The following is a 72089-nucleotide window of genomic DNA, read 5'->3' as shown; positions in this document are numbered from 1 at the left end:
ATAAAACAAAGTATTACTGAAGAAGAAACTGTTTTAGCTTTAAAAGTAAGCACAAGCCAAATAATAAGTCCTAAAACGATCATACTTCCTAGGAAGCTAAATCTATGGGTACATCTGCAATACAAATAAAACAGAGTCACATGAATGCATGGTGACCTAGGGCTTGGAAGTCAATCACATCAGATACCCAGACTGAATGTGTGTTATACTCATAATTCATTTTCTGAGAAAACATGACTTTTTTGGCAAGATATAATCTGTTTGCCCCTTATGATCCTATACTAAACAGTAAATGATTTAAATCTCTGTTTATTAGAATGTAGAGTGTTAAAACTAACTCAATTCAGGTAATTTATTAAGCAGGGGGTCATAATTTTTGAAGAAGGACTAAATTTGAAATAGAGATAAACTTAGATAAATTCACTTCATCTCAACCACAGCATCTTTTAGAAACAAGCATTTGAAACCTGTGAGTAATTGTAATTTATGTAACAATCATAAAACTTTGGCTTGGGTTCCTGTTAAAATGTTTTTGAAGATAGAGATCTGAATTAATTAAGTAGGTGAAAGTGTGACTCATATAACATTTGAATCAGCTCCATCTTCCTCAAAAGTTTGATTTAATAATGTTTCTTCCTACGTTTGAAAGATTAATCATGCTTTATATTTCCTGGCAAATTAGTCATCACACTTCTGTTGGAATGGGTTTTATTTTTGTCTTTCAGGTGCATAAATCACACAGCTTATTAGTTGGAGAACCCTTTCATGTCTTTAATCACCTCCAAGTTTGAAAACTCTGAAAATGAATCAGATTGGCAGGCCTACTTCTAAAGATCTTTAAAATATTCTCCCATAAGGAGGATAAGTTGAAAAGATGGTCATTTAGCACTGCTGCCTTCAGAGAAATATGCCTTGCTGAAAAATCCGTGCCTTTGTACTTTGGAATGGATGTGATAAATAGCCTGCTTTCATCAAAGGTGTACCTTATGTCCGCTGCCATGTCTGGAATATGAAAACAAAAGATTGATGGCATTGCCTAACATTTGGCATCATTAAGATATCAACATATATTTCTTAGAGTGCCATTAAATAACCATAATTGAAATCTACCTAATTTACACACACACACATACAAAACTGATAGCCACCTCTTGTGATGTTTGTCATTTAGGTAAATCTTTGAGTTAAAGAAAATAGAATAAATATAAAAAATAGTGCACCTTAATTCATTTTAAAATTAAGATTTGAATACTGTATTTGTCTTTCACATGTTCTCTCAGCTTTTATTTTTAAATGAAGATTTAAGTAATAGAAGTTTAAATCTTAGAAAATGTCAATATTAAATCTAGCACAGTTTCTAAACTACCTCTGTGGAGCTTTGGAAACTAGACCTAAGTGCTCACGGGGTATAGGGAGTGTGATCATGTCAAACGAAAAATACTTCAGCCTGGTTTTAATCAGACAAGTGGCTCTTTCACATCAGGCATTTCCATAGCAAATATCAAACAAACAACAAGTTTTCTATGCTTAAAATCCTGGCATAGTCTAGTTAGATCTAGTATCCATCTGGCTATACGATGGAATCACTGGGGAAATTTTTTTAAGTACTCATGCCTGACTCCCCACCCCCAGAGGTTCAAATGTGCTTGGTCTTGGCTGTAGCCCAGGTATTAGTATACATTTTCAGATAAAAAGATGTTTCTAATACGCAACCAGGATTAAGAACTGGTCTCACCTGAACGTCTTTATTTTTCAAGTAGGACCAGAGAGATCATGGTAGATAATAAAAATGTCACATACATAATGCATACAACACAATCTGCATTCAAATACACACTAATTGAAATAAAATGGGCTTAGAAAAAAAAATAATTCAAGCTTGACATTTTACAAGGAGATAAATTGGATCAGGTAAGGTAATTAGCCAGCAATAAATTTGACAGAAGGCAGAAAAAAGAAGATACCTGATATAGCCAAATGGGATGATTTCACATATTGTAGTTTATGGTAATCTCCTTTATATTAGGTTTATTGTATTGTTTCCTTGTCTTTTCTCCATCTGTACTCCTAGGACAAAAGGGCTGCTGGAAATTTTTTTATAATTATTGTAGCTCTAGCTCTAACCTGAAGATGGTGGGGTCTATGAGGGCAAAGTGGCCAGTGCATTCTTCTGGGCTGGATAGAGGTGTGTCTTTCTTCTTAGAAGCAAGTACAGTAGATGCTCAGGCGCCTCCATGGGCATCGTTGCTGTTTAACAGTAGCACTAAATCTGCTTACTACCCATTCCTTGAGACATGCACACAGGGAGCTTGGGTGATCGCTGTATTTTTCTGTGCATTATAAGAGGAGTGCTTATGACATAATGGGCTGAGGCTCTCAATTCCTGGAAGGTCAAGCTGATATTTGGAATAGAGCAGGTCTTCTTAAACTGTAATGGGAATAAGAATCACACAAAGAGCTTGTTATAATGGAAATGTTGACTCAGCAGTTATGGGAATGGGGCCTGAGATTCTGTATTTCTAACCAAATCCCAAGCTGTGCCAATGTGACTGGATTGTGTATCGCACTTTGACAGAGAAAATGGTTTCTTTGCAAGTGGTTCAAAGACATGTCGTGGAGTTGCAGCCCACATCCAGGCCTCTGCTCCAGCGCTGTTGCACTTATAACAGAGTGTGCATCCATACATCACTGGGCTTTTCTCATCATCATCCTCAATGAAGAGCCTTCACACGTTCATGTGCAATAATTAAGCAGCATCTCTGCTACCAGCGTCTCATTATGATCGGGCATTAGGACATGATGGGCATTGTACAGTCTAAAACTCTGGAGCATGTGGCCAGTGGTTGCTTGTGACGAAGTGAGGCTGGCTAATCTGGTCCACAGCAAGGGCTATGCATTCAGGGGACAGAGGACAGGGAAGCAGATCAGCATCTGCTCTGACAAGGCCCCTGAATAGCCCCTAGGTTCCTCTAGGGTGTCAGAGTAGAGACCACCCTACAGATTGTGCTGGGACAGGTGAAACTGTTATGTGGAAGAGGGGTCCCAGCACAGGGATGGCATGTTGGCATGTGCCAGGGATGGTGCCAGAGGCCACATCATTCATGGTAACTGGTTTGGGTTTCCGCTCCATGTCTCTCATTGGTCAGCTGTTCCACCTTTCCAGAATCAGAAGAAACGAAGAGTATTCATTCGAAGGGAGCGTTGCGAGCTGCTTCTCATGTACTCAAGTGTTCTCCCTCTTTTAAGTCTAAGTGAAATTGGCAATGAGGGAACACGTGCCAGTGGAAAAGGAAGCTTTGGGCAGATGCATCTGTTAATTGCTCTGGGCCCTGGTGTGGCCAGAGTCTCCAAGGATAAACTTGACTGCCGAGGGAATGAATGTGAGGGTTGTTATAGTAACCTTAAGAGTTGGGGCTTGTGCTGACACAGGGGCCGGTCATGGAGGCTGGTGGCTGAAAGAATATGGGGGTAAAAGGCTGAGCAAACATACGGTGATGCCTGGGCCTTTGGGATCAATTATGATCACTCTGTCCCATAGAGAGGACACAGCATCTGTCTTCAAGTCAGTGCCGCTCTCTTTCCTGGGCTAAGGCTGAGGCAACTCCAGGGAATCAGCCCCTCTCTCCTTGTCCAACACAGAGCAGAGGGGAAAATGGGAGAACCCCTTTTTAGTGCAGCCTCCAAGTGGGCCTCAGGAAGGGGAAAGTTGGATGAGCGGAAATCTAGGGTGGACACCACAGGCTCTCACTCACCAGAACCTTTAATATGCTCTGGGATCTGAGGCTTGGGCGGGAAAGGAATGGGGTGTTCCAGGCCCCAGAAAGAGCATGCTTTGTTCTGATGGCTTGTTGTGACAGTCGTACAGCCCAAGATGGCTTTTAGGGTCCACATGTCCACTCTTCGTCCTTTCAGTGCACTAGTTAGGACAATAATCATGATAGCCTGGTGACACCTGCAGCATTATACCTTTACCTGTTTTTAGATTTATATATATGTATATTTTTTATCCCTCCCTTTTAATTCCCCCCACTCTTTCCCATCATTCCACTCCTCCCTTTCCCTTTATTTTTTTCCCAAGGAAACAGTGCTGTGAGAAGGAAACCCAACATCACCCTCTCATGGGGCAAGAGTTTAAGCCTGCTATTTACTGACCTTTCTAACTTCTAACCCAGACAGTCTTTGAAATATTATCAAGGCAGTTTAGCTATATACACAGAATAGAAACACTTTCTTGTTGGCTTGGAAATCTGTGTGTCAAATATGAAAATGAAGAGAATGTTACTTATGTTTGAAAATATATGTTCAGAAATGAAATACATCATGGGAGGCAGATCCTCCTCTATACACATTTACTGAAACTATGTTTCCTTTAATAGACTTGTCATCGATGCTGCACCTCATACTTTATAATAAAAATACTTTATAATAAGGGCATGTATTATTTTTACCAGGACTGAAGAATCCGAAAGAAAACATGATCTGTGTGGCCTTTCTCTGGGTAGAAAACTGGAATTTCATTTGTGAAATAAGTAACTAAGAACCAGATCATATGCAAAGATTGGTGCATTACATGTTAACTGGTGAAGGATAATGAATTCCTTAGGAGTCAGGGCTTTTAGAGAAGCTCTTCCACAAATTGTGCCTTAAATTATATGACCTTCTCTATTTTTTATTCCCCTTTATTGTTTATAATGAAAACATTAACTCCTACATTAATAAGGTCAGTATGTTTTTAAAAGGGACCAAAGAGAAGAAATTTTATACTTACACAACGTTGGATTTATCATTTAATAATTTGACTTTGTTACAGCATCCGTTACCACCTTTAATAACAATATAGGCTGAACCACGTAAGACTATTGTCATTATTGTGAGTCAGAATGTTAGGCACTGGGATCAAGGAGAAGTTCCCAACTTTTTTTCTTTTGTGGCCACACCGCATGGCTTGCATGATCTCAGGTCCCCGGCCAGGGTTTAAACCCGGGCCCTTGGCAGTCAGAGCACAGAGTCCTAACCAGAGGACTGCTAGGGAATTCCCTGTGAGTCAAAATGACTGAATATATTGACAACTTTTAACTATCAATTCCAAAGGAAGACTTCAGGAAAACAGGGATCAGCTTTTCAGTTAGTGACTAAAATTGTCACTTTGTAATCTACTTTACTTCAAAATATATGCTGACACTTGTTATGCAAATTGTCTCTGAAAAAGACCTTAATGAAATTCAGTTCCTATGTTTTCCTGGGTGGGACACTAGGGGAAAATGACTTTGCTTACTACACATCAAATAAAAATATTAACAAAATACTACTTTACACACCAACTGTCAATAAACAAAGTATGCATATGTCCTTATCTGTGCCTTTCTTGCTCTCCTTTCAATATATTCTAGTAATTACATATCAGTCTTGGAGGATCCTTATTTGGAAATCTTGGTGTATAACCTCGCCAGAAAGTCCTGAATAGCTGGGGAGGAGCCAGCGAGGCAGGATAGAGGAAGAATACTGATAATCCTCTAGGATTTCACCCAAAGGACTTGACAGTTACTACTTCAAGGTTCTTTGAACACTAACGATAGTAAAGCCTTGACTTTCTCTAAGTCTAAGTAAGTCCCCAAGATACAGTACAGTATGGTTCTGGCCCCTATGTATTTTTTATTGTTGTTCTTGAAAGTTTTCAACTTTCTAAAGAAAATATTCTTAAAACTTTTAAGAGACTTTATTATCCATGCATATAAGAATTTTCATTTAAATATATTACTCTTATGTTCTTTGTCATTTATATTTATTTTTCATAACCATAATAATTCACCCTGGGAATCTTTTCGATGTGATAATGACTCAGAATTGTTAAAGGCAGCTAACGCTTACTCGTATTCCGAACAACTATCAAGGTGTGTCCTTATTAGACACTAATGCTCACACTGTTGTGTTTGATTACCTAAGTAATGAAGTAAAAATTAGTGTATAACACAGTTGGACGGCTTCATTGGTTTTATGTAGTGAAATGCTCTGAAGATGAACATTACCAAGCTAGGAAATTCTTATTCTCCTTTCAGAAGAAAATGTACACAAAGGGGCAAATAACAATTTAGTAACTAAATGAGGAGAAAAAGTTCTGAAAGCAAGAATAAAGAATTACTAGACTCCTTATCATGTCCTTAATCTGTGACATTTTAGCCAGCCCTGGAGATGGAATGCATGTGACAATTGATAAGAAGAGCAGATCGTTCTCAGACAGAGAGATTTAAAATCTGGTATTGCTTCCTCTCAATGTGTTAAATAAATAAATACTTATTGAGAGCTAAATTTATAGTACATCAGATTAGCACTCAGTACACAAGTTAAAAAGAGGTATTTTCTGACCAAAAAAAATGCTTAGAGTCAAGTGGTTAGTCTTGTGGAGGCAACTGCACTGAATAAGCTTATTTCTGTGGGGAATGGTCAAACTGTATGGTGTGACCACAGGAAAAGGATCACTGTGCCAGGCAAATGAAAAGTATTGAGGCTATGGACAGGAAGTGGTATTTGAGCAGAAACTGGAAAGCTGTGTAGGTACTTCCAGGATCATGAATTATGGGAATGTTTTCTACACAGAAGGACCACATGTACAAATGCACAGAGATGGGAGATGCAGGCACTGTTAGCAGCGCCCCACAGCGATGGGCAAGTAGTAAAAAATGAGGCAGCAGCCCGGTTCTATTTACAAAGAGAGTTCACTAAATACTTTGCATGCATTATCCTCTTGAATTATAAGAATAAATCTATGAAATAGGTACTAACTTTACCTCCATGTTGCAGCCAGGGAAAAAAGGCTGAACTCTAAATATCGGCATCCTGAAACTCTAACTTGAATCATGAAAGTTCTTGTATGACAACGAAGTAAGTTTGGTTTTATCTCTTCTCTGTAAAGCGATGATGGTAAACATTTTAGGCTTTGACAGTTACATGTGGTCCTTCCATTTGTAAATTTATGTTGTAAATTCTCCTGTTTCTTCATCCTCCTCTTTCTCCTTAAGATTGTAAGAAATATTTTTAGGTCACAGGTTGCAAAATAAGCCACGAGCTACACTTGGCCTGGGAGCTCTAGTTTGCCAAGGGTAGCCTGGGGGAATTTTGAGGAGAGGAAAGAGAAAATATGGATTACTATCTAAATATACAACTAGGGCTGGAATATAGAAGGATATACTGTAAGTGGGTGAAATCTGATATGAAATACATAGTAATAAAAGCAGGCTACACAAACTATCCTGGTCAGACACTGTTAGGTCAGAATGGAGAGAAAGTGAAGTCCAAGAGTAAGCTCATTGTTTGCAGGATGTGAATGAGAGGGAAAAAATAGCATAAATTGTACATGTCTGGACTGGACACACGGGTAGATGAACAGTGAATAGGTCAGACTTGCTTTCCATCAGACATCCCAGTCCTTTGTCTTTACCCTTCTACAGAGCAGAGCTGGGCTTCGGCAATTTTCTTTGCCCCCAGAATTCAGCCTAGGTTCTGAAAGATGCTTTGTATTTACTAAAGTCTTGTGAATAATACATGAATTAATGAGTGAGTGAATGCTTTCTTCCCTAAGGGGAAAAAAATAAGTAATTATTCTGAAAGAGAATTGCTAACAAAAATGAAAACTGCAAAATATGAGGTGATTATATAAATGTCGCTTATCCAAACCATTCTCTGGGTCTTTAGTGAAAAAAAAAAAAAGAACTTAGATATGAGAAAGAGAAATGCACTTGAGTTTAGATCAAAACGACACTTTAAAATTGGAGAAGTACTTAGATAAAGTACTGTATGGCAGCCTTTTCTGATCCACACTTGACATTAGTTTAAAAAAATGATACAAAGGAACTTATTTACAAAACAGAAACAGACTCACAGACTTAGAGAACTGAATTTATGGTACCAAGTTTGGGGGGAGGGATAGATTGAGAGTTTGGGATTGACATGTACACACTGTTATATCTAAAATAGGTAACCAACAAGGACCTACTGTATAGCACAGGGAACTCTGCTTAATGCATTGTAATAACCTAAATGGGAAAAGAATTTGAAGAAGAATAGATATGTATGTGTATAACTGAATCACTTTTTTGTACATGTGAAATTGACACAACATTGTTAATCAATTCCACTCCAATATAAAAGAAAAACCCTATATATATATATATATATATATAAAAATATGATTCAGTAGTGTAGGGAACAGCTGACTCTGAGAGAGTTAGGAAAGGAAGTCAGTAACTTGGTGGGAAGGCTGCCCAAGGTACCTATCACAGCCCTCACGTTCGGTTGACAGGGCGAGTAGGGAGAAATCTGAATGAACATGAGTTTACTGATCAGAGATCCTGTCAACATTTTAATTTATTCCACAAATACTCTTGCTATTAACCTCACATAAACATGAAGTCTAGAAATTTATTAAAACGTGTGTCAGTCCTTAAGGGTTTTTTTTATTTTTATTTTTTTAATGGTTTAAAAAAAGATTCATTGAGATGTTATTCATACAGCATAAAATTTACCCATTGAAAGACTACATTTCAGTGCTATATATATATATATATATATATATATACACACACACACACATACACTCAGTTATCCAGTCATCACCCAATCTAATTTTCAAACATTTTCATCACCCCCAAAAAGAAATTCTGTATCTATTAGCAATCATTCCCCATTTCCACTCTTTCCCATCTCCAAGAACTAGATAACCACTAATCTACTTTCTGTTTCTATATATTCACTTACTCTGGACACCTCATATAAATAGAATCATTACAATATATAGTGAATATCTATATATTCACTTACTCTGGACACCTTAGAATAGAATCATTAATAGAATCATTACAATATATATAATGATTAGAATCATTACAATATAAATAGAATCATTACAATATCTGATCTTTTCCTTAGAATAATGTTCTCAAGTTTCATCCATGTGTGGCTTGTATCATCCACGTGTAGCATGTATCTGTATTTTATTCTTTTTGCTGCTGAATAATATTCCATTTTACAGATGTACCACATTTTGTGTATTCATCCCTTACTTGGTAGACATTTGCGTTGTTTCTACTTTTTGACTATTATAAATAATGCTGCTATGAACATACACTTACACATTTTTGTGTGGATGTATATTTTTATTTCTTTTGGGTAATGATGCTTCATATTATTCAAAGTTTTGTTCTGAATAACATTTTCTGTTGTGAGGCAGTTCTCCATGAGACTTTTGTGCTCCTGAAATTTGTACTGATTGTATCAAAGCTATAAGGTCTCAACTTCTCTCTTGGTTCTGCCATTACTCAGGATTGATTATGTAGCTGGCTTGCTTACTACTTGCTATAAAAGCAGGAGGTTCCTTAAGCTCCAGATTTCTCAGCTGCAACATAAATCCACTGCATGTGCAGCAGCCATCTAGGCCCAGCATCTATCCCATGGACTTGGGGGTAGGGAAACTGCTGCAGTTCTGCTAATGCTCATGCTATTTGCATTGCTGAAGCAATCTTGTTCTGAACTATTAAGACTATTGTCCACATTCAGTGCTTATAGCAAACTGTGGCAAGTTTACTCCTTGCCATACTCTATGTGGTTGGAAATGTGAACTATTTCATGTCAATTTTCACTGGAACCTCACAACAAGCAATATAGGATAGAAAACTGAGGACTAGAGAAGTCGGGTCACTTGCCTTAGGTCACAAAACTAATTAGATCACACCTATATCTACTACTTCTTCATGTATTTCTTAATTAGAAATAGTCAAGAATCTCAAAAAGAATAGGTCCGAGTAACCTGTCCCTAGAAAATAACTTTCACTTAGGTAGAGATTGTAAAATAATTCAGAGGACAAAATCACCACCCTAGAACTAAACATATTCAGATTATCTTTATTTGGTATTGATTATATCTCTGGACTCCTGGTTTTCCCATTTAATCTGTGTGTTTGTTACTTTTCACCTCATGGAATCCCAAGATTTTAGTTGATTTACTTTATTTTTTTTTTAACATCTTCATTGGAGTATAATTGCTTTACAATAGTGTGTTAGTTTCTGTTTTATAACAAAGTGAATCAGCTATACATATAATATATCCCCATATCTCCTCCCTCTTGCATCTCCCTCCCAGCCTCCCTATCCCACCCCTCTAGGTGGTCACAAAGCACCAAGCTGATCTCCCTGTACTAAGCGGCTGCTTCCCGCTAGCTATCTATTTTACATTTGGTAGTGTATATATGTCCATGCCACTCTCTCACTTCGTCCCAGCTTACCATTCCCCCTCCCCATGTCCTCAAGTCCATTCTCTACGTCTGCATCTTTATTCCTGCCCTGCCCCTAGGTTATTCAGAACCATTTTTTTTGATTCCATATATATGTGTTACCATACAGTATTTGTTTTTCTCTTTCTGACTTGCATCACTCTGTATGACAGACTCTAGGTCCAACCACCTCACTACAAATAACTCAATTTTGTTTCTTTTTGTGGCTGAGTAATATTCCATTGTATATATGTGCCACATCTTCTTTATCCATTCATCTGTCAATGAACACTTAGGTTGCTTCCATGTCCTGGCTATTGTAAATAGAGCTGCAATGTATATTGTAGTACATGACTCTTTGTGAGTTATGGTTTTCTCTGGGTATATGCCCAGTAGTGGGAATGCTGGGTCATATGGTAGTTCTACTTTTAGTTTTGTAAGGAATCTCCATACTGTTCTTCATAGTGGCTGTATCAATTTACATTCCCACCAACAGTGCAAGAGGGTTCTCTTTTCGACACACCCTCTCCAGCATTTATTGTTGGTAGATTTTCTGATGATGGCCATTCTGACCAGTGTGAGGTGATACCTCATTGTAGTTTTGATTTGCTTTTCTCTGATGATTAGTGATGTTGAGCATACTTTCATTTGTTTGTTGGCAATCTGTATATCTTCTTTGGAGAAATGTCCATTTAAGTCTTCTGCCCATTTTTGGATTGGGTTGTTTGTTTTTTTAATATTAAGCTGCATGAACTGCTTGTAAATTTTGGAAATTAATCCTTTGTCAGTTGCCTTTGTTTGCAAATATTTTCTCTCATTCTAAGGGTTGACTTTTCTTCTTGTTTATGGTTTCCTTTGCTGTGCAAAAGCTCATAAGTTTCATTAGCTCCCATTGGTTTATTTTTGCTTTTATTTCCATTTCTCTAGGAGGTGGGTCAGAAAGGATCTTGCTGTGATTTATGTCATAGAGTGTTCTGCCTACATTTTCCTCTAAGCATTTTATAGTGTCTGGCCTTACATTTCAGTCTTTAATCCATTTTGAGTTTATTTTTGTGTATGGTGCTAGGGAGTGTTCTAATTTCATTCTTTTACATGTAGCTGTCCAGTTTTCCCAGCACCACTTATTGAAGAGACTGTCTTTTCTCCATTGTATATCCTTGCCTCCCTTGTCATAGATTAGTTGACCATAGGTACGTGGGTTTATCTCTGGGCTTTCTTCCTGTTCCATTGATCTATATTTCTGTTTGTGTGCCAGTACCATACTGTCTTGATTAATGTGGCTTTGTAGTATAGTCTGAAGTCAGGGAACATGATTCCTCCAGCTCGGTTTTTCTTTCTCAAGATTGCTTTGGCTATTCAGGGTATTTTGTGTTTCCATACAAATTGTGAAATTTTTTGTTCTAGTTCTGTGAAAACTGCCATTGGTAGTTTGAAAGAGATTGCATTGAATCTGTAGGTTGCTTTGGGTAGTATAGTTATTTTCACAATGTTGATTCTTCCAATCCAAGAACATGATATATCTCTCCATCTGTTTGTATCATCCTTAATTTCTTTCATCAGCATCTTATAGTTTTCCACATGCAGGTCTTTTGTCTCTTTAGGTAGGTTTATTCCTAGGAATTTTATTCTTTTTTTTGCAATGGTAAATGGGAGTGTTTCCTTAATTTCTCTTTCAGATTTTTCGTCATTAGTGTATAGGAATGCAAGAGATTTCTGTGCATTAATTTTGTATCCTGCTACTTTACCAAATTCATTGATTGATTAGCTCTAGTAGTTTTCTGGTAGCATCTTTAGGATTGTCTATGTATCGTATCATGTCATCTGAAAACAGTGTTAGTTTTACTTATTCTTTTCTAATTTGGATTCCTTTTATTTCTTTTTCCCCTCTGATTGTTGTGGCAAAACCTTCCAAAACTATGTTGAATAATAGTGGTGAGAGTGGACAACCTTGTCTTATTCCTGATCTTAGTGGAAATGCTTTCAGTTGTTCACCATTGAGAACGATGTTGGCTGTAGATTTGTAGATATGTTGAGGTAAGTTCCCTCTATGCCTACTTCTGTAGCGTTTTTATCATAAACGGGTGTTGAATTTTCTTGAAAGCTTTTCCTGCATCTATTGAGATGATCATATGGTTTTTCTTCTTCAATTTGTTAATATGGTTTATCCCATTGAATGATTTGCTTATACTGAAGAATCCTTGCCTTCCTGGGATAAACCCCATTTGATCATGGTGTATGATCCTTTTAATGTGCTGTTGGATTCTGTTTACTAGTATTTTGTTGAGGATTTTTGCCTCTATATTCATCAGTGATATTGGCCTGTAGTTTTCTTTTTTTGTGACATCTTTGTCTGGTTTTGGTATCAGGGTGATGGTGGCCTTGAAGAATGAGTTTGGGAGTGTTCCTCCCTCTGCTATATTTTGGAAGAGTTTGAGAAGGATAGGTGTTAGCTCTTCTCTCAAAGTTTGATAGAATTTGCCTGTGAAGCCATCTGGTCCTGGGCTTTTGTTTGTTGGAAGATTTTTAATCACAGTCTCAATTTCAGTGCTTGTGATTGGTCTGTTTATATTTTCTATTTCTTCCTGGCTCAGTCTCGGAAGGTTGTGCTTTTCTAAGAATTTGTCCATCTCTTGCACGTTGTCCATTTTATTGGCATAGAGTTGTTTGTAGTAATCTTTCATGATCCTTTGTATTTCTGCAGTGTCAGTTGTTACTTCTCCTTTTTCATTTCTAATTCTATTGATTTGAGTCTTTTCCCTCTTTTTCTTGATGAGTCTGGCTAATGTTTTATCAATTTTGTTTATCTTCTCAAAGAACCAGCTTTTAGTTTTATTGATCTTTGCTATCATTTCCTTCATTTCTGTTTCATTTATTTCTGATCTGATCTTTATGATTTCTTCCCTTCTGCTAACTTTGGGGTTTTTTTGTTCTTCTTTCTCTAATTGTTTTAGGTGTAAGGTTAGGTTGTTTAATTGAGATGTTTCTTGTTTCTTGTGGTAGGATTGTATTGCTATAAACTTCCCTCTTAGAACTGCCTTTGCTGCATCTGAAAGGTTTTGAATTATTGTGTTTTCATTGTCATTTGTTTCTAGGTATTTTTAAATTTTCTCTTTGATTTCTTCAGTGATCTCTTGGTTATTAGTAGTGTATTGTTTAGCCTACAAGTGTTTGTATTTTTTACAGATTTTTTTCCCTGTAATTGATATCTCGTCTCATAGCATTGTGGTCAGAAAAGATACCTGATATGATTTTAATTTTCTTAAATTTTCCAAGGCTTGATTTGTGACCCAAGATATGATCTATCCTGGAGAATGTTCCATGAGCACTTGAGAAGAAAATGCATTCTTTTGTTTTTTGATGGAATGTCCTATAAATATCAATTAAGTCCATCTTGTTTAATGTATCATTTGAAGTTTGTGTTTCCTTATTTATTTTCATTTTAGATGATCTGTCCTTTGGTGAAAGTGGGTTGTTAATGTACCTGCAATTATTGTGTATTATTGTGTTACTATCGATTTCCCCTTTTATGGCTGTTAGTATTTGCCTTATGTATAGTGGTGCTCCTATGTTGGGTGGATAAATATTTACAATTGTTATATCTTCTTCTTGGATTGTTCCCTTTATCATTATGTAGTGTCCTTTGTCTCTTGTAATAGTCTTTATTTTAACATTTATTTTATCTGATATGAGAATTGCTACTCCAGCTTTCTTTTGAGTTCCATTTGCATGGAATATTGTTTTCCATGCCCTCACTTTCAATCTGTATGTGTCCTTAGATCTGAAGTGGGTCTCTTGTAGACTGCATATATATGGGTCTTGTTTTTGTATCCATTCAGCCAGTCTATGTCTTTTAGTTGGAGCACTTAATCCATTTACATTTAAAGTAGTTATCGATATGTATGTTCCTATTACCATTTTCTTAATTGTTTTGGGTTTGTAGGCATTTACCTTCTCTTGTGTTTCCTGCCTAGAGAAATTCTTTTGGCATTTGTTGTAAAGCTGGGTTGGTGGTGCTGAATTCTGTTAGCTTTTGTTTGTCTGTAAAGGCTTTGATTTCTCTGTAGAATCTGAATGAGATCCTTGCTGGGTAGAGTAATCTTGGTTGTAGGTTTTTCTCTTTCATCACTTTAAATATGTCCTGCCACACCCTTCTGGCTTGCAGAATTTCTGTTGAAAGATCAGCTGTTAACCCTATGGGGATTCCCTCATATGTTATTTGTTGCTTTTCCCTTGCTGCTTTTAATATTTTTTCATTATATTTAATTTTTGATAGTTTGATTAATATGTGTCTTGGTGTGTTTCTCCATGGATTTATCCTGTATGGGACTCTCTGCACTTTGTTGACTTGATTGACTATTCCCTTTCCCATATTAGGGAAGTTTTCAACTATAATCTCTTCAAATATTTTCTCAGACCCTTTCTTTATCTCTTCTTCTTCTGCGACCCCTATAATTCGACTGTTGGTGCACTTAATGTTGTCCCAGAGGTCTCTGAGACTGTCCTCAGTTCTTTTCATTCTTTATTCTTTATTCTGCTCTGCAGTAGTTATTCCCACTATTTTATGTTGCAGGTCCCTTAACTGTCCTTCAGCCTCCGTTATTCTGCTCTTGATTCTTTCTAGAGAATTTTTAATTTTATTTATTGTGTTGTTTATCATTGTTTGTTTGCTCTTTAGTTCTTGTAAGTCCTTGTTAAACATTTCTTGTAAGTCCTTGTTAAACATTTCTTGTATTTTCTTCATTTTATTTCCAAGATTTTGGATCATCTTTACTATAATTACTCTGAATTATTTTTCAGTTAGACTGCCTAATTCCTCCTCATTTGTTTGGTCTGGTGGGTTTTTACCTTGCTTCTTCATCTGCTGTGTATTTCTGTGTCTTCTCATTTTGCTTAACTTACTGTGTTTGGGGTCTGCTTTTTGCAGGCTGCAGGTTTGTAGTTCCCGTTGTTTTTGGTGTCTGCCCTCAGTGGGTAAGGTTGGTTCAGTGGGTTGTGTAGTCTTCCTGGTGGAGGGGACTGATGCCTGTGTTCTGGTGCATGAGGCTGGATCTTGTCTTTCTGGTGGGCAGGACCATGTCCAGTGGTGTGTTTTGGGGTTTCTGTGAACTTATTATGATTTTAGACAGCCCCATGCTAATGCGTGGGGTTGTGTTCCAGTCTTGCTAGTTATTTGGCATAGGTCGTCCAGCACTGTAGCTTGTTGGTTGTTGAGTTGAGCTGGGTTTTAGTGTTGAGATGGAGATCTCTGGGAGAGCTTTCGCCGTTTGATATTATGTGGAGTTGGGAGGTCTCTGGTGGACTAACTGATGTATGTAACATTTTGGATTGGCTTGTTAACTCAGCACAATTCTCTGGAATTCTAGAATTCTCTAGAGCTTTAACCAAGTTGTTGGTGTAACAATAGTCCATTTCTTTTTGTTGCTGAGGCATGTCCCTTGACAGATATATCACAGTCTGTGTAACTATTCACCCAGTAAAGGACAGCTGGACTGTTCAGTTTTTTATTAATTAAAATTATTATTTTATTTTATTATGTTATTAATAAAAGTTGCTATAAACATTCATGCACATGTTTTTGCATAAACATAAGTCTTTAATTCTCTTTGTTAAATGTCCATAGATGAAATTAATGGGTTGTGCATAGTTTCATGGTTAGTTATTTAAGAAACTACCAAACTGTTTTCCAGAGTAACTGTACAATTTAATAGTCCCACCGATAATATATGAATGATACAGCTTCTCTGCTTTCTCACTGGCATTTGGTGTTGTCATAGTTTTTAATTTTAGGTATTCTGGTAAGTGTGCAGGGACATCTAAATGTAGTTTTAAAACATGCATCTTCCTAATGACTAATGATGTTGAACATCGTTTCTCATGCTTATCTTCCATCTTTACATCCTAATTGGTGAAACATTTCTCATGTCTATTTCCCATTTTCTAACTGGATTTTGTATTTTTACTGTTATTTATTTTGAAAGCTATTCACGTACTCTACATACTTGTCCTTTGTTGGATATGTGGTTTGCAAATATTTATCCCTATGTAGCTTATCTTTTCATTCACTTAATGGCCTTTTGCAGAGCAAACATTTTTAATTTTGACGAAATTCAGTTTTTTCAATTTCGCAATTTATGGGTCATGCTTTTGCACAATCATAGTCTATTCATTTCATATTTTTCCCAGTTTAAGTCAAGAAACTGTGTCTCCTTTTATATCTCTTCATCACCCACTGCTTATAAAATAATTTTCAGAAATATTTCATCTATATACATTGAGAACCATGTCAGACAGTGGTATGACTTTGCTTCAATCATCAGACATAATTTAGAAAGTCCAAGACGAGAAGGAAGCTTATTGCATGTGCTCTTATTTTCCTTACCATGTTTTTTCTTCTTTCCTAGTGTTCCAAGATCCCTTCTGTTATACTTTCTTTCTTGTTTAGAGAATTTCCTTTAGCCATTTTTTTTTAACATCTTTATTGGGGTATAATTGCTTTACAATGGTGTGTTAGTTTCTACTTTATAACAAAGTGAATCAGTTATACATATACATATGTTCCCATATCTCTTCCCTCTTGTATCTCCCTCCCTATCCCACCCCTCCAGGCAGTCACAAAGCACCCAGCTGATATCCCTGTGCTATGCGGCTGCTTCCCACTAGCTTATGTTTGGTAGTGTATATATGTCCATGCCTCTCTCTTGCTTTGCCACAGCTTACCCTTCCCCCTCCCCATATCCTCAAGTCCATTCTCTAGTAGGTCTGTGTCTTTATTCCTGTCTTACCCCTAGATTCTTCATGACATATTTTTTTCTTAAATTCCATATATATGTGTTAGCATATGGTATTTGTCTTTCTCTTTCTGACTTACTTCACTCTGTATGACAGACTCTAGGTCTAGCCATTTTTAAAAGTGGGTCTGTGGGTGACAAATTGTCTTAGTTTTTCTTCTTTAGAGAATATCGTGATTTCCTTGTCCTTCCCTGAAGGATGTTTTTGCTTTCAGCACCTGAAAATCATTGTACCACTCTTTCTGGTCTCCATGGATTCTGATGAGATATCTACTGTCATTCAAATTGTTTTTCTTTTATAGATGTCATTTTCTCTAGTTGTTTGCAAGATGATTTTCTTTCTCCCCCTGTTTTTAAACGTTGGTATGTATTTCTTTGACTTTATTCAGTTTAATGATTACTCAATTTCTTGAGTCTATAGTTTATGTCTCTTTAAACATACAGAAAGTTTTCAGCTATTATTTCTCCAAGGACTTTTTCAGTTCTTCCCTCTTTCTCCTCTCACTCTGAGACTCTGGAAAGTAGAATGTTAGATTTTTCTTTTTTTTTTTTTTAAGTCTCCCTGTCCCTTAGGTTCTGTTTGTTTGTTTGTTTGTTTTTGGTTTTCTATTTTCATTTTGTTTCCCAGTCGATTTGCTCTATTGTGTTCAAATTGAGTAATTTCTGTTTTTCTCTCTTATATTTCATTAGTTATTTCTGCAATGGAAGAAAATGTGGGGAGTGACCACATTTTTCTATAGCATTTGCCTGGCGTAGAGAAGTTATTGCCTAAAAATTTTCTGTCTTGCAACACCGTCCCTTTCCGTGTCCTTTGACGAGAAAAAGTAAGCTTTGTTGGAGCATACTTTTGTTGAACCATTGACATTTCTGGATTGCTGGCTTCTCCATCTCCAGGTTTGGGGTAAATGAGGCAGAATACTCACTCCTTCTCTCATTCCTCAGGTCCCAAGGCCCTAGCTGGTTGGCCTTCTCTCCAACTTTCAGAGTCTTCTGATGTTTGTTTCAGATATAATGCACAGGAGTTTTAGTTACAGTTAGTGGGAGGAGTAAGGAAAAGTCTGTATACTCCATCTTCCTGGAAGTCGCAGTTCCTTAACACTTTTGATAAAGGGACTCCATTTACCATTCTTTAACTCTTCCATTTCTTAAAAATATGCTTCTCTAATTTTGAATTAGTGAATTCAAATTAATTAACTAATTAGTCAAAAGTGAATGAACTATTTCTCACATATAAGTTATATCTTTATTAAATGAGGGTTTAGATGAGATATCCAAAGTCTTCGAAATCAACCTCCAAATTACACTATTGATGTTTTATTTCTCAACTAAGTTCCAGAACTACAGAGGGAGAAATATATCTAAGCAACATGACATGACATTAAATTCTTAACCAAAATGTAGCTGTTATCCTAGTTTGGTTGTTTTTAACAGGACACAATGAGAGTCAAGGTCCCCTAAGAGATGTTTCAGCATAACCTGTGGGTCATTTCAGACTACACATGGCTCAATTTCTAAATTGCTCGTAGGAATTACACTGGAGATGATGGGTGAGTGGAGCGTGATTGATAATCACTGCTTCAGTTAGAATAAATGAAAGAAATAAAGTTTTCTGTGATCTTTTAGGTCAGAAAAAAATGAGATTTGTTCTAATGCTGTAGTTAGCAGTATGGTACAGTATAAACAGATTAAAACTGGGATACGAGAGTCATATTCTTCATAGTCCTAGGTCTACAAGAAATTTTGTGATGATGGATAAGTAAATTATCCTTTGAGACTCATATCCTTATTTGTAATATTTAAAAATTAAGTTTCATCTCAAATACATTTCTATCATGAAGTTCTATATTAAATATGAGACATACATAAGAACATCAGGATACAACTGAGATAAATTTAATGCTCTATTTTATATGATTTTGTTTTTTTGTTTTTTTTTTAGATGTTCCATGTTAAACAATTTTTTGGATGGGATAGTTCATAAGAATTTTATAGATGATTAACTATGATTTTCTCAGATCTACCATACTTTCTTATTCTTACAATTATATCTTTGAAAATAATCTTGCTCTTCTAATCCATTAAATTATATTGTCACTGTGGTTAAACTATCAGATTTTGTGCATCTTTGAAAATTGATTTAACTGTATCTGGTAGCAAAGAAAAAAACACTAAAAAATGTTTTATTAAGTGAATATTTGCCATTATATTTGATTGATTTCTCAATTAGTAAAGCAAGGGTAAATGTGCAATTTAACCATTATCAGTGGTTCCCTGCACGTGAGCTTACATATATTATCTCATTTAACAGTTTCTGTAAATGAGTTTCATGATGGGAATGAAGTAGACATCTTTCAAGCAAGTTGCTTTCTTTAACTACTACATCAGTAGATTTCATATATCCTTACAAATGACTTTTGATTCTTTTCTTTGTGTCTGTTTTTATCTCTTTCTTAAAGAGTATTGGTTGAAACAATTAGTTGTCTGATGTCCTTAGTTTTCACAACATTCACATTAAGCTCTTGTAAACCTTTACAGAGTACAAAAATCAATGCTGAGGCTTTGTCAGGATTATTGTGTCTGCTTCTTTTAAGTGAGCCATTGAATGCACTTCAAGTAATTCCAGTGCATGTGTGAGAGAAAAAACTAAATCAAAGCTTCGTATAGAGTAAGAGAGATGAGGATGATCATTAGTAAACCCATAAAAGGAAGCTAGGATAAAAAGCCAAGTAATTTGAAAAGCACACAAGCATGAAGATCTAAAGATAAACATTCTGAGAATGTAAACAACTTGTTTAGAAAAAAAAGAAAGGAAGAAAAGGCATATGCCAAAAAAATTACAAAGCCCAGAAGCATAGACAGATTAATTGGATTCACAGAGAACAAGGAATCACACAGCTGTCATATTCAGTCAAGAGATAAAAATGTTGTTTGGTTCTGAGATAGGTAGAAAGGTGTTAAAGCAATAGTAAGGGTCTGTGCATGTCAGCACCGTCCTTTCAAATCACATGGCTTAGACATAATCACACCAATTTAAAGCAAGTGCCAGTTACAACTTTGGAAAGTGACTATTTGGAGATCTCCATCACCCTTAGGTGACATATTCACAGCTTCTAGATAGGGCATTATGCTGAGGGACGTATATAAATAAGAATAGCACTCAAATAATTCAATAGTATTCGCCTACACATAAAGGAGAAATTGTTCCCATTCAAGCAGGGTACCAAATAATGGAGGCAGAGAGAATGAAAGTTACAGAGCAATCCTGTAAGGGATGTGAAACATACCCCAGCTCGTGAAAGACATCAAACCACATGAGCTATCACATCAGCAGTACCAAGAACAGTTTCTCCGCCTTCCTTTTAACCTGCTGAAAGAGGTGCTCTGCTAGGCTGGAACAAAAGCTTGAATAATGCAACCCCAGAATTACAAAATAGCTTCTCTCTTTGTCCTAATATTAGCCTCGTTCAGTCTTCAGCTTATTATTATGCTCCTTTCATTTTCTTCCTGAGAAGAAGTACTTTGTAATATTGGTTTATTTTTCACATTTAAGAAATATTGTCAGGTATATAATGGAGTGCAGGAACCCAAATGTCCTATCCTGATTTTATGCCCCCCTGTGATACTGAGTGTCTATCTTCCAACCCCAGAATCCTGTTTCCCTTCTCCCATCCCAACCTTTGTCCTGCACATTATGAAAAACCCCAGTGATGGATCAAAGTCTATCCATACATCCTCATCCACTTAAAATAATACTTTCCCTGAGGTCATCTCCAGCAGAAGTTGCTCATTATCCCTTCATGCTAGTCAGAATACTGGCCTTCAAAAAAATGTCACATCTTTTTTTTTTTTTTTGCGTTACACAGGCCTCTCACTGTTGTGGCCTCTCCCGCTGCGGAGCACAGGCTCCGGACACGCAGGCTCAGCGGCCATGGTTCACGGGCCCAGCCGCTCCGCGGCATGTGGGATCTTCCCGGACCGGGGCATGAACCCGCGTCCCCTGCATCGGCAGGCGGACTCTCAACAACTGCGCGACCAGGGAAGCCCATAAAATGTCACATCTTAATCACTGGAACCTGTGAATACATTGTTACATGACACAAAGAGGGACAGTGCAGGTATAGTTAACGTTAGGAGTCTTATAATAGATTATCCGAGTCTATCTGGGTGGGCACTGTCTAATCACATGAGCCCTTAAGAGCAGAACTTTCTCCAACTGGAATCAGAGAGATGCAGCAGACAGGGGAGACTTGAAGCACACGTTTTTCTCCAACCACTAATTCTAGAAGGAGCCACACAGAGAGCAGGGGAAGGAATGTGGGTAGCTTCTAGGAGCAAAGGCTGACCCTCTGCCAACAACCAGCAAAGAAATGGGGATCTCAGGCCTATGAGGACCTCAGTTCTATGAGCACATGGAAATGAGTCTGGCCAATATCCTGAATGAACTTGGGGACGGTTCATCCCTAGAGCCTCCGGCAGGGCTCAGAGCCCTTCCAGCACCCCGATTTCAGTCTTGTGGGGGTCACTTCAGAAGGCTCAGCTGAGCCATGCTGCACCCAGACTTATGATTTGCACAAGACTAGGATAAGAAATGGTTGTTGGTGGTGGTAATTTGCTATGACAACAACAGAAAGCTAAAGCACCCTGCTCACCTACGGATCTAGAATCGGGGTGAATCCTCATTCTACCCTGTTGCTTCAAGATCATTCCAGGGATAATCAGGAAGGCCGACTTTACCTATTCTAATTGCTGTCATGTTTCCCCTTTATTAATTGCAGGCTTTGGCACCACTTCCTAGTCTACGTCATCACTCTACCAACAGCAGGAAAGCTCTCAAATGCCACATGCGTGACGTATCTAATATCCTGGCCTCTCAATTTTCTTATCTCCTTATATCCAGCTACCATCACTCGGCTCTACTTCGGCCACTCATTCTGTTGCCATGCCCTAGAATTCAGATTGCAGAGAACTGCTTCACCTTGAAAATACTTTTAGAAAAATCTCCTTCCTAGTCATGGTTTCACATCTTTCTCTCTAGAAGATAATTCTTCATGGATCTCTCATGTTTCTGCATACATTGGACAATTTTTATTCCAGATGATCTTTCTAAGGATGTTTATATTAACAACGTTGGGCTACAGAGACAGTGTCTCGCTTGGGGCAGAAGGCAGATTTTTGGCACATCAGGATAATAAAAATAATGTCTTTCTTCAGGTTTCTTCCCAGCCCTTTTTTACACTGGATGTTTCCTAAGCTGGGGGTTTCTAGCTATAAAACAGGTCCACTGTGGATGTAGCATTCACCTGGGACGCTCCACAGCATGCTATGAAACTTGGGGGGAAAGGGGAAATAGTGCAAGCATTCAGTTCATGCTACCTGCTGTGCAACAAGTGATGAATAATAAATCTTTTGTCTTTTGTCTTTGTCTCTGACTCAGGACTCTTGTGTCTTCCGCCAGCACCCAGAGACTGGAGAGGCTAACTTAGCTTGCAAATAGAGCAAAAATCTCAGATCCTTTACAGTTTTTGACACCTTCTTGTTCACTTGCAATCTTTGGATTCTTAAACTTTCTCCTTTTCTAGTAACTGCCTCATATTTTAAATTATTTCCCTATCCAGGTATATAAGGATACAGTGGACTTGCATCTGGTCCTGGGGGAGCAGTAGGCTGACCTCCAGGGACTTCTGGAAGGATGGTGTTGACACTTGGCCAGGATAAGGATGGAATGTGCTATGCAGTGATTTATAACATGCTGTTTAACGTTCACACTGATCCAGAGGCTGAGCAGCGCTAGTTTGTCTACATTGTTTAGAGAAAATGTATGGACGGATGGTTTGACCATCCTTGACTTGTTAGACTGATTTTAGTTATGTGACCAGCAAGGTATCAAAGACCCCCAGTAAACCTGTGCCTTAGCTTCCCTAACCAAGATACCTTCCATATTTCTTGATGGCTCATAGTCTGAAGGCACAGTGTGTTCTGTATGTTAGAGAAAGGATGGGAGGTTGCATTTAGAAGCCGTGGGCCTCTCAACGACTGTGTTTATTTCCTCTGCTTTACTGACCATGTACCTTTATTAAAGCCTTACAGGACTGTGGAGTCTTAGGAGAACTTTCAATTATCTGAGACTTGGATTATGGGGTAAATTATTTAAATCACTTTATTGCCAAGTTCATCAATTTTATACCTATTTTTCTTTCATCTCACCAATATGGCAAATATTAAGATGGGTAAATTCAGTTGTACATGTGCTACCTGGCAACACTACACAGAGTACCAACATATGTAAATGGCCTCTAATTGAAACTTAACTCTGAATGCTACCTTTACAATTGTGAAATCACTTCTTCACTCTTTGTATCACTTAGTATCTAGGTTTAATAAGTGGAAGTTACATCTCATCTTTACATTTTGAAACACATACCCAGAGGCAGTATCTTCCTAGTATTAGCAAAACTGCTGCTGGTCCAGGAAATGAAGATCAAAGACTTCCTTATATATTGAGAAAGAAAGTTCCCTTAATTCTTATTGTGATAGTATACTTATCAAGTGGAACCCTTCTATGATTAAGGATGACGTATTTCACATGTGGAAGATTTTCAGTGAAAGATATATGTTTGTTAATTCCTCAAAGAGGGCCCACCCTAGAAAGGGCAGAAACCCTACTTTCTACCTCTTAACTTTAGACATATTTTCTTTCCTATTTTTTTCTAAATTCTTTCCCCAAACACTTTTTTCAGTGGAGGCAATTCATATATTATTCAATTCAATTAAACATATATTTTCTGATTATGCATTTATGTGCTAGACATAATCCTAATGCTTTATATAAATTTATACAAAAGCAAATTCTCATAAGGTTCTCAAATACAGTAATTAGCAATAATATAATGGGAAAGGTAGCATGCTAGTGGTATGCACAAAATTCTTTAGGATCACAAGAGTAACAATTTTTTTTCTGGGTCTTGAAGGCTTGGGAAGGGTCTGTGTGACCAGAAGATCTGATATGATTAAAATACTGCACAGAAATGACACTTGAGTTGGACATTAAAGATTCAGACTTTTCATGCCGTTTTTGGAAAAAGGCAGTCTATAAGCGGTCTAATAAGTTAAGAAAATGCATTTCAATATACATATGTAAGTTGTACAGAAAGAATGAGTAGTCTGTCCAATGACTATGTTATGTAAGTGGTGTGAATGGCAGGAGATGAAGCTGATCATTATTATTCCATAAATAACATATAAAGAACATTTAAACTGAAATCACTTGGCTGATGGCACATTATATTCTAGAAGATAATGCAAAGACAGAAGGGAACAACAGACATAACAAGATATAATGTGTGGTAGGAAACAGCAACAATTTACAGTGAAAACATGATTGAGCTTGAAGATTTTACTTGAAAAACTGAGGTAAGTTTACTTAGAAAATAGTATTGATATTTAAAAGAAAAACTGGCTAAAAGGTTTTACCTTGTATGAAAGAAAAAGACATCTTTTCTTGTTGTGCCTATGAATAAGCCCAGGGGTCACTATACTACATTCAATGAACATAATAATTACTTTCCTGAGGCCATATTCTTGTACCATTATCTGCCCCTGTTGTCAGCACTGTGACCTTGACTTCTTCTGATTGATCATTAATGAAGATGTTAAAAGGGCATTCACATCAAACCCTCTTGCCCTGGTACTGCCATTTATGGTACTTTGTCCAGAAAAAAAAAAAAAAAAATTAGGCATCTTTTCATAAGCGTATTGGGCATTTGGAATTTCTTTTTGGGAAGTGGCTGTTCAAGACATTAGGCATTTTATTCTGTCTAGTTTCTTACTAATTTGTAGGAGTCTTAAAATTTTAAATATAAGTTTGAAATTATGGAGATATAGATAGAACTTTCATCTTTCATGTAATACTTCAAATGATCTCTTACAATAATGAAAAGGGGGCTTTCAGAGTTGAAGACAAAATTTGAGAATCAAAAATATAACTGCAGACTTAAAAAATTTAGCATAACCAACAAGAGAATAAATAAGCACAAATGAAAAATAGCACTGGTATTTAACAGGAAAACTGGCCAAAGGATTTTACCTTGTATGAAAGTACAAAGTACTGAAAATGGAATATCTTGCAGTAATTAACTGAATTCAGACAAAATGACAACTTTTATAGCTCTTAATGACCATATATATAATTGTTTCATTGAACATATAGATATTTTATGGCCTCTATTTGCGGAATTAAATAAATGGAAGAGAAAAGATTTTCAGAGCTAGAATTCATGAAACATTCCCTGGAATGTAGGAATAACTGAATTTTTAAAAAAATATGTGCTTTTCGTATTCCAGGAAAATTTGACATAGAACAATTATATCAACTACATTTTATGGTTATTTACCCTCTAGGAAAAATAAACACATCTTCAGGGATTCAAACAGTAAAGGCATGTCATCCACAAGAGAAAGAAGTTAGGCTAGCCTGAAAGTAACGGTAGTAATTAGCCACAGTAATCCCAGTGCAAAAAGAGGGCAGAGCAAAATCAATGTTCTAAAGGAAAAACATGTGTGAGCCAATAACATTACAGCCAGCCAGTTTATATTTTATATTCAAGCCATATATTCCCTTGAATATAAAAGCAATCACCTCTTATTATCAATTGCCTGAGTTCTTAGAAACAACGATTACAATTTCTTCTTTTAAAAATAAATTATTGACAATAAATTCAGCTCTTCAATAAATAAATAAATTATAGAGAAGATATGTATAAATGGAATATATTAATTAGAGAAATAAGAATAAACAACTAAGGGGATTATTGTGACAGATTATAAATATTATAAATCTTGACAAAAATATGAATAATGACTTACCCACCCATCCAGTGAGTGGATGTGAAATGCTGTGTAGGAGTACAGACTTCACCATGCATGACAAGAGATCTATATGTAGTTCAACTCCTAAAATTGAAAATGGCATTTATAAATCCATATTATTCCAGCCTCCTAATATTTTTGCATATTATTTATTCACAAGGAAACTTTCAAAACATATATTTCTTGTATCAATAAAATATTTGTCTGCAAGTTCAGCAATTATTTTTTAACTTTAAAGAAATAAAATATATATTATGAGTTCAAATGGTGATGTTACCTCTATGTCTAATCTCAATCTGGCTTTAGGGTTATTTACTGTCAGTTATTTAGGAATATTACTGACATGACTTTACAGTAGTACCAGAAAGGAGGAATTGGGGGATGAGAAAAGGGAAATAAGTCTTAGAAATTACATAGCTGCAAAAAATTGAGGTACATGAGTTAAGCTGAATAAAGTGACGCATCAGAAAGATCCACTTTGTTATAAAGCAGCAACTAACACAACAATGTAAAGCAATTATACTCCAATAAAGATGTTAAAAAAAGTAAATTTTAATTAAAAAATAAAATAATAATATCTAAAAGCTTCCATATATTAAACCAAAACATGCATACGTTTCTTTTTCATTTACTCAGGACAAACGATGTATTTCTTTAAATTATGCTTACACGTTTCAAAATATGTTCTAGTACAAAGGATAATAAGTGGCTATATTTTTATTTACATTAAAATAATTTTCCTTTGTAATAAATGTTGTTAAATTTCCACTTGACACTAGAAGCTGATTTTCACTTTGTATCAGGCAACAGTGACAAATGTTGCTTGAGAAACTTGCCCGTGGGAAGTACGTTAAGCAGAAGATATCTGTGACAAAGTAGTAGCAGCGTCAGCAAAAGATTAATGCTGAAGCTGTGGAATAAGAGAGATATGAGGCCAAAACCCTGGAGAAGCCGTGGGTAGGAAGCAGCATGTTGGACAGTAATGGGAACAAAACTGCAGAGTAAGAAGAATAAATGCCAGAGTGTCAGGAAACTGTTACAAAGCAAGGTAAGTCATCGAAGTTAATGTGAAAGATAACACTGTGAGCTTCTGTGAAGATAAGTATTTAAACTTTATCTATTCTATGCAAGTGGAAGAACAATGAGCTGTAAAACAAAAAGTATGATGTTAGTATCTGAGTGGGTAAATCCGTTTCCTATTAGTGCTGTAATAAATTATGACAAACTGAGTGGCTTCGAAGAACACACATTTATTTTCTTATGATTCTGGAGGTCACAAATCTGAAACGGGTTTCCAGGGTTAAAAACCAAGGTGATAGCAGAGCTATGTTTCTTTTTTGAGGCTCTGGGGGAGAATCTGTTTTCTTGCCTTTTCCATCTTTTGGGCACTACCTGCATTTTGGGTGCTCATTTCCTTTGGTTCCACCTTCAAAGTCAGGAGTTTAAGCATCTTCAAATTTCCCTCTGTCAATGCTCTTCTTTTCTGCCTCTCTCTTACACTTTAAAAGACCCTTGCAATGACAATGAACCCACAGAGATAACCTAGAATAATTCCCTTTTTTTAAAGTCAGCTGATGAGCAACCTGCTTCCATCTGCAACCCTAATTAGCCCCTGCCGTGTAACATAACATATGTAGAGGTCCTGGGGATTTGGACATGGATGCCTTTGAAGGGTCATTATTCTAGTTACCACAAGAGGTTTGAAGCTGAAAATTATAATTTGATGCCTCTACTTAATCCATCTCAAATTTTGTTGTTATATTTTATATGAGAAACTCTGTGTTCTCTCCCCAACTCTACTAAATGAAACTTTTTAAAATCTAATTTTTTCTAACGATACAGGTGTGAAACCATGAGACTTGATGAGAACAACGAAAATATGAGTGCAAACACCAATGAGGAAAAGACGGAAGATTCAGTTCTGGCAAAGACAAATATTAAGAGGTCATGTAGAAAGAGTTAAATCAGCCAATGAGACTAAAGAAGGAGCTCCCCAAGAGTGAGGAGCAAAGTGGAGAGAGTTTAGAGAAACCAATGTGTCTATAAGGACGGAAACAGTGACGTCAAATGCCGCTGATGAGCCATTGAGATGAACTCTGGTAACTGGGTGCTGCATTAACCACTGGTCTTTTCCACATCAAAGGAATTGGCTCCAGGCACTTGAGGAAATGGTTCCTATTATCAAAAAGCACTCAGTAAGAGTGTTGCTTTAATGAGCTCTCTCTCCTACGACTGTCTCCACCTTTCATTGTTTAAATAGGGGGGTCCACTAGAGGCTATCATAGGTCACCTAGCCTCCTTTGATTCCAGTCAGATTAGGTGTTTAATAAGAGCTTAGTTAGGTTTTTTTTATTGGATTAATAAGTATTCCCTGTGTATATGAAATGAACAGGGCCTGAGACTTACCAGTGACCGCTGGCATATAGCCCCTCTATGCTGAGTCATCTGATTGCGATGTAGCAGGTCCAGGCCTGGCAGGTGGGTTTGGTCCCTTGTCAGGGACCAATCCTTCCTAGGATTGACTGACTCTCCACCTTAGGCCTTCTAACGTGACACTGAATGCTGACCTACAATCCCTGAAATAGCACACTGTGCAGCGTGATGTTATCTTGCCCTGGATTTTTTCATTACTTTGTCCAGCCGCTATGATAGGATACTTGGTGATTTGGAAGCTTCAAAACAGAGTGAATGAGCCAGGATGAGGCTGGTGCATCTTTTCCAAGCTGCACCAACTGATGCTGCAGCACCAGCCAGACCCATAGCACAGCCCTTCTAAGTCAGTAAGTAAATCTCCTGGAAGGTCCTAAATACAGACTCCTGCTCTTACACCCTTTCTCTGATCGCCTACTTCCTGGCACTGCAAGAAGCTGAAATAGTTCATTTTTCACTTCCATGTCTATAAATGTAAGTATATTTATGAAATTTTTAAAAAATTTCTTCACAAAGAGCCACTCAGTTGCTCCCATGTTAGATACATCACTGAAAAGATAAAGTGGTGTTCCTTAATTTCTTCCTTGTCTTCTTTAGTAGGAGAAACGATTAAAGCATCACCCAGGTTTGTTCTTCCTCACTTCTGCTCATTGGTGTAGCCTCAACAAGATATTCCATCGTGTTGACTTCCTTTGCTTTCAAATAACTACTTGACTGTGGGTAACAGTAATCACGGCGGTGCAGTCAGGGTGGAGCTGATTCTGAAAATACCTAGCTGCATAAAATTAGCACTGACATGAATAGGGAATATTACCTAAGCCAACCCCCTCTTTTTAAAAACAGGTAACTGAGCGCTGTAGAGGTGTTTTCTTTTATGATTCTAACAGTTTATGCTAGGATATAGAGAGGAGATGACACAGACTGTGTTATGACTGCAGTGTTGCAAGTACAGGGAATGTGGGCTAGCTTACGAGCTCTGGGAAGTTTGTGTTAGATCGGTGCTCCAGCACCCATGTGCCGCCTATAGGGTGAAGCTTAATGTCTGCCACCACTCTTGGGCCCTTGTTGTCACCTGTGGCAGTGGCAGGTGCCTCCTGCCTTTAAAATAAATTAGAGCTGCATGAACTGTGTTCAGCAGCATCTCACATTAGACTCTCCTCTTCCTGTCAATTCACAACGTGGTGCCTGGCACCCAGTGGGAACTGAATAAATGTCACGTCAAGGACAAATGATGAGGTTTATGGAATCAGCAACATGATATAGACAAGATTTTGAATAAGTTTCTCGGTTGCAGATTATTTTTGTAAATGGCGATTTGAATGTAAAAGCCCAAACTTTAAAATATACAGTGATTAAGAATAGTGACAGTTATATATGTATCTGTGGTTCAATACCAAGTTAATTCACAAGGTATATACTGATAATGCAACTGAGTGTCTAACTGCGCTTTCAAACACTAATTGTTGTATGCTCTTGTATAATGACGATATGTCTGTGTAGTATTTATCCACTGCCTTATAATAAGCTCACAAAAATCAGCTCTGTTAAAGAGAAAACAAATGAGCTACATAATACTACAAAGATCATTATTAGTATACATCTCCTCTGTATTTACTTGGCTCTAGGCTTTACTTAAAGGCACTCTTCAAACACAAAAATGACCTTCATATATATCCAGACTATGGGAAATGAGTAAAAATTATTTGCGTGATTAGCCAATTAACACTAAGTACTCATGCTTACTCATCTGCATATTAAAAACCCATTAATAGATCATGGTAGAATTTAGCACCTATACATTAATCAAAAGAAAATAACTGTCAAAAGAAAAAGAAATATTTTCAGAAGCAATCATGTTAAGCAGGATAAAAGTGAAAATAGAGATACAGTCAGTGTAGGGACTTGAAAGAGTACGAAATTTAAGAGCCACCCAGACTCCACGGGAATCAGGAATTAAAACTCCCCTTACTCTGCAGCTCCATCATCAGTAAAACATGGTTTAAAGCACCAGAATGCCAAGATTTTACGCTTGCATTTATGTTGGAATAGTAAGTAATGGTGACTTTGGTAGAATGACTTGATTTAATTTACCCTTGTACTCTGCTCCAGCTTCAATCATTTCATCCATCTCATTATCAGTCTCTGTCTACCTTGGATTCTTTTATTTATTCTCTTTAATATAGAATGAAACATGGGATAGTGAATTATTCACAACTCCTATCCCAGAATCTTTATTGATTCATTTATTCACTTAACACTTGGTTGGCTTGAGGCAGTTATTTAACTTTCTAATTCCCAGTTTCTGCATACATAAACTTAGTGTATTTGCAACATCTTTCCCAGAGAATTTATGTAGTAATTAAGTGAAATCGTTCATGTAAAGCACTTAGTACTGTGTCTAGTATGAAGTCATATGTTCATAAATATAATTGCATTCTTTTATTCTCACTTGCATTTTTATTTGTATTCATTTTCTTCATACCTATCCATTGAGTTCTGTGTGTGTGTTAGGCATTCTACTGAATTTGGGAGATAAAACATGAAGTAAAAACTGGGTTCCTACTTCCAAGTACAGTAAGTCCCCTACATACTCACAGTTAAGCAATAAACCATTAAATAAAATAATTCTATTATTAAAAATTGAACACATAGAGAGAAGTTGAAAGAATGATACAATGAACATCTGTCTACCCATCACCTAGATTCTACAATTGTCAATACTTTATATTTTGCTTGCCTTTTCTATATGTATATATGTATTTGCTCAACCATTAAACTATGTAATTCTAAAGTTTTCATATTTTACCATCTGTCAACAGTAGCAAACCTCTTTATAAAAATGAGAAACATAATAAAATATATGTGGGATCATCACATTTCTGGAAGACAAAATCCATTTCCTAAAAGCCAAGTGAAAGAAAACATAGGTAACAGTTCATGACTTCCTATAAACATCATAAAGACAATAAAATTAAAAGAGAAACACCACCATTCATAAGCAAAACTATAGTTTTCATTAAATTTGAATGAGCATTTTTAGATACTAAAATATGTTTTATCACTTCTGCATTTAAAAATTAATAGAAATAAAAATTAGTCCAACCACTTCTTACCCTAGACGTGTTTGGGACATTTTGACTTCTTGGAAATCTACTCTATATCTATAAATAATGTCATCTATTTGTTTTGGAACTAAGCTTTTTTATAAAAGATATTTACCTAATTAATTGATGTTCCCATATGAGCCTTCAATTTACTGTTTTTTTAAATCAGAAGCATATTGACACATATTGCATTTTCTAAATAATTGGATATAAATTTTGTTTCATTGTGTATATGTATATGTTTAGGGCCAGTATTGAAACAGATAATGTAGACAGTGCTTATAGCAAAACATTGTGCACTACAGAGATAAACAATAATTCTGCCTTTTGTTTTAGATTCCATTCATTCACCTATCACAGTGCTCTTCTGGATACTCAAAGCCCCTTGGAGAGGTAGGTAATACCTTCAGATTACTCTTAGAAAAAGATGCCTACAAATGCATATATATGAATATATACTGTAAACATGTTATAAATATGAAAGGTGTACATATTAAATAATTTAACAAGGGAAGCTTCCTTATGGATTAAAAAGTGCACTGATATTCATATCCTAGGTTACTCTTAATATCACTGATAAGAGTCAACTACCTGCTTGACCACTGAATGATTCATAAATGTATTAGTATATACATATTTGTCATAAAACATATCACTGAAGAGCATTTGGGGTTTCCACATCTGCCACTTCCATAATAGTTGTTTTTCATGTGCCCTGAGAATCTATACACTATAAAAATTACCTAATGTATACACAGAAATTTAAGCTGTTCTCTCTAAGTAATAAATATAAATCAAATATAAGTTTCTACATGTAGGTAGCTAGTGCTAAAATTATGTTAACTCACAAATTTACATATTAGAGTTAAGAACTTAAGATAAAAGGGATACTATAATTTTGAAGCTACTTGAAAAATAGAATAAAAGGTTTGTAAAAACTTAGAAAAAATGATTGCAACCATTAAGAAAACAGAACATATTTTGGAATGCATTCAAATTGGGTAGGATGAATATGATTGTATACCATTCTTTAGATGGAAATCAAAAAAGCAAACATTTGGAAACTCCTTTAGTTCCAAGGGGTGAAGAAAGTGTGACGGAATGGAGTATATTTATAATAAAACTTTTTGATAAATAGTATGTAAAATAACAGGGCCCCCTAGGAATTTAAAAGGGATTCATCTCTTACATTACAGGAAATTATAAGACAAAGTGGGATTGGATTTTCAGGAATCTTCAGGAACAAACATGATATATTGCAGAAGAATGAACATCGGCTTTAGACTCTTGGCTCAGCCACTTACTAGTTATTTAACCTTTCTGACCTTCCTGTGCCACGGTCTAATTGGGAGCCTAATCACATGTAGTGGGCTTCAAGCAGCAGGACAACCGGAAGAATGAGAAGGAACTTTACAAAGAAAATGTCAGTGCTATAAAAATATGTGGTTGTAATGGGAAATTAAATTTAATTAGTGTTGCTAACACTTATTTTATGGTTTAGCATTTCTTTTTAACTGCATGTGGAAGTACACACAAAATCTTTTCAGGGCTTAGAGCCCCTAAACATCATACTCCTTTTCTTTGACCTTCAGTGACCTCACATATAAAACTGAAGAAATAACATCTACCTTGCACATTTGTAATAATAACTAAGTAAGTCAAATAATTTGTACTGTGTTTAGCCTATAGCATATACCTAACAATTTATACTTTCCTAAATATGTTGGGCCACAGAAGATCATGTAGACTATTTAACAAGAGTGGTCTGAGTTTGGTTAAATTATAGTTTAAGAAAGGGTTGGGGCTTTTCGGGTTTAATAGCAAGGTCTATCTTTTCCTTTAAGTTCAGAATTGAGACAGAGGTGGCAATCTGCCTTATGGGTATGAATTTTTAATTTTTTAATATAAAAATCTGGATTGCAGGATATGACTTAGATGTACAGGCATTTTGGGCTTCACTATACTTGAAACTACTGTCAAAATACAGGTGACCATTGCAGGACTAGGGTCTTCCTCTGGGAGTTTACCTGGTGAGAAAGTAGAGATATTTTTCCTTCTATGCCCTGAGCATAGACTAGGAGACAGAGAGAGAGACAGAGACAGAGACAGACAGACAGAAAGGGTCTACAATAGAAGAAGCTCCTTAGATCAAAAGAAACAGTCATCAGTCCTGCTGGATTTCACACTGGGCTTAAAAATTAGCTTGTTTTGGAAACTCACATTGCATAAGTATGTGAATCCAAGCTTGCAGTATTAGAAAACATAAAATGCTTTTTTCCTAATAATTTTGTTATATATTTTCTTGTCAGTGGTTGACATCATTTACTTTATGCCAATTCTGGTCACTACAATTCAATTGGATACAATGTGAAATGGATGATACAAGTAATAATCCTTGCTGCTGGGGTGAATCATAGTGTGTTGTGACATTGGGATTGCACTATGAATTTGTGAGTTTTAATCTTCTCAAATTTATTTTAGAAACTTCAAGAGTTTTACTTGAAGACAAGATTTGAGATTTTTTTCTTTGAAAGAGGCAAATGCCCTTTATTATAAATGATTTATTTTAGCTTATAGATATAGCAAGGTATCTTATTTGAATCTAATTTTAGTTTTGATGTCTTGCTGACATTACTATAACTGAAGAGTATCATTTCTTGCTCATTAAACCTGCAAGGAGGGTTCACAATACTTGCGAGTCCTACCAATCTGTTTATCATACAAATGATTAAACAATTGAGAAATGGTGACTTGCAAATAATCAGATACCTGCATCTGTTTGGCAAGAGATCTGCTGACTGACTCAGTGCAGTGCAGTTTCTACCACTCTCTTTATCCTTTATCCCTCCTTCCTGTTGTATAGATATAGTTGTGTGTACATATAAAGATTTACTGCAGTAGTAGGTTCGTTTTTGTACATCAAATTTCCATGGAACAGAAGATCACAGTTCCTTTTCCGCTTACTCAACCTTCAAAAAGAAAATGCATGGCTAAATAGGAAGCATAATCTTCTAGTTGTAAAGGCTTAATGAGAGCTATCAAACAAACCTGTGGTGGAAATTATTCTCTTTTCTTATCATGAACTTCCACCTTTAACCTATTATGTTTCCTGTAAGTGGTAAAGTCTGGAATTTGTAGTGAACTTCTAGAGAAAGAATTCAAGGAGTTAATTCCCTGTCTTGTGTCTAAATTTCAGGTCATTGCAGCTTAAGCTTGACCATCCCTATGCAGTTCTACCAACCTTTTATGTAGACTACTTTAGGGCTGGGGAGTAAATCTTCATATGGCAAGAATATTCTTTAGAGAAGAATATTTCCTGGGTCTTTAATTTCCCAATATGAAAGAGGAGAGGACAGATAACTTGGTGAACTTTAATTTCTCTCTAGTTCAAGGGTTTACATAAAGATGCATGGATGTTTATTTGCTCAGGGATATAGTGGAGTAGCAGGTTATGGACATTTAACAGGAACCATATCACTTAAGCTATGCTATCTTGAGTTGCACATTGTATAATCCAATAAAGTTGTTAAAGTAATTGCTTCACTTAATTAGAGAAGAACAGAAAGAATGGAATTACTCCTTTTTCTGTTGTATTATATGAAGTATAATTTTAAATAAATTTAAGTTTGGTCCAAATGGAAATCAGACTTTCTTCAGCCAGGATCAATATGACATTTATAAATATATTAAAGGGCTAGGCTTCCTGTTTTTATTATTCATAGAAAAATACATGAGAGCCATAAGGATAATTATGTACATGATTCCATTAAGGTAACAAAGCATCTCTTACATTTCTCCTCGGAAACATCAATATCCCTGTAGTCTCAATGTTTGGCTGTTACACTCACTGAATTAAAAGAAAACAAGAAAATAAAAACAGAAAGTGGTGAACTGTTGTCAATTATTAAATTACTCTCTTTTTATGCCTTCCGTGCTCACTCTCAAGGAGGGGTAATTTTTTGTATAGATCGGTTATAGTTAAGACATTAATGAGGTCACCTATAACGGGAATGGAACCTTCGCACAATTTGTATAGATTAGCATATATTTAGAAAATCTTCTCATTTTCTCTTTCATGAATGTGGTGTAGGGTGGTGTCTGGGAGATTTGCTTGCTTACTAAGTGGAGCATATTGCCAATTTATTATAAATCCATGAATTGAGGCTGGAACAAAGGTTCAGCCAACTAATCTAAGAAGACCAAATAGGTTCTCGTTTCTCCAGGTAGTCTAGGTCTGTTCATAAGAAATCAAGTTTTGTATTGGATCTTAGGGCCAAAGAGACAACCAGTAAGGAGAGATTTCTTTGCCTACCCATGTTCTGAATATAGATATCCTACTTGAGATTCCTGAGAATTAGAAGGTGGCTGATAAGATATATATGTAGATGAGTCCAGTTCCATATGCCAAAGCCTTCTCACCTTTTGAGACTCAGCTTATAATTACTGTACAAAGCTTTCAAAATTTCTGATGCACAATCTGATAAAGGAGTTCTTAACTTGGCATTCATAGATCTTTTGATGCTCATTGAGAGTATTTTAGGGGTTAATGGATCCCTGTAAACAATACATAAAGACTTTTTTCTGTACATTTTTCTGGAAAGAAAGTTGAGCCTGCATTGGAGCATCAATAGGTTGTGACTTCCCCCTCTTAAATATAAGAACAATTATCTGCTAACAATAACATAGAATCCATTGTCAAGTAGAATCCACAGATGTGTTGCTGAGTGACTGCTTCTTGAGACCCTCCAGGCTAGTAATGGCAGAACTTGCAATTTACAGACTAGCTGTCCCACAAATCATTCAGTGACTGTTATTGCTAAATACCAAATCCTTTCAAGGTAATACATGTTTTGGGGAGTATAGTGAGGAATCAGACTCAGGATTGTCAACAAATTTATGTTAGTGGTATTATTATTAGTAATAGTAGTTACATTAATGTGATCATTTAAATGGTGTTTCATCTGTAGCATCTCAAGGCCACATATATATATTTGTCATATATTGAGATAATATACATGCAGATGTTGCATTTTTAAATCGTGTAATAGGTATGACTAGTAGTAAGACCTCTAAACCCTGGTTTCCGCATATTTAAGATAGAGTAAATAATACATTTTTAAAGCACTGCTAAGAGGTTAAATTAGAAAATTAAGGGGGACTTCCCTGGTGGTGCAGTGGTTAAGAATCCGCCTGCCAACGCAGGGGACACGGGTTTGAGCCCTGGTCTGGGAAGATCCCACATGCCATGGAGCAACTAAACCTGTGCGCCACAACTACTGAGCCTGCTCTCTAGAGCCCGTGTGCCACAACTACTGAGCCCAGGGGCCTAGAGCCCGAGCTCCGCAACAAGAGAAGCCACCGCAATGAGAAGTCCGCACACCACAGCTAAGAGTAGCCCCCGCTCACGACAACTAGAGAAAGCCTGCGCACAGCAACAAAGACCCAATGCAGCCAAAAAATTAATTAATTAATAAAAACAAGAAAATTAAGGTAATTTGTACAGTTTTTGACAAAAGGATTTAATGAATAGTAGACATTCTAAAGTTAATCATAATATTGGGGGAACATAATTTACTTTATTATCAAAAGTAAACATTCCATTATGCACTGCTCTTCCAAAATAATAATTTAATTTTAATTAATGCACTGGGCTGAGCTTTCAATACTTTTATGTTAAGATTGTACCCAAAATGTATTACAAAATTTGAAAGATGAATTTGTAAAACAGAAATGACACCTAGTTTTACTATGAATTACTTGGTGTATGGAAAGCCCCAGCTATTTTTCTATTTAATAGCCATTTAAATTGTCTGATGATAGAAGTGGATATAGTTGCAGAGACCCAGGAGGGTGAGGAATTTGTGGAATAGATCTGCATTTCAGTGTCAATTTGCTTGAATTAGGAAGAAAAAAGATTAATGGAGGGATTTAGAATTCTATTAATAGTTATATTAAAGGTAAAAAGCAAGTATTTGCAGTAAGCTTCTTGTATGTAAATCCTATGCAAAAATATCAATGATAAATTATGAGAAAGTTTTTATTTTGTGACAAAGGATCTAGTCCTCTTCTTTTCTAAGAACATAAAGTCAATCACTTATGCCACATCGATTTCAAAGGTCATTTTTTTCTACTCATTTAATCGTGTTAGTCAAAAAACTAAACTCTTCAACACAAAAAGGTGCACATATGCACACACACACTTCCATGCATCATGAGTGATTTTCACTAAAGACACTTCATAAAACATGTCTGTTTTCAAGAATGTGCTTTAATAACACACCATATAGAAAGGCAATATCAGAGAAGAATTTATGAGAGTTTCTTGGATGAATGATATGAGAAGTTGGGAAGGAAATCAAAGATGTCACAACAATGATTTTTGAACAGAGAAAAGAGATGGTTGTCATCATAAATCAAGTTATCTTCTCCACTGGAAATATACCAGAACTTCCAGTGACAAGGGAATGTCAAGTCAAAAGAAAACTGAACATAATAAGTATTACAAGATTTCTACAATCTGTGGGTCCCAAAATATTTGTAATAAAAGAATTCTCTCTCCAGCCCTCAGAAAAGGTAAAGGAAAGGTAGCAGTTTAGTTAGAACATATCTGAAAGAAATTTCTTACACATTTATAAATTTCTATGTGAGCTGCACTTTGAACTAGCAATAAGAATGGGGTACCTCCTTCTCTTCCCTGCCATCTATAGCATAAACCTGATGAAAGCAGCTACATATAGTTGAGTTCTGGGAAGTTGAGAGTTTGTACACTTGATGAAGGTACAAAAGCAAAAATCTGGAGAGGACCAAAAATGCAGGAACATTACATACACAAACACACACACACACACACACACACACCTCTGCTTACCAGTAAAACACTGTATGTGTGTGAGAGGAAGATTTAAATACTTTGGGTTATCCAAATTCACCATAATCCAAAGTGAGAGAGAAATGGATATTTGAATACTTCGTACCTCAGAGCATTTAATTTCCCTTTGGTCTTTTACAATGCACATGTTGCTCTCTGTCTATAAATATTGCTCAAAATGTAACTCTACGTGTACAATGTGTCCTTCAAACCCAGGTCAAGTATATTGCTCCGGGCATAATGAAAGAAATAACAATCTGTTTTGGAGAAAAATTTGGCTGTACAGTACTTGGAATTATTGCTAGATGATGTATTTCATGACATGCATTTTGGGTGATTTAATAGACTTCCTAGGGTAATTTTGTCTAGAAAAGGTTTTTGCTTTATACATCAATTAAAAAATACCGCTGTCACCATCGACTCTACATTAAGACTCAAACATATCAGTAAAATGCAATAGTAAAATGAACATTTCCTAAAAACTTAGATTATCTGGGAAATTTTAGTTCCTGTTTACAATCTCTCACATAGTTTTGGATATATATGATGCATTATATGCTATGTTAATTCAGTGTCTAAGTCTTTATATTTAGTACGTATTCTTGTTTGTTATTTAGAATAGTTCCAAGGGCCTAGGGAAATGTGGGGATAAGATAGGCTGACCCAGTAATTTCCATGAAATCAATTACCTATAATAATTGCTGTAAAAATAATTATGAATTATTTTTGTACTAATTATGTGCTAATACTGTTTAGAAGCAAAGAAAATGGTTATTAATGACTTGTGCTATTATGGAGATAACAGTAATAAAAGATAATATTTAGGTAACTGTCCCATTAACACATCAAAACTCTCCTTGACAAAACACTCTTCTCAATCAACTCCCCAGAGAAAATTTAAACACAAAAGAAAAAGCTAAGAAACACTTTAATGCTAGGTGGGTCTTTCACTGATTGCAGGGGGTGAGAAGTCTATTTTGACCTTGGGTACAAGTGCAGCTGTCTGATCCATTTTTAACAGCAACCAAGATGGCATTTTAAACTCTATATGACTCTTCCATTTTTTTGCAATTGGTTTAGAGTTCAAATGGAAAACTGTAAGTGGCTTTCTACTCTAACGTGCAGAACTACAGTGGAATGGGCTGTACCATACCAAAAAGTGGGCTCTTTTTACTGTCATATAAGTTCAAGGAGCATAAAATTAAGACAAGTCAAAAGGTGATGATTTTTATCTTCAATGATATATCAAAAACAGTGTGTTCAATTTTGTAACTAAAAAGGGACAAGAGGCACACAGACACACTAATAACAGAAGACAGAAACAAGACAGAAAAGGGAGGTATTGCCTGACTGCGTAGGGGAAGCTATTCTTGGTCACAGATCCAGATATTTGCTCAAGTGAGGTTGAACTTTCCAATTCAATCTCCATTTTCAATAGAAAAGAGAAGACAAAAAAAGAAAGGGAAAAATTAAGAAAAACAGCTGGAAAGCCATCACTTGTGCAGGCACCTCCAGTCCGATTTAAGTCTCCTTTGAAAAGGAAGCTCTTGTGCATGCAGGTATCATCTCCTTGGCCAAGAGTGGCAAGAAGGGAAAAATATCTCTCCTTCATATTCTAACCATCTTGAACTTGCAAAAGGTCATACCCCCAAAGAATGACAACCACTAACTGATCATAAACAAATAAAAGAAATTTCAGCACCCTTGAGCTGCTCTTAAAGCTCATAATGGGTATGTTAAATAGGACTGACTCATAATAATTTGAAATGACTAATTTTATCACTTGTATTGGTTACCTGGATTTTGAGATACATAATTTTATTTAAATAGGAATCTTATTTCCTAACTGTGTATAAGCAAGTGATATTGGAAAACTGGGCCTCTTGATTGAACAAGGGAAATGAGTCAAATTGAATATTTAGATGAAGTAAATTCTTTGTTAAGTATACAAAAAGAGGCAATTTGAATGGCAAATTGTTTGTTTGATACTCTTAATGATCTATTTTTATCTATATTTTAAAAAAATAAACAAATTTGTGCTTAAAATAGAGTACTGAAGCTATGCTGTGAATGTTCATAATCATTGGTAAGAACAATAAAATTCCTAAAACAAACACTTACACAAGCTTTAAAAACAAATCAAAATGATCCATGATGCCAAGGGTTGTTTAAGAAAGAAAAGAGTTGTGACTCAGCAGTCACACTTGTTACCTATGCTCTCAAGATATATAGGCACAAGTAGTTAACATCCCCTAAACATCTTTAGATGGTATTCAGATAATGGGCTGTGATACTAATATGGTCAAGAGTTAAAAAAAAAAAAAAGGAATCTGTAGGTATAGAACATGTAATGTGACAAGACAATATAATACCTTAAAATGTAGTTTCATATATTTAAAAGAATTAAGGACATTCTAAACCTGAATATTATTTTAAAACAATAAAATGATTCTTTACTTAAATGATTTTAACCACGTAAAACAGTTACCGTCAAAGTTTAACAAAATATATATATGATGAATTGGTAAAGAATTTGAGTATTAAATAAATAAAATTTCAAGCTAATGTAGATAAACATTTTGGTGGAAAGCCATATAAGACTAATACAGAGTAATTTAGGTTTCTTCTAAGTGCCACTTTTAATTAAATATATTTGTTAGTTTTAAGATGACTTTTAATTACATAAAAGTAATTTTAGATTAATATGTCTTATGATTTTCTTTCAAGTAAAAAGGCAAATAGTTTAAAGGTCAAATATGCCTCAGATATGAAACTGATTCAACTATTTCATTCCATGCAACACAACCAACAGTTTAATGGAACTATTTTTTTAAATGTTCCAAATAGTAATATTTACTTTTCAATGAAATTAAAAGGCATCTTTCACAATATGGTGTTAGACTAAATTTAGATTTTTTTACTGTTAAAACTGATTTTTTAAATTTATATAAAATCACTTTGGATACCTGTACTCAACTGCTAATTCAGATAATTCTAAAGAATCAATTTCAAAATTATTCAGACCACATATTTCCAACCTGTTCTCTGTAAAGGACATGATTTCATAGATTATGTACACCCTTCTGAGTTTTCATGTTTAAGTCTTAACTAGAAATGAGGCAACCCTTTTCCTTTTACTTTAGAAGGCTGAATGAAAAGCTCAGAATTTTTATCATGTTGGGCAGGTCTTGACCTTCTGCTGGTCCAAGAGGCTGATTTCTAATGGAAAATAGTAACAATGGGTGGGGTGGGGAGGAACGTTTTGAAGGGAGGTACTCTATCTCCCCCTTGTGCTCCACTTAAAAAAAAAAAATTCTCACAGTTATTGATTCTTTGGTTTCCAGACTTAGACAATTGCAATCTGAGTGGTCAAAGAAAGCCAGTTGGTGTAGCTCCTGCTGACATCACTTGAATAGCATCACAAAAGCAATTAGAGATATGCTGAACAGTTTACAGTTCACTTCGTGTTTGTATCCTGAGATGTTTGGAAGCCAATAAGCGAGAAAAATAGTATTGACTCTTTGTTCTGCTCCTGTTCTCACTAAGCTTGTTTGTCAGACAAAATGTGAGAATGTGCCAGAAATATGTCTTATTAGTAAAACAAACTGAAAGGCTGGCTTAGGTCACACTGCAGTACAAATGACCGAATTTACTACAAGAAATCTAAAGAAATAAATTACTTTTCAGTTGAGGACCGTAACAGGGAAAATAGTGGTCGCACATTCCCATGATAAAACTGCTACCATTGGAACTAAAATGGACTGTGAGGCTTAATAAACATCCACTAGTTATTTCAATTTAAGTGTAAGTTCTTTGACGTGGAAAATTTTAGCACATGAATTTTATTTTTTAAGATTATTTTAAATGTAGGAGTTCAATGTTTTATTAACCTCTCACTAAAAGAACCGCTTAGTTCTGAAAAGAAAAAGATGAATTTAGATATTTAATATTTTAAAATAAGATTGAATAAATGCATACACATACATTATTCACGTAATAGCAATCTAAATATTCATACTTGCTCTAGAATTGAGAGAAATTTAAATTGGTATATACGTTGATGAACCAAAAAATAGGTCATTGCCTGGTGATCCTTCCATGTATTTGTAATCAACTAATATTATTCACAGTTGTTTATTGTTCCAAGATATTTTTTAGCGAGTGTACCTGTCAAATTTCCTTTATAACAAATTATCCCAAAAATCTAAGGCTGAAGGGAACAGGAACATTTATTTTTTCTTGTTCATGTGTCTGAACAAGTCATAGGTCAGCTGGGGCTCAAGTCAGCTCCTCTGCTTCAAGCTGCTCGTCCAGAGCTTGCTGTAGTTTGGGCTCAGGTCTGCTGGTGTCTGCTTAGTAGGAGCTCAGAGTGAAGAAGCAGTGGTCATCGGGGGAAAGTTCTTCTCCTGGCAATGGCTAAGGCTCATGACAGCAAGCTCAATCATACAGGCACACTTTGGGCTTCTGCTCTTATCACAACAGTTAAAATCCCACTGGTTAAAGCAAGTCACATGAGCCAGCTTATACTCATGGGGTGGGGATCCTCTGCCTCTAATGGGAAGAAATTTAAGGTCACATGGCAAAGGACCCAGTTGCAGGAAGTGGTGAAATCTTTGAATATGTGCTTTATTTCCATAGAAAAACATGGTGCTTACTAAATGAGGAGAGCATCTTCTAATGAAAAACACAAAAATTAGAGTCTATTCTTCATGACAATTAAGAACTCTTTTCACGTATGCATTGGACACTGTAAAGTAGCTTTTAAACACTTTTATCTTCATTTCATCAGTTTTGATATACTATATCTTAATTTTCATTCAGTTGAAAATATTTTATAATTTCTTATTTTTTCTTTGATTCATCAATTATTTAAAACTATATTGCTGAATGTTCAGACAGCTGGGTATTTTCTATTTATATTTTTATTATGATATCCAGCTTAATTACGTGGTGGTTAGATATATATTCTGAGTAAGTCCAGCCCTTGGAATCAGTAATTCCAAGTATACTGATGCTTCTTATATGCATCAACATATCAATATATTAGGTAAGGGTATATATTCCATATATCTTTTAAAGAGTATGTACTTTGCAATTATTAATATCAGGTCAAATTTTTGAAATGAGTTTTTAGGTCAATGATCTTTTTCTGTTTTTCCAATAGATATTAAGATGTATTTTTTCTCCTTTTGTCTTTTTAAATTTTTTGCTTTATATACTTTGAAGGTATAATTTTAGTCTTCTGAAAACTTTCTAGTAAATTATTCCTTAATCACTATGACAGACACATTCTTAATCTCAAATTACATTTCCTGCTGTAAAGTCTGCATTTTCTGCTGTTAATATAGCTACATCAGCTTGTTTTTGGTTAATGTTGCATGATGTATGTTATTTCATTCTGTTACTTTCAACCACTTTTTGTGCTTATATTTAAAAAGCATCTCTTTTCAGTAGAATTTAGTATGGTATATTTTTATCTCCTCTCAAAATCTTATTCCCTTCATTTAGTCCATTTAAATCTAATGTGATTACTGATTTATTTGAATTTTTATTAGCTATTTTACTGTTTATTTTTTATTCCATGATTCTTTTATATTGCTTTATTGCTTCTTTCTTGCTTAATTTTGATTAATCAAATGTTTAAAAATTATTCTAATGCCTTCTATTTACTTGTTCTATGTACATACATTCTCTATTATTTTGTGATCACACTAGAAATTACAGCAGCTATGCTTGACTTCTTACTTTACCATTATCCTGATAATGATAGAAACCCTAGGCATGGTAACTTGTTTTACCTTATTCCTATTTAACTTGTTTTACTTTATTCCTATTTATGCATTTAACTTTAAATATAATTTTTGTATTTATAAATTTAATTTAAATATACATTTAAATTTTGTATTGCATTATAACATATTTTAAACTTCACAATTAATAAACGATATGTGTGTGTGTATGTGAATATATATATATATATATATATATATTTTTTAATTTTACCACATTGTTACCTTTATAGTACTATTTACTCCTCCCTGATTTTTCTGCTTCCATTGGGGTTCTTTTTATTTGCCTTCAGGATTCCCATTTGTACATTTCTTAACTTACACTGTTGAAGATGAATTGTCTCAGTTTTGTCTGTTAGAATATATCCATATTTTTCCTAATTTTTAAAGAAGCCATTATATATAGAATTCTAGGTGGGAAGTTTCCTTTCAGCACCATACAGTTACCATATTATTGCGTTCTGGTTTCTATCATTTCTTTTGTGATGTAAGCAGTCTGATATTGTTGAATCATAGAATGTACAGGTATTAGTTATTTGTAAACCACTTTATTGAGGTATGATTGTCATATTAAAAGGTGTTTATACTTAATACATGCAACTTGATGATTTGGGGATAAGTATACACCCACGGCACCAAGACCAACATCAAAGCCATAAACATATCCATCACCACCCAAAGCTTCCTTCAGGCCCTTTTATTATTATTATCATTATTTTTAGTTGTAGTAGTACTAAGAACACCTAACCTAAGGTCTACCATCCTAACAAATTTTAAGTGTACAATGTGGTACTGTTAGCTATAGGCACTGTGCTGTATAGTAGGTCACCAGAACTTATGTCATATATCTGAAACTGTACATTTTGACTATCACATTCCCATTTCCCCTCACCCCAGGCCCTGGCAACCATCATTCTAGTTTCCGTTTCAATGAGCTTGACTATATTAGATTCTATATATAAGCAAGATAATACAGTAGTTGTCTTTCTGTGTCTGCTCACTTCTCTTAGCATAATGTTCTCCAGGTCCATCCATGTTGTCATAAATGACAGAATTTCTTTTTTAAGGCTGGAAAATATTCCATTGTGTGTATCTACCACATTTTCTATATCCATTCATCCATCAATGGATATTTAGATTGTTTCCTAAAATATTGTGATAATGCTGCAATAAACATTGATGTGCAGATATATCTTGCACATTCTGATTTCAATTGCTTTGATATACCCAGAAGTGGGGTTGCTGGATCATATAGCAGTTCTGTTTTTTAAAACATCTATTTACCTTTAAGATTTTATCCCTTCCTTCCTCCCTTTCTCCCCCCCACCCTTTTTTTTTGTTCCTATGTTTAAATAAGTGCTGTTAGAATATTTCTGCATGGAATTCTCATAGGTTTTCTTGTTTGCTTGTTTTGACTCTGTGAGTTGATGTCATTAATTTGTTACAAATAATTCTTACCAATTCATTTTTCAACTAATTTTCTGAGATTTCAACTGTATAACTTTTGAGAGTGACTCACATGTCTCATGATTTTTGTCTACTGTGTATGCATATTTTCTATTTGTATTATATAGGATCTCTCTCTCTCTCTCTCTCTCTCTCTCTCTCTCTCTCTCTCTCTATATATATATATATATATATATATATATTACATTTTTTTTTTTTTTTTTTGCGGTACGCGGGCCTCTCACTATTGTGGCCTCTCCCGTTGCGGAGCACAGGCTCCAGACGCGCAGGCTCAGCGGCCGTGGCTCACGGGCCCAGCCGCTCCGCGGCATGTGGGATCTTCCCGGACCAGGGCACGAACCCGTGTCCCCTGCATCGGCAGGCGGACTCTCAACCACTGCGCCACCAGGGAAGCCCCTATATTTTTTCTATCTGTATTCAATTTGGATATTTTCTGTGGACAACTTTTCCATTTTATTAATCCTGAATTCTATAGTACACAATCAGTGGTTAAGCCCATCCATTGATTTCTCAATTTCAGATACTGTGTTTTGCAATTTCCGAATTTGTTTATAATAACTTTATATTCCTTAAAATTTCAATTATCTGGCTACATTTCTCCCATCATTTTATCTAGTTTGCATTTTCTCTTTTCTGGAATATATTACTCATTTATTTTAACTCATTAACATCCTCATCTACCAGCATCACTATGAACACCACTTCTTGTTTCGCTCCTATTCTAGAGTTTTCTTTTGATTTTTGTCCGTACGATGCTACCTGTCAGCATTCATAGTGCATTTTTATCACATGCTCTGTAGACTGTTTACACCGCAGTGGTCCAGACGGTGATAACCTTCCGCCACAGCCCGGGGGCAGTGAGCGCAGGGTCCGTGCTGCTTCCCCAGCATACTTCTAGTCTGTCCCTATTCCTGACGCACTTCCGGCTCTCCAGAGCTTTCAATTCAGAATCTGACGAATTATTCAGACCTCCACACTGATAGGTTGGAGGCAATTCCACTCTGATTTTCAGAGGTTCATTCCTCAAATTCTCATGCTCTTTGTTCTGCCTAGCTTGTTGAAGGACCTTCCAGCTCTACAACAAGCAACAGGGCTGCTGATGCCAAACTCATCCAGGGACGGGACCCGGCCTCTGAAGTACCATTGCTCTCAGTGCACGTCCAGGGAACAATGGCTACGGAGATTCTTCTAGGTTCACGTTTCCTACTAGGGTCCTCAACTCTCCTCTGGTGTTTCTCTCGGGCAGAAATTTGTGTGTACAGCATTAAGTGGGAATGAGGGAAAATCTACTATGATTTTCAGAGTTTTTCAGCCTAACTCTTTAGTCTCTGACCTCCTCCAAATGCAGGTTTCACCAAGGGATTTTGGTAGAAACTGAACATGTGTTTGTGACAACTGAAGTTTCTAATATTTCACTGCGGTCCCATAAAGCTCCCTGAAGGATTGCTGGGTAGTTTGTCCCCCAGCAGCAACCCTTTTCTGGTCCAAGCCTAGATTCCCAGCCTACAGGCCATGCCAAGAATTGATACGTTGCTCTTGGAGGGAAAAAGGGATCTGCACATTCCCAGCTCATACATTGTCCCATCCATAGAAATCTTCATCTCCTTAGTCCTGTACTCCCTCAGCAATTTGATATATGGAAAAAATATGATGTTTGTACTTTATTCACCTATTCTATTTGTTCTCTCTGGGAGCAACGAGCTGAAAGAAATGACTCTATCTTATCCAGAAGCAAAAACTAATTCTGTTCTAACAACTCTACAGTAATTTAGCCACATCTTAGACTTACACAATTTTATTTTCCCCAGTTATATTATGACATTAGCTACAGTATAGTATTTAGTATGTAGACTAAATACATAACAAATCCTTTGGTCCTCTCTGAATTCTCTGGAAGTGAGGCTGATACAATCTGGTTCCCGGGTGTCTGCTTTCTGGGGTAGGGGGTGCTACCATACTTTCCTATGGAGACATTAAACCTTATTATCTCTCTAGTTTCCCGTACTCTGCTGCTTCCTCCAGACACTGGGCTCTCCCAATCTACAGTCCTCTCAACAAGCGAAAATCTTCCCCACCCTTTCCCTCTAGGAGGGGCACGTAGGCACGTAGAAAATACTTTTTCATGCTATTTCGTGATCCAGCACCCACCTAGAAATCCTCCTCCATTTAAGCTGCGCTTGCCTGGGACTGAAGATGGCAGGGAGGCAGAAGCCTGACAGGTGTTCTCAGTTTCTTTCTCAAGCTACCCTTCGTTTCCACAGAGCTTCCCTGCCCTATCCCGCTGCACTGTCCAACCCTGAGGCTGTGGGGCAGGTGGGCTTGGCAGTGGGTTCCCTGAGAAGGACACAGACCCATTTGTATCCTCTGAAGATCTCTCTCTGCCCCAAAAAGTCCTTTCCTCTTGCTGTCACTGAAATTTCTCACAAGCTGTATTCTGACGTGGACTCTCCACTTCCTGGTTCAAGAGACTTATTTAATTCTTGACAGATAAAGATATTAGGAACTGAGCAAATATCATCTTCCTGTAAGAAGCTTGGTTAAAATTATTGTTCCTATACATATGAAAAATGTCAAAATTTAGATTCAGGGCTAAAATATGTACTCTTATATAAGGTTTTTTTCTTTTCATGTTTATTATACAACAATCTAGCATAAATGCTCAAATAGTCATATATTTCTGCCTAGGTAAGACAGGGCAAATATTAAAAAGTGCATATATTTTAAGTAAAACATACTTCTGCTATGAAAAAGACTTGGAAATGTTGTGAATATAATTATTTTAACTTCAGTTAGGCACTGAAATAAAGAAATAGTGTTTCAGAACTGGAAAGGAGCATAAAAATCTCTTGCTCTACATTTTTTATGGATAAGAAAATTCAAACACTGAGCTTTTAGGTGATTTCCCATCTCAGTTCTGTTTTCTTTTTCAAGAACTGTTTGTCTCATTTGGAAATATATACTTGGTGTAGTTTATAAGTCTTATCTTCCTAAGCTTCTTACCAATTTGCCAATGTATGTTTTCTAAAAGGATCGTGATATAATCTTTAATACCTAATGGTATGTGTCATCCAATTTTCATTTCAGTAATAAACTGACAGTAAGAAAAGATTTTACAGGATTTAAAAATATTAAATGAATTTTATAGAATGAGTGAGTCATGCTATATTTTAGTTCCTTACAGTGATGTATAAAGTAACATATACATATATTATTAATACTATCATTAAATATATATAGTATTACCTATATATACATTTAAAAGTATTGAACATATAAATTTAACAATTACATGGCACAGCATAAAAATAGCTAATATTCACCAAACAATATGTGTCATGTATTTTCTTTGGGTGTAAACATATGTGAAGCTATTTAGTTTAAGAGGTAAACATATCATCTTCGATTTTCAGATGGGGAAAATTATGTAGTACTATATATATAGTATATAAATATAGTTGTAATTTGTCCAAGATCACACAGAATATGATTCCTGAGTCCACACACTTCATACTGAAATCTATTGCCTATATACCAATTTTAATGATGAATACTATTGAGAACAGGACAGAAGACAATCTGGAAACAAACAACTGGTTCATTTTGGGGTAGGGAACTGTAGGAGGCTGTGACTAATGATTCCAGGAAAGTAATTTGCCAGGGATAGATAGGTTTAAAATGATTGAGAAAGAATAATCTGATTTTTACCCTTTCTCACCATTAGAGACCATAGTACCATTTGCAAATGTAGACGTATTTTCTGTAAATATACATACATTTCTTGCATAGTATTTTGTCTAGTCTAGTTTAAATAAGACCACAAAGCTGTCCCACAGATTTATAGACTACTTCTGTGCTACACTTTCATGTTGTTATTAAGAGTTAAACTTTACAAAGAATCTCTTTAAAGATATTTCATCAAAGGTAATTTGCATTTTTTTTTCAAGTCTCTCAGGATACATAATTTAGTACTATCTTTCTCAAATGTATCTTCTGAAAAGCTCAGGGAACACAGAGGTCAGAAGTGAGGCCAGAGAAAGAGTGACCAGGCTGTTGAGCCCGGACTGGCTTTGGCAAAACAGATTCACTTGTATGTGGCATATTGGTTTCCTAAGGATGCTGTGACAAAGTAGCACAAACTTGGTGCTTTAGGAGAACACAAATTTATTCTCTCATCATTCTGGAGGCTGTAAGTCCGAAATCAAGATGTGGGCAGAGATGACTCTTTTGCAGGGCTACTAGGGAGAAGCTGTTCCCTCCTGTGTCCCAGCTTCTGGTGCTTTGTCTGCAATCTTTGCCATTCCATGGCTTGAAGATGCATCACTCCCATCCTCTACTCCACAGGATGGGTTCATGTGATACGCTAAAAAATCTCCTTATTTTAAGCTCAGTTGATTTAGGACATTAACTACATCTGCCAAACACCTTCACAGCAGTACCTAGATTAGTTCTTTAACATCATAATTGGGAGAAGGTATGTGTATACAAGAAGCTGGCAACTTTGGGAACTCTATTAGCTTCCTAGGGCTGAAGTAGCAAAGTACCACAGACTTACTGGCCTAGAACACCAGAGATTTATTGTCTCACAGTTCTGGAGCCTAGAACTCCAAAATCAAGGTTTTGGTAGGGCCATGCTCCCTCTGAAACCTGTAGGGGAATCCTTCCTTGCCTCTTTCAGGTTTTTGGTGGCTGGCCAGCAATCTTCGGCACTCATTGGTTTATAGAAGTATCACTCCAATTGTCCATCTACACGTGGCTTTCTCTCTATGTCTCTATCTTTTTTCCTCTAGGGGTGTCTGCCTCCATGTCCAAATTTCCCCTTCTTATAATGGTACCAGTCATATTTGATTAAGACCCACACTAAGGACCTTATTTTAAATCAATTACTTTTGTAAAGACCCTCTTTGCAAATGAGGCCATATTCTGAGTTACTAGGAGATAGGACTTCAGCATATGTTTTTTGGGTGGACACACTTTACCCCACACCATCTAGTTTGTGTGTTGGCCTTCTGACTGCATTTGGTTTGAAGCAAAGAATCCATGCTTAAAATATAACAATTTCATTGACAACATTTTAAAATTTTGTCTTAAAATTTAATACCAAGTGATAGCAAGTTTAATACAAGAATATTTGTTTTAGAAGAAAAAATATTGTAATGTATATCATATACTTAAGCTTTGAACCAAAAATTCCATTTCTAAGTATTTACTCAAAAAAAACCCCAAAACAAACAAAAAAAACACCCCACCAAACTCTTACATATGTTCACAAGTAAATAAGCACAGCAATATGTTTTATCATTTCTGTAAAATGGAAATTAGGTCAAATAATCATTTACAAGAACATCTATAATTGTTTTATAGTTGTAAAAGAAAATTTTATAACTTCCTAAAATAGGAAAATAGAGTTACACCTATCGACTTGAATAAAATTCACCAACTATGTTATGTAAATAAATGAAAGATGCAGAGCCATACATGACACAGTAGCATGATACTATAACAAAATCCATACAATTGATTAATGCTGAATATGAAATTGTATTATAAAACCTGCACAAGAAATAAATGCCCCACGTAGAATATTGATTACTTTCAAAGTATCACCTCTAGAATGGGAGGAAAGGGAACCAGTTTGGGAAGGTTTAATTGGGCTTCATTTCTTTCCATAATATTCACTTAGAAAAAAAAAATCTGAAGCAAATAGGGCCGTTGTTAAGATTTGATAAAGCTAGGTGCGAATCATTATTGCTTTATTTTCTACATTTTATTTTCTGCACTTTTAAATATTTTGAGAAGGCACATTGTTCTAGGATTGAATTCTTCAGATTATAATTCTGAAAGTAAATATATTACTTAAACAAGGCATGCAACCTCCCTGCGGTTCCTTTTTCTTATTAATACAACAATATCTGCCTCTAAGGAGTCTTATGAGGGGAAAATGTGGAGGAAAGTGTTTTGACACTTTGAAAGTCTTATTCAAAACTAAAGTATTCATGGACGCATAAAAACAATTGGCCAGAATTATTTAAATTAAATGATGTAGATTGGTGATCTGAAGTATGGAGAATTATGGTGAGATTAAGGTAATGTTTTGGAGCTATTTTCTTTTCAATTATGATTAATTAATATTGGCTAAAGTCAATTTAAAGTCAAATTCGAAAGAAAACCATGCTTGTAAAAAAATCAAAAGTATTTAGAAATAATTTTACTTGTTTCAATATATGATTGATGTTACAGTATTTTCTTCCAAAGAATTCTATTGATGGGATGATTTTCATCCGGAGTTAATGTTAGCGTCAGGGCATGGTTGGCTGATTACTAGTGAAAGCTTGCCATCTGGTGGACAATCTAAAGACTGCGGCATATTCTCCGATTAGAAAAACAAGCAAATCCTTGTAAATCCCTTTTAGTTTAAGCACTTGCTTTCCACATATTTATAACTCATGGCTGAATCGTCCGAATTACTGTTCACATACACACATACATATTTACACACATATACCCACCCAGCAGTTCTAATGAGTTTCATTTTGTTTTCAACGAATAATATGAAGTGCTATAGTGAGGAGGGTTTAGATGAATTTTTGCCCAACAAGATGTGATATTTGTTGAGATCTATAATCTCATCACATCTATTTAGACACTTCATTTGAAGTAATTCAAAGAACACGAATTCACAGACATTTGAAAATATCAAGAAATGTGTCATGTATATCTCATATTTTTTGGGTGCACCCTCCCTTTCTAACTGCTGAATAATTCATCTAAGTATTATATTCACACCCCAACCGGAACCCTTGCCAAACTCACATACACACGTTAGCCATAAAAGTAAGTACAGTGAGTTCTGTTTTGTCCTCTAGACTACAGTGTGTCAGTGGAGATTCTGTAGAAACTTAAGATTCCATGTACTTTCTCTAAGGGGTTCTGCAAGAAATTATGATTAAAAAAATGCTCTTTTTCTTTTTTACTTTGCATGCCACATGCCCATGGGGTGATAGAGCATTCACTGTTTCGTTAGAGGTCTCTCAGCACCACATAACAAGGCACAGAAGGACTGTGTTGCTTGCCTAAATCCAATCTCAGTTTTTGGAGAGAAACAGAGCTGCCCGTTGACAGATGGTGAGTACTGCACTGTACAGAGATGTTCGTAGCCTGGCAACGTTGGTCTCTTCCTGCATTAACTCTTCCAAACTCTTCTTACACACCTCTGACTAATTTTTATGAGACAAATAAGGTCTTTAAGTGGAAAATAATAGAGGGGGATTTACAAACTAAAAACAGCATTTTTAAAAAACATCTTTATTGGGGTATAATTGCTTTACAATGGTGTGTTAGTTTCTGCTTTATAACAAAGTGAATCAGTTATACATATACGTATGTTCCCATATCTCTTCCTTCTTGCATCTCCCTCTCTCCCACCCTCCCTATCCTACTCCTCTAGGTGGTCACAAACCACCGAGCTGATCTCCCTGTGCTATGCGGCTGCTTCCCACTAGCTAACTATTTTACGTTTGGTAGTGTATATATGTCCATGCCACTCTCTCACTTTGTCCCAGCATACCCTTCCCCCTCCCCATACCCTCAAGTCCATTCTCTAGTAGGTCTGTGTCTTTATTCCCGTCTTACCCTTAGGTTCTTCATGACCATTATTTTTTTTTCTTAGATTCCATATACTTGTGTTAGCATACAGTATTTGTTTCTCTCTTCCTGACTTACTTCACTCTGTATGACAGACTCTAGGTCCATCCACATCAGTACAAATAACTCAATTTCGTTTCTTTTTATGGCTGAGTAATATTCCATTGTATATATGTGCCACATCTTCTTTATCCATTCATCTGTCGATGGACACTTAGGTTGCTTCCATGTCCTGGCTATTGTAAATAGACCTGCAATGAACATTTTGGTACATGACTCTTTTTGAATTATGGTTTTCTCAGGGTATATGCCCAGTAGTGGGACTGCTGGGTCGTATGGTAATTCTATTTTTAGTTTTTTAAGGAACCTCCATACTGTTCTCCATAGTGGTTGTACCAATTTACATTCCCATCAACAGTGCAAGAGGGTTCCCTTTTCTCCACACCCTCTCCAGCATTTATTGTTGGTAGATTTTTTGATGATGGCCATTCTGACCAGTGTGAGATGATGTCTCATTGTAGTTTTGATTTGCATTTCTCTAATGATTAGTGATGTTGAGCATCCTTTCATGTGTTTCTTGGCAATCTGTATGTCTTCTTTGGAGAAATGTCTATTCAGGTCTTCTGCCCATTTTTGGATTGGGTTGTTTGTTTTTTTGTTATTGAGCTGCATGAGCTGCTTGTAAATTTTGGAAATTAATCCTTTGACAGCTGCCTCGTTGGCAAGTATTTTCTCCCAAGCTGAGGGTTGTCTTTTCGTCTTGAAAAGCGGCATTTTTATATGCTGCCACTCAGCTGCTTCCGCTTTGTCATTTTGTTGGTATTGTAGGACTTAGAAACACAGATGGTATGGGTCAAAGGCGAACTGTATTGTAAAATGTTTAACTTTTAATTTTTTCTGGAGCTTCCTCATTTATTTATTATTTCCTTCTGTTTGTATTTTCTTAAGAGTTGTGTTTTGCAGACGTGTGAATTCCTGATATGGTGATTTTGTTTTAATTGGGGTATAGCTGCTTTACAATGTTGTGTTAGTTTCTACTGTACAGCGAAGTGAATCAGCCACACGTATACATATATCCTCTTCCTCTTGGACCTCCCTCCCACTGCCCCCACCATCCCACCCATCTAGGTGATTTTTGAGACAAGATGTGACATGTAAAAGGATGGTTACAGTTGTTGGCCAGTGGACAGTTCAAATGAGGTTACTGATGCAGAGTTATGATAATCTGAGGCACTTGAGCTCATGAGTGTGACAGAAGACACACGAGAAGGCCAGATGCACAAAAAGAGCTACTTACCAATGGGGTTTACAGGGGCTAGTGACCCATGTTGCCCTTTTCCATTATGAAATATCTGTGAAAAACATTGTACAAAGACAACAATGGCTTCTGCAAATCCAAGAAGGACTTAACTACAAATCAGAGCTTTTGAAGGAGTAAAGGTGCTGATTATTTTAAGTGGCTATTGGGAATCTCAAACACAGTTAAGACTTTGTTAAACAAAAAAGTCACATTCTTTAAAAAGTCTCAGGAAACAAGATCTTTATTAGCAGAACTTTTTGCCCAGAAGAAGAAAAGGTCCACAACTGGTAAAGACCTAATAGCATTTGCCTGTAAATTTAGAGTGAAGTAACAGGCAAGGACACAATGAAGAATGAGAACTTGAAAAGATCCCTTTCTCCAACAGGACCACGAGTGTAAGTGCCGAAGACACATACGTGATGCCAAGGAAGCTGACTGTGAGAAGCTGGAAAACAACTTTTTTCTCTCCAGATTGATTGTATCAAGATATGCGATGTGTAGCATTGTAAGTGTTGGGGCTCAAGACAGGCCATTCCAAAATATGTCAAAGTGAAATACTGATTATTTTGGATTAAAGTTAACTGAGAAACAGCTGATATCGACCCTCTGTCTGACCATCTCCATTCCCTCCATCTCCCTGAAAACAGGAAATAAATCTCCCATGTGAAAGGCACCCTCCTTATATCAGGAGGTAGAGAGACATCCTTATCATCAGAGACAGGGAATCCAGGGCTGAGAAAGCTGTGCAGACAGACCTTGATATGATTGACCCTTCAACAACGTGGGTTTGAATTGTGTGGGTCCAATTATATGCAGATTTTTTTTTCAATAAATACTACATGATCTGTGGCTGGCTGAATCCAGGGATATGGAGGGTGGACTATGCGATATGAGCATCTGCAAAGTTTGGTATCCACGGCAGGTCCTGGAACCAATTCCTTGTGATACCGAGGGCCAACTATACTTCTTTACTAATTTAGTACCCAAAGCCCAAATTCTGTTTAGATTCTTCAATAATTAAGCACCCAAGCCCAAGTTTCTTTGTCCTGCCAATTCCTTACAAATTTTAAATTTCTTTGTCTAAAAAGTATTTAAAAAAAAACTGTAAAAAGGTGTAAAACCTGCCTGCTTTGGCCACTTCTTAGGTCTTATTTCTACGAGCCCTCAGTACATATAAATTAAATTTGCTTTTTCTTTTTTTCTTCTATTAATCTGTTGTGTCAATTTAATTATTAGACCAGCCAAAAGAACCAACTGGGCTAAGTGGGCAATCATTCTCCTCCTCAACATAAGATTTGCAAGTAATGGTGAAATTCCACTGTAACATTATATTTTTCTTGCGGTAAGCTGCCCCAAACTAGCAGAAGCTTAAAGATATTTAGTGTTTTGTCTTCATCTGGAAACAAAAAGTTTATCTCGGAGGTACTTTGTTGGTGTCTGTACTGATGATGCCCATTAATCAATGTTTGGTTTTTAGATGTTTCACTCCTCTCATTGCAAACAAACAACTAAAATACTGATGTTTCATTACACACTGCCTTCTTCACAGAGAGAAATTTTTGGTAAAAACACTTGGATAGGAAATGAAAAATAGTTCTGGAAGATGTTACATAATGGCTGGTGCTGTAAGGCTAGTTCAACTGAGGATGTTCAAAAGTATATGGAAACCAGAATAACAGATGCCTAATTCTCCTGCGACAGTGAGTAATCTAGTGGCTTAGCAGAGGAAGACTTCTCACCAGGATATTTGAAGTGAAAGGTGAATTTTAGGAACACTCCTAAGAAAATAGGAGGCCATATATTCTGTCTGCTGTGGAGAGGAAGGACAGCTGACGAGCATAGCCTACTAAGAAGAAGAGCCTCACCACATGAACCAGACGGACAAGAATCTACATGACCATAGGGCACATGTTTTGTCTTCAAGTGATTGAGAAGGAAACAGATCTCTGGAAAGACTGCGTCGCAAAAGGAAATTCTGAAATGTTTCCATTCTCACAGGAGATTCAGAGCGAGAAAGCTATCAGAAAATCTCGAGTCTTATTGAAAACCACCTGGATGAACTGCAGAACCAAAATTGAAAGAGTTTCCCTCCCTTTCAACACAAGTGCGGGACCAGACTTGTTCAGGGGAACTTATGTTCAGCCTCAGAAATTGACTTTGTGAGAAGAGGAAGAATTCTGTGAGGTAAAGGCTGGTTGTGGAGTCCAGATGAGAAATATTGATCTGCCCCTAGACACACTTTGGGTTTCAGTGAAAACAATAAACGTTTTGCTGCAGTGTTCAATTTCTTACACATGAAAAGCTTCCTCTTATCTAACAAGCATTGTGAGCCAGGACAGATATTGACTTATTTCACTTGAAAATGAAATCCATGTGAGATTCTCTCTACTTCTACCAAGAATTGAGTCTTCATTCAGCTAAAAGCAAGTTTCATATTAAAATGAAAATTTTATTATTAGGTTCCAGCTGGAAATTGATGACCCATTGGATTCTCTTTTTGAAAGACACCGTTGACAAAGATGAGTGTGTGGGAACACCAGAGATGGTGTCTAACTTCTAGCTTAGAAGCAACGAGTGGTTAATGCTCATAAACCTGAAGGATAGATAGGATGGGACTTTCATGGAGAAAGTCCCATAGAGCTGGGCTTCTCAAACCGTGCTAAAGAATCAGGTTTAATTCTTTGCTTGTTTGTTTTCCACATTTCCAGTCTGTTGAAGATCAATACTTGAAAATTAAGGTCAATTAAAAAGAAAATAAATTACTAGAAATTTGTGAAATTAAAATTTGGAAAATGAAAATCGCTAGAAAAATGAAGCAAAAAGATACTTTAAATACAAGTCTAGTTTTGGTATTATTAGATTTGACAGATATAAATTTACCCTGTGAAATTGCTATAACATTTTCTATGTTTCAAAAATGCTCACCATTTTTGTGCATAGTTCATTGCAGGCTTGTAACAATAACTGACAGAGCCATACTGGTCAGCAAAGCACAATTTGAGCAGCAATGCCATATAGTTTGCCTCCCAGGAGGAGTAGTAACCTTCGCCATGGACAGCACAGCACCAGGCTGCTGAGAGGGGATGGGGATAAATAGGCTGACCACACTTTTCCCTCTTAGTCTCTCTGGGGCAGCCCATTGACCTAAGCCAACTGAAAGCTACATGCATGAGAAACTACAGCAAACAGAGTGGAGAAGGTGGAGAGAGAGGCATCATGACAAAAAGACAGCTGATACCAACTATATTTTTTACTACAAAATGACTGCTAAATGCCTTGATATCAAGGGAATTTCTTGCTAATCTTTTTATAGAGTAACTAGGGTTAATTGCTGCCTTCTTTGCCTTTATTAATTTCTCATTTTTTTCTTTTCCATTAACCGCTAATACGTGTTTAACTGGTTTTTGCTAACTGTATCAACAAAAATACTGGAAAAAAAAAAAGAGAGAGAGAGAGAGACATGAATAGATCTGAAGTATATCAATTCACGACATGTGCACCAAATCATCTTAAATATCCAGGGAGTAAGGAAGTGAGAAGAAGATGTCTAACAACCCTATAGGTTTATTCTGTTACACTCACTACATTATTCACAAAAAGATAATTAAAAACGTCCCATTCCAGTTCCTTATTCTCTACATCTACATCACGTTAAATGAAATGCAACTTTCCTTCTTTATCATGACCTTTTTCACTCTCTACCAGATATTTCAAATTGGCAATTCTTTCTATTATTTTCCTCAACTAAAACAGAAAAATGTTCCTTCTTCCCAACCAGTATCCAATATCTTTTTGTACGATTCTCATCTCCATTCAGCAAACTCCTCAAAGGCATTGGTTATACTTGTCTCTATATGTTTCCTCCCACTCCCACTTGAAATCAAGCCCATCAAATTTTCTTTTGTCAAGTCTACCAATGGCCTCCACGCTGAAAAGCCAATGGTCATTTCTCAGTATGTATCTTAATTGACCCAACAGAGGTATTGGTTAAAGATGGTCACTACTTCTTTTTTTTTTTTTCAAAATTCATCAAGCTACAAACTTAAAATTTGTATACTTTATTATATGTTATACCTCAATTTTTAAAAGTGGAAAACTAAACCTTGGAAATAAAGCAACAAAGTAATATGTACTCATTATAGAACCACACTGTCCAATACAGCAGGCACTAGCCACATGTGTTTATTTAGATTTAAATTTTAATTAATCAAAATTAAATGAAATGAAAAATTCAGTTCCTCAGTCACACTAGCCACATTCCAAGTACTCAATAGCCACACGTTGCTAATGGCTACTGTATATTGGACAGCAGAGAGATAGAACATTTCCATCATCACAGAAAGTTCTATTGGTAGGGTCACTACTTCTTGAATCATTTTCTTCGCCTGGCTTTAGAAAGTCTTCACTCTTTGTTTTCCTCCATTTTTTTGGCTACTGCTTCTCAGTCTCCAACAACTTAAAGTTGAGCTCGAGGACTCTGACTTTTTTTCTTCCCTATCTTCATTCACTCCTTTGGTGATTTTTAATTCAGTCTCGTGTTTTATGCCATATATATGCCTGCAACTCCCAAATTTGTATCTATACCCTAAACCTTTCCCCTAATTTACTAATTCATATAGGCAACTGTCTACTTGATCTCTGTACCTGGATGTTTAATAGGCAGCACATATTTGCATGTTACAAGCTTAAATCCTGACCTTGCTTTGGAAGCCTAATTGTGCTGTCTCTCTATCTCATGTATTGGCATTTCAGTTCCTCAGGGCAAATTTAGAATCATTCTCGACATTGTTTTCTCAAAGCTTACTTTCTCAATCAGATAATCCTCAGGGTATATCCAGTGTCCATGTACTGTTAATGATCTAAACGATACATCTTATGTCAAGACACCATCTTCTCTTAGCTGAATAATTTGGTTACTGTCCCTATCTGTGCCCTCTTTTAGTCTGTATTCAACACAACCACGTCCTGTCAAATGTACTTATTTATTTTTCTAAAAACCTTCAGTGGCTTCCCATATTACTCAGATGAAAAGCCAAAGAGCCTATCATCCCATTCCCAGTATTTTTTCTCCTAATAACACCCCCTTCCGTACTCCCTTCATCATATTGCTCTTCCTGGTGTGTCATCAGAAAACAGCCCCTCCCCTTGAAGGCACATGCACTTGCTGTTCCCTCTGTATCGTTCTCTCCTCTGAAGACCTCAAGTCTCACTCCCTCACATCCTTCAGATCTTTCCTTAAATGTCATTTTCACACCTTCCCTAACCCATCCTTTGAAACTTACAACTTCTCTCTATTCTCTATCTATGCCTTCTATATTTTATTTTTCTCCAACTCACACGTTACTTTCTATCATACTATATATTTACATTTTTGTTTGTTTGTTGGCTATTTCCACAAGCTAGAATATAAATTACATGAATGCTTAGTTAAATGATATATCTCCCATATTCAGAACAGACCCTGTATATAGTAAGTGCTTAAAACATTTTTGCTGAATCTAAAAAATAAATCTCCTGTTCAACCTTACAATGTTTTTCAATTAGTGCTGATTTATATTATGAGTTCTTGCTTGACTCGCAAAATTGGGTATTATGAATTTTACAAAATTTTTTCTAATATCCACATATATAAAAATCACCATTATTATTCAAAAATAAAGCATAATAACTCTTGGGGAAACAAAAATGCTAATTTTCCATGGGCGTTAAACCTTTCTTTTGAAAAAACAAAAAAACAAAATTAATTCTGCCAGTTCGTTTTCACATGCTGGTAAATAGAAAGAATTAACTATTTTTGTATTGCTACCAAATTTATAGATATAAGACTTTTTAGAAATTTTGAGATCTTTCTTCTCTTCTGCTGCCAGAGCTATAGCTCGAAGGATAAGCAAAATATTAGAAGTTAACCTGTCATATTCAATTTAGTAATATATTTTTGATTTATAAAATTTTGACATCTATGCTCCATTTAACTTTTTCTCATGAATAATTTCTCATGATATTAGCCAAATGTATAGTTTAATCACTTAAACTCAATATTAAAATTAAGTACTTAGACAACAATTAAGATCTTTCTGGGTCATAAAGATACACTCATCCATGCATGTAGGCAAATATTTTAATTAACTGTGATATCTGTATTGTAGCTAATTACCTCCAGTCATTAAATTTAATCAAGAGATCCATTATAAAAATAGTTTATTAAAAGTAACACTAAATAATTTATTCAATATAATTATCCGTAAATGTAACTAAACATGAGTAGTATCTAAATGAGGGTTAACTTACTGTTGATTTTGGCTATAATTGTGCTTCATTATTCTTGCTTCTAACCCACACTCCCTGGCAAATTTTACATCAACCACTAAAAAGGAAGTCAAAGTAAATCACAAAGAAGATCAACTTATAGCCTTATGAATATTTATGATTTACTTTATTTCACCATTCATAGCATATTTCCAAAATCTTAAAACAACTGAAGAAAAAGTCAGATTTTACATTGGTCTCCCATCAGTACCTTGGCCTTAATTTCTTTTAATTTTTAAATATTTCCAGTATTATATCTTTATATATGTAATGGAAATTTACTGAAAATTCTAACAAAATTATATAAGAATAAATGAATGGATTTAAAAGGAAAGAAAAATATATCATATTATTTTGTATGATATAATATGGACTACAAAAAATACTATTAAAACATCATTGCTGAGCTATAGGATACTGCCCTGAATAAGAAAATATTGGTGACATCCTTATAAATGACTTCCATACCAAAAGTCTATGATTAGACTATTCCAATTTTCTTTAAACTAAAGTATTTCAACCAAATTAGGAGATCTTGAAAACTATGTAGTAAAGAAAGTAGGGAAAGAAGGAAGGAAGAAAAGATGGAGGAAAAAGTGGGGGAAGGAGGAAGAATTTTTTTTAAAAAAAGGAAAGTGATAAAAACCTTGGAAGATTTCCACATTCTGGAGGATATAGTAGATTGGATATTCTTTCTCAGTAAAATATGGGGGAAACTAAAACATCAAATCTACTTGGGCTTGATGTCTTACTTGTTGAAAGAGTTTTATATATGGATTCAATTTCTTTAGTAGCAGGATTATTCAGGTATGTATTTGAATATTTTATCTATTTTTATCAGGCTTGCCAGGGATTCATTAATTAGCCTTTTCAAATAAATAACTTTGTTTTTAACTATTTCTTTCATTGTGTTTGTTTCTATTTTATCAATTTCAGCTTTTTAAAAAATGAGTTAAGCAGTGGTAAAACAATTGGTAGGACACTTGTCTATGGTAACTTGGAAGCATACTCACTGAACTTGTGGACTTGGACAAGATATTTTTCAGATAGAATGCTAGAAAGTTAAGCTGGTTCCTATACCTATAAGTGATAAAATATAGTAAGGAAGTATGTAAGCAGAATTAGAGGAAGTATAGAGATTTAGGATAGAAAAGTGAACTGTTTCACATTTTTATCCTTTGTAGGTGGTAAAAGATTATTAGCTTGATACGTTGACAGGGCAAAAAATTCAAATTATAAGCCTGACCATTAAGACATACCTTTTGGCCTGAATCAATTTAAGTGCATGGCCATTATTACTTTGTTAAAAATCTTTGAATTAAGTATCAAGACCCTTGCTGCTTTCGGAAAGCCCTTTTAGACTCTATAATCTAACCAGTCAGACACAATTTCCTTCTAAAAGAAGGAAAATGTTTTTCTTAAATCTGTTTTTGAAAACTTATCTCCTTTTTGCTGAAAATGTTTTAAGGTAGACTGGCCTACTGAGAAAGAAATTTTGACTATTGGCTAAAGAAAGACAATCTGAAGAATCAATGTCTGGTCCTGGCAATACTGCCCAGATTAAGTAATGGGTTTGGTCACAGCTTTGGGGAAAATAACATTTAAAAGAACAATAATCTTACTGGTGCATTTACAAATTTAATTTATAAATTGTAAAAGAAGTTAATGTAGTACTACACAAATTAAATTTCCAATTTTTGTTGTGGCCAGAACAAAAACCTTGGCAAACTCTCATTTTGCCAGTTCAGAAGTTTTGGGAACAAATCCAATACAAGAACAGTATCAAATAAGAAGCATTCCAATCATAACTATAATTGTTTTTCATAACTATAATAGTTTTTATAATCCCTTGCTGCATTTAAACAGCAAGGGATTACGTATATCACGCTATTTTTTTTTTTTTAACATCTTTATTGGAGTATAATTGCTTTACAATGGTATGTTAGTTTCAGCTTCACAACAAAATGAATCAGTTATATATATACATATATTCCCATATCTCTTCCCACTTGCGTCTCCCTCCCTCCCACCCTCCCTATCCCACCCCTCCAGGCGGTCACAAAGCACCGAGCTGATCTCCCTGTGCTATGCGGCTGCTTCCCACTAGCTATCTACCTTACGTTTGGTAGTGTATATATGTCCATGCCTCTTTATCGCTTTGTCACACTATTTTAATTTATCCTAATTTTTCTAAATGTAAGGAGAGTTCCCTAAAAGAGTACAGTTCATAAGGGGCCTTGTTGGAAGAGGACAAAAAACACCAATTATCTTTCCTTCTATTACCACATTAATTATGCCTGAACTCACATGGTCTAGACCAAATATAAGGTTCAAACATTCAGACATATTTAGATACAGTATTAGAGGTAATCTGCCTATTAAAAAACTATAAGTGCAACTACTTTAAACTTTAGAAATTATGGGAAAAGAGTCATGAAACTTTGATGACGTGCTCTAATATTATATGATACATTAAAACAAAAGGAATCAAATAATTTTTAGGGTGGTTTCCCTGTCTCTGTACTTTTATAACTGATTTATTACAATCATGTGGACAGGAAGAAGCCAAACTTATATGGATAGAGCATAGCATAAACTGGTGGCCACTGAAAAACCACAGCCTGTGAAAATGCCCCAGCAAGGACAGGGTAAATGTAAATATTTACATACTTAATACTAGTAGAAGTGATTCAAGCCAAAACTACCTATAGGGAGTTTGACAAAATGAAGATAATTGCATCTGTGCTTCTCTGAGAAATCAATATTCCTTTTACTTATGGATGTCTGCTAAGACATGACAAACAGGTTTTCAATATCTATTTGTTGAATTGATGAACTCTTATTTAAGCCACAGACTTGGATAATCAAAGGACAAATTGATTCTAGAGGTTATATTAGTAAACACAATTTAATTGACATGATTAATATCTTACGGAGATTGAATATATATTCATCTTTTGCTCTAAATTGCTAAAAATGACATCTTAGTTGTTTGGGATAGTGAACAATAGCTGCAAAGTCAGAGAGAAAACTGCAAGCCTTCTCGAGCACACATCACCTAGAAACAACTCTGAATATCTCAGGTGTCTATTTCATGTCACAGAGCCTTTGAATGGCCCATGTAGGGGAAATATAAGGCCCAAATTTGGAATTCAAGAACTATCACTTCCCTAAACCTGTTATATGAAATACTAGTCCCTTTGAAAGTTAGTTGCTGGATTCTCACTGTGACTTAGTTGGAAGAAAACAAATTTTAACGATCACTACCACTATCACCATACAAAAACAATAATAAAAAGAGTCATCAAGGGACCTTATGTCCATCCAGAACCCAAAATTCCTGTATGAATTGGATCCTTTCCAACTCGGCAAATGAGAGCTGTATTGGGAAATGGAAATAGGACATCAGGGCTTGCATTAGAGTTGGCTCTAGCTCCTAAATTTCCCCCATAAACTACTTGGATTTTGAGTGAGAGCAGATCTTATGTTAAGTATTCTAACCACAAAAAAGTACTAAGAATAATGGAAGTTGGCAGAAACTTTGTGAGGTGACCTTTATGGTTGTGATGGTTTCATGGGTGTGTACTTCTCCCCAAACTCACTGAGTTATAGATATTAAATATGTACAGATTTTTTGCATGTCAATCACACTTCAATAAAGTAATTTTAAAAAGAAATCTGAAAATACTAGATCATTATTTGGAAGATACTTCAGAAAAACAATCAAGATTAAATTTAATATCAGGATGGAGAATATATTTTTTCTTTATCTATGACAATATAATGGCAAAGCAATTTTTCAGTTATATGATGAATATGTTAAAGAAACTATCCCAGTTGTTTGGCATCCTATCACTCTCTAAACATAGTACAATTTAAATAAATAAAAATCAATGATTGAGCAACCCAAATAAAGTATATTTAATTCCCTGTATCACTTTGTATGTGTATATAATACCACAAGTTGAAGTTTTCAGTCATCTAGAATATTCAAGAAAAAATTTTTAAGATTTTTACCCTTCTTGAAAAATTTGAAAAATAAGAACAAAGCTGAAGGGCTACCTCTGTCTTGGTATCTTGTTTTTGTTGTTCCCTTCAATTTACTAAATCATGGATGTCATGTCTTTGTTCCATTTTTTCCTGAAGTGCTATAGGAATTATATACCATATTTCTGCTTCTTACTTCTAACAACTTGCTCTGTGTTCTAGATTTACTTTAGTTAATATAACAGGTTTCCTTTTCAATTATATTTGCTCTGCTCTTCTACGCTATTAATTTTTAGTTAGATGATCACATTATGATCACTTTGTATTCCCAATATTATTGATATTAATTATTCATAGGAAGTTATTCTTATTTTATAGGTATAATATCTTAGCCATTTAAATTGACTATAGTGATTATGACTACATTATATGAGTTTCCTCTGGTTTTAGCTTTTCCCTGTTTATTGTAGTGACTGGATAAACTATTTATTGAATTTTGTACACTCATATTTGAGAAATGTACATTGGCTCCTTAGTACTGTAGTCAGCTTCTTCTGACTGTGGGGGAGGATAGCTGGGTAGGTTGTATTTATAAGCGTAGGTTGTTTCTGGATGAAACACTACTCTCCAGCCCCGGGTCATGTTTACTTATACTGTCACATCTTGGAAGTCGATACTGTACTTTTTTGCCATTCAGCAAGATGGATGGAGTATGAACACATACCCAGTTCCTAAAAGAGAGTTCCCTCATAAATTATGCTTCTGGTTACTTCAGGAATCCTACATACTCCATAGCTGTGCTACCTCTAAGTTAGTGATTTCTGGAACTGTCTTACCTCCTCAGCTGTCTGCTCATGTGCATCTATTGGGTTTTAGTTTGTCTTTCTTCTTGCTTTTTTAAAAAATAAACCTAATAATGTTGGCATTTAAACTATTTCAGCAATTCTTAAAATTGTGAAATGTACTCTTAGAAGCCTTTCTAATTTCACTGCATTCTTATGGATTGATTGATTTAAATTCCATTTTCATTCTTTCATGACATTTTTGTCTGAAGAAGAGATAAATGCTGATACTGATCTGATCATATTATCATAATTTTAATCATGGAGTTGCTCCTTTGAGAAGGGATCATGATTTATTCATCTTTCTATTTCATCAGGCATTTAGAAATGGATCTTGCTTATAGTATAGTTTTAATAATAATGATGATAATAATGGTTAAATTTACTGCGTTTACCATACATAGGCCTTTGACAAGTCCTCAGTAATCCTCACAACAGAATTATGAGGTAGGTACTGATAGTATTCACGTGTTTAGATAAGGGAACAGAAGCACAGAAAGATTAAATAACTTGCTCATGGTTAAATACCTACTGGATGTCTGATTTAGAATTTGAACCCTAATACTTTGACCCTAGAGCCTGCACCATAAAATATGTTAACCTAAGTGCTATTTTTCAAGGCCAGGCCTCTAATTTCCAGCCTTTTCCTCACCTGCATGATATACTTATCAAACATATAGTCTTGTATTCAGAATATCTCTCCTAGTCCTACCAAAATATGATCTGCAGACAAAATGATTTATTATTTATTTTTATTTGTTAATTTTTTAATAGAATACTTCACCTACAACTATATAAGACCAAAACCTGACTCTAGAATTAAAAGTTAATCGTCCTTAAAACTAACTTTAAAAATGAAAATCCATATGTTTGATAAGATGCAATACACAGCTATATCCAAGTTTATAGTCTTGATTTAGTTTTCGCATGTTCTATAGTCATAACACAAACATATAAACAAATGATAAGCCCACGAAAATAATATTTATATTAACAACAATCTAGAGACTAACTTTGTTAAATAAAGTCAGTGTTAAACAGCCGAAAACAGCAAAATGGAAACTCACAATACTTCTAATGCACTATTCAAATGATTATCAGTTAAATATAACTCAGACTTGTGAAGACATAACATTTCATTTTACCAAAGCATTCACATTTATGGTAACTCTTTATAAAATATTTTAAATTGCCACACTCTGAGCCTAGTCATTTACTGGTCTACAGATTAATAGCATTGGTTTGGTGTCATACTTTCCTCGCATAATTCACCATCTCACTAGGAATCCAAAAGTAATACTCAGAAATATAATTCACAGCTCATTATATTTTAACACAACATTTTTCAACACATACACCAAGTTGTCTGCATCTTAATCTCCCCAAGTCACAATTAAAATGAGTTAATGAAATCATTATTCAACTTGCTCATTCTCATCATTTATATATGACACAACTTGTTATTTATGATATTATTGATCTTCTGCTATACACCATAAAAGTAAATTCTTCTTCTCTTTTGAATGGTTGCAGTACTGAAATATTTTTTAAGGAATGTTACATGTACCTAAAAATAAGATGAATCTTACATAAAATTGATTTATGTATTTAATTGATTTAAATACATAAAATGTATTTAAACATCAAGCTGATTTGGTAAAATAGAAAAATGTCTTGCTTCCATTTAAGCAACATTTCAGTTCCCTGTTATATTTGATAATATACTAAGGAGAACCATCACATTATGAATAATTTCTGTGACTGGCCCAAGAAGATAACCTCAAATTATTCTATAAATAGAATAAATATTATAAAATATTGAAAAGACAAAAATTAAAGGATGATATTTTATTAAAAATATGAATTAGTTTGAACATATTTCCTCAGTCATATTTGAGCTTATTTGATAAACTATGAGATCTTAAGTTTTGAGAATAAGCTTTGGCTTGATGTTCTGCCCTCTGGACTCACTGGGGTGGCAGTCCTGATCCCAGGATCTACAGGAGTAGGTGGTATATTAATAAAAGATGTCAAAAAGCAAAAAACAGGCATAGGCTAGACTCCAAGGAGAACTTCATGGGTGTACTGTACAGGAGTACAGGAGTGGATATGACCATGACAGATGAAGTGGTCTGGGAAAAACTAGAAGAGTAATTATTTTATTTATTAATTTTATCATTCACACAGGTGTCAATCAATCAGTCAGTTAGTCTTTGATGAGTATAGGCAATGTATCAGACACTGTTTAGGGGCTGGTGCAGTCTTCAGAATGAATCCTTATACTAGAATGGCAGCTCCAGGACAGCAAGAATTTTCATTTATTGTGTTTACTGCTATATTCCTAGTGCCTAGAACAGTGATTGACACATGGTAAAACTCAATAAATAAACAGGGATGTAATAAATATTATTGAATGAAGAGATGTAATTTCTTTTTCAGAGTCAAGAAATGTATAGCTTTCTATGTGCACTCAAAACCAATAATTCTAGTTTTTTGAAAAACGGTTTCTATCTAGACTTACTCAATAATTCTATTTGAAATTTAATTTTACAGCCATTTGTTATATTATTCTTATTGGACTCTTTTTATTCTGATATTATATCCTCATATATCATCATATATATCAATCCCACTCCTTCCAAACTCCTTTTAATAGTGTGACTTTAAATTATGTAATATATGAAACCAAAATAATATCACTATTTTTAGCAGTAAATCGTCATCATATTTTGTGCTTAAAAATAGAGAAAGTAAGGCAATTTTCAGTAGTAGTCACATTTAATAAATCTAAATAACTTCAAGTATTTACCTGATACAACACACTCATTGAAAAAGCTCATTGAAAAGCAGAAATATTTTTCTCTCTATCTGTATTAAAAAGCAATTCAAGTGAAATGAATCAGATCTCAGATGAAACAGACTTTGTTTATTTAACAATTTTCTAAATATTAATTCTTAGCTTGTACACTCTGAACATCAGAATTATGACAGTCAAATGAATGCCAATAAACAGACACCTATGTTAAAAAATACCCAGACATATTTATTAACTTTTGCTTTATAACTGTTCAAACTTCATATTGATTGCCTTTCCTTTGGATAAGATGCCACTTATATTAATGAAAAATAAACTTCATCTGTTCATAGTTAGTGATAGAGTTGCTCTTATCATAAATAATGAGGAATGTTGGAGATTAACACACAAAACAATTTCACTTCAGACATGATTACAAGAAACTATTTGCATTTGACGATGTAGTCAAGCTATGCATCAACACTTTTGTCTGCATTTGTAAATTTTTATTTAGCTGAGAAATATTTTCTTCTATTATATCTTTATTTATTTCTTCTGCAGCACCATTCAAGACCAATCATTTAGTTGTTGACTCTTCCTTGTCTGACTCCATGCTATCTTTATTTTCAGCTCATAATTTTATTTAACAATTTTCTTTATTAAATGAAGCATGCTTTTTATCTCATGTATCCAGCAATATGTATTTTTCATTCTTACATACTCAAGCAAAGCTTGAGAAAACTACAAGGCTCATTGTATTTCTACCAAAGTTGTTCTTATTAATGCTGCTACATAAAATGATTTCCATGGAGATTTTAATCTCTCATAAAACAGATCACTGCTATCAGATTTTTCTCTGTTCCTTTCAACTTTTTGACCTTTAGTTTTCTTATTCTTCCTCTGAATAGGTAAATATAGAAAAAAGAAGATAGGGAGAGTTATACACTTTTCTGCATCATTTTCAGTGTGCCCCAGAAGTCAGAGCAGGGCATGAGTTTCTGGTTCCTTAAATGTTCATACACAAATCTATGATTTAGGATTTGATGGTGAGGGTGCATAATGCTTTATTTTTGTTTTTCTTTCTTTTTTATCAAACTTAAGACTGTAGTACTCTGAAGTCTGTACGGATTTTTCTCAATCTGCCTCATAGTTATTTCACTCTATCAGAGATCTAGATAAATATTTGTCAGTTTTCATTTACAGTCCTCTGAGCTACAACTTTGCTTGCATCTGACTTGAAATTTAAAAAGAAGTAGAGCACTGCTACATTTAAGATGCTAACCAAAGTCTATTTTTAAATAAAAAGCTCATATATATTATTACTTTACACAAACAAAATAGATTTTTTTCCTTTAAAATATCAATTACAAATTTTGATATATATATATATATACAAATATATATATATACACACACACACACACACACACTTAAATTAGCGTTGTTAAAATATAGCAAAACATAATACTTGATTTTCATTCTGGAACTTAATGTGACTTTGCACATGTAATTTATCTCTTGCTGAACTCCACTAAGCCTTTATAAAATTAGAACTCACCTCATAGGGTTTCATGAAATTTATAATCTGCCACTTATTAGTATTAAATTAGTGGAAATTTTTATTGTAATTATCAATAACCATGTACTGTTTTATTCATTGTTATTAATTACTTTTGAAACAGTGTTTTAGACTGTTTTAGACACAAATTATTCTCAATAATTTCTAAGGTCACTTTATGAAATGCCATATTGTAGCAACAATTTATGTAATTGGAAAAATGAGTTATTTTATGACTGTTAGCGGAGACTTAGATATGTTCTCATTCCTTAAAACTTAGTATGGAGGGCTTCCCTGGTGGCGCAGTGGTTAAGAATCTGCCTGCCAATGCAGGGGACACAGGTTCGAGCCCTGGTCTAGGAAGATCCCACATGCCGCAGAGCAACTAAGCCCGTGAGGCACAACTACTGAGCCTGCACGTGTAGAGCCTGTGCTCCACAACACGAGAAGCCACGACAATGAGAAGTCCATACACCGCGAAGAAGAGTAGCCCCCGCTCGCCGCAACTAGAGAAAGCCCACGCACAGAAACGAAAACCCAACACAGCCAAAAATAAATAAATAAATTTAAAAAAAAAACAAACTTAGTATGGAAATTGTGTTTAAATACATATAAGTTTTTTTTTATTATTTTGCAAATTTACCTTCAATATTTTCTTTTATTTCATTATGCATCATAAAAATATTTATTTGATGAATTCATAATTTCCAATGTCTATTATAACATAAATTTCATTTGATATAAATTAATTCACCCAAAATATTAAATGAATGTCTGTAATACATCCAATAAATACATATAGAACATTTATTAAATAAATTGTATTGCAATAATTATAATTGTTACTTTTACATCCAATATTTATTATTTGAAGGATTTTCTCTCCCCTAGCATGGATATATTCTAGGTCAGATAAGCACTTATTTAAATGTTTCTTTGGAAATTTACTTCATAGGCATGGAAAACTTTGTGTTTCACAAAAGGCAACTTCTCATATGTTGTCATATATATATATATATATATATATTTTTTTTTTTTTTTTTGCGGTATGCGGGCCTCTCACTGCCGTGGCGTCTCCCGCTGAGGAGCACAGGCTTCGGACGCGCAGGCTCAGCAGCCATGGCTCACGGGCCCAGCCGCTCCGCGGCACGTGGGATTCTCCCGGACCGGGGCACGAACCCACGTCCCCCGCATCGGCAGGTGGACTCCCTACCACTGCGCCACCAGGGAAGTTCTGTTGTCATATGTTTTATGTTTTGAAACTGATCCTCATTATTGATGCTATGTATGCATTTTTTGAAGAATGATCTAGCAACTGAACAAAGTCTTGTTTTTCCTATCTTGATGTTGATATAGAATGGTACAGCATTTATAAATCGGATAAACCAATATGAACAATTACATGGTGAAATGGAATATTGAGGAAAGACCACCAGATGTCTCCACACTACACTTTTTGGAAAGAATCTCCCTCAGACTCACTGTTAAATGAATAAATGGACAATAATAGTGACAGGGCACAAAAAATAAGTACAAACAAAATAAATATTGTTTTTCAGAATAACAGTTTAAGAAAATTGACAATAGGGATGCAATCATATGGATTTTATTTTCTCCAAACAAACATATCTATGGTAGAAAGTGCCTAAGGCCTCAGTCACCATGAATATTGTCCTTCAACAGCAGTGATTGAAGGATAAGCTCTCTGGGGAAGGAGTCCTTAGGAGACTGCCTGCATGCTGCAACAACCAAGGATATGGTAAATGACCACCGAGGTACAACCAAAGCCAGATGTGGAAGAGCAGCCCGATTCCAGGCCAGCATGGGATAATCAAGGGGGTGTTGTAAAGGCTTTGGTAGGATATCAAACAGGTCTACATGGAACAGTGAGGATGATGCCAGTTTACAACTTAATATGAGAACACGCACAAGGACACACACACACTCTGGTAGGAGACAAGGCATGGAAAGGGAGAAACTGGCCTGATTATGGGGACCAGATCTAGAAAGAATTAGTCAGGAAAATAAGACCATGGCAAGGCACCTGGCACAGGAGAAATCTCCCCCAGCACCTTCACATTCAGAGCT

This window comes from Aethalodelphis obliquidens, unplaced genomic scaffold (assembly GCF_003676395.1).
Source record: "Aethalodelphis obliquidens isolate GAN/ISIS:26980383/991018 unplaced genomic scaffold, ASM367639v1 scaffold19, whole genome shotgun sequence".
NCBI lineage: Eukaryota > Metazoa > Chordata > Mammalia > Artiodactyla > Delphinidae > Aethalodelphis > Aethalodelphis obliquidens.
This window is presented reverse-complemented; position numbering follows the sequence as displayed.